This window comes from Condylura cristata, unplaced genomic scaffold (genome assembly GCF_000260355.1).
Source record: "Condylura cristata isolate star-nosed mole 26May11 unplaced genomic scaffold, ConCri1.0 scaffold00019, whole genome shotgun sequence".
Taxonomy (NCBI): Eukaryota; Metazoa; Chordata; class Mammalia; order Eulipotyphla; family Talpidae; genus Condylura; species Condylura cristata.
In genome coordinates this window covers 29,523,954-29,594,665 of record NW_004567120.1, presented here as the reverse complement: position 1 = coordinate 29,594,665, position 70,712 = coordinate 29,523,954, and the positions used below count along the sequence as shown (strand labels likewise).

Here is a 70,712-nt window from a genome sequence, read left to right as displayed (position 1 = left end):
ATTCCTTTGTAGTAAATGTAACTAGATGAACTGTAGCTTAAGTCCGTGAGTCGTTTCAATATTTTATAGGTTGTTTTTTGGCCCTTTCAGTTGGCATATTTCTGTTTCAGCTGCTAGATTCTAAGGTAGAAATCATGTTTAATTCAGCTTTGTGTCCTAGTATCTGTCATGGTGCCTTAAATGCCACCGTATGTTGACTTGGTTTTACTGAGTCTATTCTCAGAGAAGTAAGTCCTACTTCCGCGTAACATTGTTGTTTTAAATGAGCAAACATGCATTTGACTACAAATTTTCTTTTCCTTCTTTACCTCATGTACATATGTTTTCTCTGACTTCTTTGTATAGTCACTTCTTTACTATTTACTCCAGTGGATGGATGCATAATTTAAAGTGAAATAATTCCCAAATATTTATCTTTGACTTTGAGTACTTACCTGTTAATGTGAACATGTCTGCTATTTCTATGAACTAAATAATGTTAAGCAACGCTCTAAAGATATAGAGTGAGAAAAGCTATCCACTGTCCTTCCCTGAAATCCAGTCAGTCCATTTTGGGACTAGACATGCTAATGTAAGTAGTGCAGTCCCCTCTTACATCTCCCCTTATTAAGAATAATACTAATTAGCATATTATTAATAATGATACTGATGTGTTATAACACTTTAGAATTAAGTTTTCAGTGTGTTTTTTATGTGCATGTTATTTAATTTATGTAGCAATCCAATGAAGTAGATAAGACAGGTATTGTTTCTATTTATAGATGAAGTTTAAGAGAGCAGTAGTTATTTACTCGAGAGCACATGCTTAGGTAGATGTTGTGTTGAGATTCAACCTCTGGTCTTTACTCTTAGTTGAGTTTTTGGTATGAGGCCACACCACACACATTTCATAGGGTTTCCTTATTGACTGCTTCTCTAGCTCATGGGGGTAGGATAGTAAAATTATTAAGAGAAAGTTAACAGTTTTCCATTATTTTCCAGTGGGTATAAGCAAACATTTTCCTTTTCTGAATGCTGAATGAATTTTTTCTAGTTATATTGTGAAGAATTGATATACATCACTAAGTTTAAAGCATATAGAATGATGGTTTGGAAATGATAAATTTTATATTACCTACCTTTAAGGAAATGCTGGATATTATTACTTTCCATGTCATACGATGAATTGATGTAAGCACCACAGTAACCTTTGGAACCATAAATCCTGCCCAGAGAGAACAGGTCACATTTACTGGAGAGCTGTTGTATTGTTACCAAAGAGAAAAATTCATGTAGTTGGCCCTAACTACTAATAATTATCCATTAATATCTGTGTTGACATACACAGACACACACACACGGATACTAAATTTTATTTAATTGGTATGACCATATATAGGACAACAGGAAACTTACATGATTATAGTTCTTGTAATTTTCAAAATAATGATGTAACTTTTTATATTGTCATGATTTTTATAATAACAATTGAGATATATTTCGTTTACCACACAGTTCACCCATTTAAATTATGAAAACATCTTTGCAACCCATTTTAGAATGTGCCTGTAGAAGTTTTGTGTGCATGTTATATGGTAGCTCTTATGTTTAACATTCTTAGGAACTGCTAAACTGTTTTCTAAAGCTACTGCATCATTCTTTCCCACTAGCAATATATGAATATTGCTGTTTCTCTACATCCTTGTAAACACTTGTTTCTGTTTTTTTTTTTATGCCATTCTAGATAGTTTGAATAGCTCTTTGGAGTTTCGATTTGCATACCCTTGATAACTAATGATGTTGAGCATCTTTTCATATATTTATTGGCCATTTGTATATCATCTTTGAAGAAATGCCTATTCAATCATTTGCCCATTTTTAAATTAGGTTGTCTCTTTACTGAGTCATGATAGTTCTTGTATACTGTGTGAGTCCCTTACTAGAGATGATTTACAAATGTCCTGTTCATTTTCTTAGTAGTGTCCTATGAAACACAAGGTTCTAAAATTTATATGAAACCCACTTTTTTTGTTTTTGGTTCTTGTGCTTTTGGTGTCATATTTAAGAAATTATTGCCTAATCCAATGTCATGAAGATTCACTCCTATGTTTTCTTCTAAGAGTTTTATAGTTTTAGCTATAAAACCTCTTACAAGCAAAAGAAACAATGCAACAGAAAGAATAAAATCAGCATAGCTTTGAAGAACTTAAGGTAATATCTTTCATTCCTGATATACAATACTAATGTAACATTAACTATTAAAAGTTTGTTTTGATTAATTTACCATATCACAGAAATGTTTGCACATTTGCATGATTATCACTTATCGGGGATAAAGGCCAAGCAGATACAATAAAAAAGGTACTTTTTAGAACTGCCGAGTTAAGTTTTGGATCTAATGTGAGGTAGGGATCTAAATTCACTTTCTTGCATGTAGATATCTTATTGTTTCAGCACTATGTGTTGATAACACTTTTTATTCCACTGAAATGTTTTGACACCTTTGTCAAAACCATTTGACCATAAGGTGAGGGCTTGCAGTGGTCCTTTTAGCATTAGTGTAATGATTCATTTTCTAAAAATATGTTGCCTTAATTTTTATAGGTGACTATTCGAGCTTCATTTGGACCTCTTCATTCAAGATCATTAACTGCATCACCTAGTAGTGATCCAAGTACTTCTCTTCAGGTCTCTCCTCCAAAATCTAAAATTACAATTGCTGAAAAACCCACAAAACCTAATACAAGCAAATCTAATGTAACTAAATCTAAGGTGAAAAAATCTAAGCCAAGCAAATTTAAGACAAGCAAAATTAAGATAACCAAATGTAAGACAAACAAACCTCGACCAACTACATCCACTGCCAGTAAACTGAAAGCAAGTAAGCGAGGTAAAGGAGCCTCTAGATACAAAGCAAAGACTTCTTACAAGCAAAAGAAACAATGCAACAGAAAGAATAAAATCAGCATTGCCTTGAAGAATTTAAGGTAACATATTTTCCTTGTAATATACAATATAAATGGAATCTTAAATATTAAGTCTATTTCAATATAATTTACTACATCACAGAACTCCCTTATACATTTACGTTAGAATGACTTATCTGGCATAAAAGCTAAGTAGATAATAAAGTGCATTATTTACAATTGCTGGACAGAATTTGAATTCATAATTGTCATCTTTTACACTTTTTCTCTTATTTTGTGGTTAGCTCTTGTGATAATGAATGGGTTAACAAGATCCTTTTTATCGCAGGGAAATATTAAGTGGTATTGGATTTTTATACATATTTAGCTTGTCAAAGCAAAATTTCAAATTATAAGTATCTTTTTAAAGATGTTAATTTAAATATTTGGCTTGTTAATAAGCCTCTAATTAAATTAATAAAACCTAAGGCTTCCCCCCTTACTTTTGTTTTACAATACATTTTTATCACTTTCTTCTATCTCCATCAGGTGTCATCGGGGAATTCACAAGTGCATTGAATGTCATTCCAAAATTAAAGATTTTGCAAGCCACTTTTCAATATATATCCAGTGTAATTTTTGCAAATATAACACTAATTGTAACAAAGCCTTTATTAATCATATGGTAAGGTAAGTTAAACACATGCATTGCCAATCCAAATTGCTATACATTTTAAATGTTTTCAGGGCTTTTATCAAATAAGCACATATAACCACGAGTGCTATTTTCTTCAAAGTAGTCATTTTGAGACTCCAGCTTTGTTGAAGATGCTGAGAACATTAAGTTCATGTGTGCATACACTCCCTCTCTCCTTCCACCTGTTTGTTTCAAGCATCTGTCTTTGCATTCTTTTAGTGAAATATTAAATGAGAGACTATATTCCAGTTGTCATGCTATTGCCATAAGTCCTTTTATGCATCAGTTTAATTTATATTATTTGCATCTATCATATATTCTATGCTTGAGAAAGACTTCAGAACTAATATTCCATGTATCTGTCCCTCAGAAGACGCTTATTTTACCCCTTCAGGATAAATTTATTTTTAAGTAGACAAAATTTGGTCAGATGGAAATATGCCAGGTTAATTACATTACATTTATTTTCAATAAGAAATAAGATATAACTAAGGAAAGTCATTTTCTTGCAGACCATAACAAGACCTCTATTGTTGGTCATAGTCAGATACCACTTTCAAGGACTTGCCTCGTGTGTGTGCGTGTGTGTGTCTGTGTGGCTTTAGCACTCGGCTCAAAGACCTTTCTTCCCCCTTGATGACCCACCATCTTTAGTGTCTGCTTTTCACACCCAGCTCTGCCTTGTATTCCCTTCCTTACCACTGTCCCATTTCACCTTACCATACATAATGTTCATTCATTTTGAATTCATTACCCTGCTACTTTCAGATTCTGGATCCCACCAATACAACTTCAAGGTCAACCTCACCCTCTTTGTCACCTGTTTTTGTCCTGGAACCCTTTCTACCTTCAGTCATATTTAACTTTGCTATCCTTGAATCTCATATTCTGTATGTTCTTTCTATGCTCAGTTCTAGACTACCAATCTACTGTGTTCAGTCATTTCTGAATGTATCATCTTTAGTTTTAATTTGGTCCTTTTAAAAAATACTTCTTTGTTTTATCTACAACATCTGTTGAAATCCTCTTCAGTATCATCAAGCTTTTATTCTAGAGTCTCCATTATTAGCCTTGACTACTAATTACATAGGTCATCCTTTTCATTTTTTTCAAGAGTAACTTTTTTCTACATTTCTTTCCCTCTTTCTTCAGACATTAATCTCAGAAAAATGCATCCCCCACATTTCAAAGTCAACTCTGTCCTTTGTTCATTTTCTCTACAAAATGGTGAAAGTTTGGTGAAGGTTTATCACATTCCTGCACAAGTATTTTAGTTTAACAGAGATTGGCCTTTGACATATTTTCTTGTCTTCATTTTACTGTCAATACAGGTAAAGAATGTCTTTTACTATCTTGTCATTTCTTTATCCTTCATAATTTGAGTATTGCCCTCACTTACCAACTAAAGCCACCCTTGCAAAGGTTGTTAGTCACGTCCTACTCATTCAATGTACTCACTATTTTCCATTCTTACTCCTGTTTTTTCTGGAGTATTTGATACTTTTGGTCAGTTTTGAAACTCTTTCTCAACTTCTCTGAAACTATTGCCAGCATTTTTTGTTCATCGTTAGCTGCTCTTTTCTATTTCATTACATCTTCTTCAACTCGTATTGCTTCTCTACATCCCCTTTCTTAGCGATGCTCAGTTTTATCTTTCACTTTTCAACTGTAAATTCTCCAATTTCATTGTTGATTTTTCCCAAGATCGAATACCATTTGATAGGTAGTTTCATCTTTGATAACACTGGCATCTATGAAGAAAATAAATCAGCAAACCTCTTGCAATTATTTATTTTCCTCTTTATTTATTCATTTATTCATAGGGTCGAAACCTCTATCACCCCACTGTTCTTTAGTACTGTCTCTTCCAAGGCATCATGTACATAAATGTAGCATCCTCTGGAAATAATACACCTTTATGTAACTGAAGCCTGTGCAGTTCTTTCGGTTTGTCACCGTTCATCATGGTTGCCTAGAGTTCACCCTGTGCAGTTCGCCACTGTTTTCCACCTATGCCATGGTTCACAATACCTTGCTTGTGCTAAACTTGGACACAGGCAGTCTTTCGTCTTTCTTTCAGTATACTGCTAGGAAGAATGCATCTCCTATTCTGTGTCAAGCACATGGCTGCCTCGATAGGGCTTTAATTTTTCCCCTAATTTATAGGAGATTAAATTGGAAAATAGTTTTGGCACCTCTTAAATCCTTGGGTGATTCTTTCCTCCAATTTCTATCCTGTCTCTCATTCTTCAGCTGTGTTTATTCCCAAAATATTCCCAATTGGCCATAGGTCTCCTTCATAACTTTTTCCTAACTCTTAATTTTGACTCACCCTCCACCCTGAGTTTCATTATCATTTTACCACTGAGCGCTTACTCATCAGTAGTCTCCCAGGGAACTGAAATCTACTCTTCTAAGGACCTTAGAGGTCGCTTTGCACTTCCCTTATTCAATGTTACCTTATTTCTCGTATTGCCTTAAGTACCTTCCCCTGAGTGGTACACACGCACTCCTGCCCACTGTGAACTTTTGTCATAGGCTCAAAGTCTGTATATACACTTTCCATCTTCTCAGAGTAGAATACCTTTATTCTCAAACCATACTAACTCTAATCAGTAGTCAGGCCCCCCCCCCAAATACCTTAATCTTCCAAAATACATAGGTTGTACCATATTCGATATTTGAAGTGGCTTTTCCTTAGTCTTTGCTGCTATTTGCCCTTCTTCTTCCCTCCCAGTTTACCTTCTTATGTGAATTATTTGATTACCATAGTCATAGAAATCATCCATTTGAGTTCTACCTTATATTAACTATGTGTCTTTCTTATCTACTTGAGAAGGTTTTTTTTTTTTTTCTTTTTTGCCATACACCTATGCTGAGGGTATTTACTTGGGGTTATGACTAGCTAGACACTTTCTTTCCCAGTGAGTACATGGTATGCTAGTGACAGTTACCTTTGCACCCCAAAGATAAGTGTTAAGTGGCTGTTTTGTGTCTGTCAGTGCAATCCAGGGCTTGTCATGAGGTCCTGGTAATCTACAAATATTTTCAGAGAAATATGCTAGAAAATACAAAGATAAAATAAAAATATAAGGTAAAATGTTGAAGTAGATAACTGGTAGAATTTACAAAGACAATTTGTTTTTGTCATTTAAAACTCAAAAATTAAGTATGGATTTGAAATATGGTTATAAAATCAATGACTTATTATATAATAAATTCTTTTGTCTCCCACCCAGCTCTCATAGCAACCATCCAAGTAAACGGTTTTATATTTTTAAGAAGCATTCTGGAACTCTCAGGTAACTAGTTGATCTTTTTCCATTCTTTTTATTGAAAAAAATTAGCAACTTTTTAAATCTAATGCTGGAGTCCCTAGTTAGGAAATGAAATGATTGCCGTGGAACATAATTAAATTGAGTTCTAGTCATCATATATTTTCAGAGCAAAGAATAGCTTCTATACTCTAGTCTCTGACAACTTTATTTCAGTGGTGGTAGGCATTAAGATGAAACAATCATGAATTTACATTATAACATAAATAATCCTCTCCAATAATATTTGAATATTGAAAAGAATTTTTAGCTGCATAGTAAACTAACAGTTCTTTGATTTAGATCAACAGGCAGCCTTCATAATTCTTGGGTTTTTTATATTGAAATAAAGAAAATCACATACATTTTTTATTGTACAAAAGGAGTTGTCAAACACTTCTGAAGGCATTGATAATTCTGGTTATACCACATGCTTAACTCTGAGTCCTAAGCATTTTTCCCCACGTTCTTCTGAACCCCTTTGACTCCTTCTGCCTTTGATTATTTGGCTTATGTTGTCATTGCTATTTGAAATATTACAGTCAAGATCTTTATAGCCCCAGGCTAAGACATAGTCCTTGGTTTAGTCAATATTTGCTTTGATGCTTTGGGCTAGTAGAAAAGTAGAAGAGAGCATGATATGATTCAAGACCTTCGTACTCTCTTGCTCATGGCTGCATGGCTAGCACCCCTCACATTTCCTGGTCTCTACTCCGTTTACAATAGCAACTTCCCCCCGACCTTCACCCACAGGACTCCCTACCTCTCTTTCTTGCTTTAATTGTTTACTATCTAACATATTTGTACTTAACTTAGGTTTATTTTCTCTGTCTTCTTACTAATGTGTCTCTGTCTTTGTCTACTTACATTTGTCAGACATTGAATAGTGCCTGATACATGGTAGGCACTCTGTAAATATTTGCTGAGTAAATGAACATATTTACTGGAAATGGCATATATGGATGATGTTGCACCAGCAGCTCTTAGGCAGAGGAAGGTTTGATTCCATGTTTTAAATATATTGGCATTATTTTAAAAATACTATTAAATTCAATTAGAAGAGAGTAAGCTGCCGTATTACTTTCACTGTGCATTTTATAAGAATAAGAAGGGATTTATTAATTCTAAAGATTGGACTTGGATTTTTATCTCACTGTTGTCAAGCTCAGTTGTACATTTGGTTTGAGATGGTTTCTTCTCAACTTGGATGGGTCTCAAATTTAGATAGAATATTGGTTAATTTTTGCATATGGGATATGCCATATTGCTGATGCTATAGTAGAACAATAAATTCTGTAATTACTATTTTTGTTAAAATGCAGTGTTCATTCTTTAGCTATTTATTTTGCACTTAATCATGTGTAACACAATGAAGCAGGTCCTGTAAAGATGACAGTGATGAAGAAGGCTTGGTACCAGTCTTCAAGGCATGTACAATTTATGATAAAGTGTGAACATAAATAACTACAGTAGCAGTTAATACAAGGAGGTTTATAGTACCTTCCATGAGACTTAATAATTCAAAGGGAGAAGAAATATCTACTTATCAGAGGCACAGGGGCATCCTAGCTAAGGAATTGTATGAATAAAAGTACAGAAAGGGAAAATCAGAAGGTGCACACTGTGAAGAATGAATCAGACAGTTTTGATAGAGCAGGAAGTTTATATAACATACTATTAAGATCAAAGTCTTAATAAATTTGAGCTTAAATCTGGATTATGGAATCATAGAAAACAAGGCTAGGAAATAATGGACCTAATTTTAATTTGGGAGTATTGGGGAGACCACTGGTGTTTTGTGTAAAATCAAAGGTAATGAATGAATTTGGAGAGGCATATAAGGTGACTTCTAACTGCACAGAAACACAGGGAGACCATAATGCAGTGGTATTTAAGAGGTGGTATTCCACTGTATTTAAGAACTTGGGTTCCAGGGCTTATAAACACAGCATTATGAAGCTAGCTGCAGCCACCTCAACACGAGTTCAGCCCCCCGCCAGGGAGGTGACCCACATGGCATGGCAGACCTCTCTTGTATTGCCCGCTGCTTCCCTCAGCACTGTACTTTGTCAGTCCGCCTGTTCTGCTCCCCACTCTGTCTCTCTGTCTCTGGTGAATCCTCTCACTGCCCTTGAACCTCTGGCCTGTATCCCAGTTTTGTATGCATAAATAAATGAATCTTTAAAAAAAAAAAAAAAGAACATGGGTTCTGGAATGAAAGGGCTCTTTCAAACCTTTCAAACCTGGTCCTGGCTGTGGTAGGATACTAAACCTGCCTCTAGCCTCTATTTAAAAAAAAAATGATATGTATAGCACCTACATTTTTTACGTTGTTATAAAATTTAGATGAGTTGGATGATATGTCTAAAACCCTTAGCCTGGCACAGAATAAGTGCTCAATAAATTGTTAACACTATGAAATGTTTAATATATTAACTGTTTTAAGGAAAAAAAGAGAAATAACTATAATTTTGAGCCTTTGTGTCAGGGACATGGTATCGTAAGAGACCAGTCAGGAGGAGTGGATTTTAAGGGTGGGCAGGAAAACACATGGCTTCAATTTAATGAAGATCAGTTTGGATGTGCCAGCGTGACAGCTAGGTAAATACACAACAGGCTGTTAAAACTAGAGCTGCAAAGAAGTCACTCTAAGGTATGGTCCCAGATTTTATTCCTATCAAGGTGAATGCTTAGAATCCTTATATTTTTATGCAAACCTGCAACAGTATATTTGTTTTGTTAATAAGCTAATAATAGCAATAACTATATTGTGTAAATAATTTTTAGAGCCTTCCCTTTTTTTCTAATTTTGTCATCACTTAAATAAGACATTAGATTATAGTCTCCACAGAGTGTACCCTTCGTGGTTCACACTGCATCCACAATATAGAGTACGCAGAGGGCGCTCAGCAAACGTATGTTCGTGAATGAATAGCCTGCCTTTGCAGATGGCCACAGACAAGGAAAGGTTGAGAGTTGCACAAGTTTCACAAGTCATCAGTGGATCTCGTGCCATCCTTCCGATCTCTGAACTTCTATCTTTTAGCAACTAGTACAAGAGGGAACTATTCATAGGGCATTAAGTGTTAGCAAAGCATGATGTTGATGCCATTTCCTGGAGTCCCATTCTGAATATATCAGGCTTGTGTAAAAAAAAACTTGGGAATTGGTGGTCATGGCATGTAAAAAGCAAATCAAGTTATTACTTGGAAAAATAATTATTGAGTTTGGATGTGGATTCTTATAAAAGATAAAAACCTTTTCTTTCTGCCTTATTTTTTTCATAGGGGCATTACTCTAGTGTGCCTTAAATGTGATTTCCTAGCTGATTCTTCTGGTTTAGATCGTATGGCTAAACACTTAAGTCAACGTAAAACTCATACTTGTCAAGTAATAGTCGAGAATAATGGTATGTATATCTATATATAAAAAATAGTGCTACTTTGAGTTTCTGATACTCCAGTATTTTTGATCAGCCACAGTATGGACTCTTGTGTATTAATTTGATGGTTTCACTTTTATGCTATTTTGAATGTAAATTCTTCCTCTGATTTCAGTTCCTGAAAGTACCTCAACTTCTGAACCCAGTTCTGAGTAAGTTTAATTTTCACTCAGTGCATTTTTCTTGGATGAATTTTAGCACTGTTGCATTTTAAAAATGTATCGTTAATAGAAATCAAACATATTGAAGTGTTTTGTTTTTGTTTTTAAAGCCGCTTGTTGAAATAGATTCCTGCTTTATGGAGCTCGTGCAACCTGGTGCAAGACAAGTTGGAAATTCCTAAGTTCAAAGTTCTGAAGTGTTTTCTTACATGAGAATGGTTAAACAGCCAAGTTCATGACACTAGCTTTCATTATTCAGCTCTTTGCAGCATTTAGATGGCACTAGATTTCTTACTTCACCTTATCTTGGTGTCAGGTTAAGATATCTTAACATATGCTTTTTTTCTCCAGTTGGCTTTCTCCAAAAATAACCTTTGTTGCTATGGTCTTTTCTTGCGCTGCTTAAAATAGTGTTTTCTCTGCTGTACTTGCCTTCAGAATATTGCATTTCAAATGATATGGCTGTTCATCTTTTTGTCTGTTTTGTCTGTCTTATAAGTCTTAGATTTTTAGGTCAGATAGCTGTCTTTTCTCTTATCTCTTGTCTGTCATTGTGCTATTTTTAATATTTTTCAGATGCAGAAACAACACAAATTTCAAAAAATGTTCAGGGTACTCCTGGTCAGTGTCCCCCTTCGATGGACACAACTGATGCCTGTTTTCTCTTTCCAAGGAATGTGAATTATTTGACTGTGAGACCTCCTCTAGGTTGTGGCCTTAAGAAATCAGATTTTGGGGAGAGTCTCTTTCTCCATGACTGGCCTCCCATAGGCTAATGTTAATTTGGCCAGAGATGACCTCAAGGGTCAAGATGACCCAGATTGAGCACAACTTCCCATTGGGGGCTTTGGTTCTTGATCTTAATAAGCTTGTGGGTTGATTCTGACCAAGAAAAGCCCATCAAATCACTGCTTCAACATCCAAGTTGAAGTTTAATCACTTTGGCTGCTGCCCTTTACTCTTCCTGTAGCATGCATGCAGTCCAGGGGACATAAAAACTGGTTGTGTAGGGAACTAAAGTTCTTTCATATTCTTGGAAAACAAGTTTTTAAATTACAGTTCCAACATTACAGTTATTTGTACTATCTAAAGTTTTATCCAGTATTAACCCTAGGAGTTTTCAGCTATACTAATATTCAATTTTTTTAAGTTTCATTTAATTTTGTTAACTTGGCTTTATGTTGTTCCTCACGAATTTATTAATGTCTGTTTTGTTATGTCCACCTTTAGTTCTTCTCCGTAAAACCTTTGTGTTTGCATAACTCTAAGAAATTCCTTAAAATTCTCTACAGATTTCATGTATTATTAATTTGATGATTATTCAGAAAGTTAGATATTACTCCATCCTCAGTCTATTGTGGGACTATCAGTAACATTATTTTAGTGACTGTGAGTTCAAACACATAAAAACAATTGGCAAAGAGTCTTTCCTACACACCTTAAAACAAGTTTTAAAGTTACATTTCTGTACATCTAACACATGATATCTTTTTAGCCACTAATGTAATTCCTTTGGATAAAGATAATATATTCAAAAATATTGGGACCAAAAAATGCACTTGTTTCTTGCCCATATATATATATAGATGTATATTTTTTTTAATTTGGTGTTTGTTTATTTTGGTTACATTGAATATAGATTTGCTGGACAGTTTTGATGTTATTACTTATTTTTTTAATAAAATTTGTATTGTTAAAGTTCCTTGAGAATTATTTTCTAATAACTTCATATAAAAACTGTAGAGCTACTGAATTATGGCCTCCCAAAATTTATATCTTGAAGCTCTAAGTCCTGATGTATTTGTATGTGAAGATAGGGGGTTTAGGAGGAAATTATGACTAAATAAACCCAATCGTATTGGTGGCCAAGGGGAAGAGAGAGATTGCTCTCTCTCTTTCTGTGAGCACATACGAAGGAAAGGCCATGTGAGGACACACTGAGAAGGTAAGATGGCGTCTGCTGGCTGTCTGCTACCCTTCCCTTGGACTTCCAGCCTCCAGCACTGTGAGGAAATAAATTGCTGGATTAAAAAACAAAAGCTGTAGGTTTTATTCAATAACTGGGAGCATTCCTTCACGTCTAACGGGGAAACCTGATTACTTGTCTGGACGATTAGAGAACTATATCTGCTGAGATTATCTTGCTCCAGCAGTTTGCCTTTTATAATTTATGAATTTCTTAACTCTTTTTTAAAAAGATTTATTTATTCGTACAGAACTGGGGTACAGGCCAGAGACGCAGAGGGTGAGAGGATTCACCAGAGACAGAACAGGGAGCAGAACAGGCAGATCTACGAAGTACACTGCTGAGGGGAACAGCGGGTGGGTCAGGAGAGGTCTGCCTCGCCATGTGGATCTCCTCCTGGGCAGGTGGGGATCAAACTCATGCGGAAGTGGCCTAACCCGCTGAGCCACCAGGGAGAACCCAATTTCTTAACTTTTAAAAGTCACTAAGAGTTTCTTTGTGATTTAAGAATCATGAAGGTGGGTAGGCTTTGAAGTCATTTACTCAATTATCCTTTTTTTTTTCCTCTTCACATCAGAATTTCTTGAATTTTACTTTGAGACTGTCTTTGTCTATTTGGGCTTCTATAGCAATACCATAGACTAGGTGACTTGTTAAAAAGACTTCTCAGTTCTGGAGGTTGGGACGCCCATGGTCAATACACATGGTCTGGTGATGGATGACATAATTCCTGATCCCTCTTCTTCTTGCTATGCCCACATATGGTGGAAGGGGCAGAAGAGTTCTCCAGGATGCACCTTATCAGGGTACTAACCGCATTCATGAGGTCTTCACCCTTGTGACTAGATCACAAGACCTTTGAGTCTTGTCACATTGAGGGTTAGGTTCCAGTATGAACTTGAGGGACTCACACAACTCTTTAGTCTATAGCAGAAACACACTGAGAGCCAGTTTCAGTGGACAGTTGTGAGGTGTCCTACTCCTCACCACTCATGATTGAGGGTTAAGCCCACTAAGCCCACCTGGTTTCATTTGCCAGACTGATTTCAGCTGTAAATGATTTTTCAAATTTATCAGAAGTGGCTTATTTCTTAGCAGTGGACTTAGTGATAAGTTAATCTTTGTCTCTAGGATGTTTTTTCATCACACTAGCCATTTTTTCCTAACTTTTCCATAATTGTGGTTAAATTGTGGATAACAGAATTTGCCACTTTAACCATTTTGTTTTGATTGAATGCCATTGTTTTACATCCACATTACAGTTTTGACATTATAGGATTTCCCCTGAGTGTAGTCACTATTCACTCCCACCTCCCTATTTTTCATTCTGACACCCACCCCCACCCTCACGCGCACACACCACTTTGACAATCATTTTTGTTAACCTTTCTTTTCCTAACCCAGGCTGGCTGTCTTGAAAGTCACGGTTGAAGCACGTAATACCAAAAGTAGGCACACCGTTAGCATTTTTGTCTTAAGATCACTAGGATTCTATTTTTAGAGATGCCCCCAAAATGTTCATTTGAATCATAACCGTCTCTTATAAATAGTATTAAGATATTTTCTCAGACCTCCATGGTTGTGCAGGGGTTATTCAGCTCTAGCAAGCTATCATCAGCCACTGAGAAGTGAGTTCCATCCCCAACCAGGGAACTGACTCACATGACGGGGGCAGACCTCTTGTCTTACCTGCTGCTCCCCTCAGCAGTGCCTGTTCTGCTCCCCATTCTGTCTTTGGTGAATCTCCTCATGCTCCCCATCTTTGGCCTACACCCTAGTTCTTGTATGCATAAATAAAATCTTTTTTTAAAAAATATTTTCCCTAGAGGATACTGCCTTGCGCTTAGCCACACCATGGCTCTCCTCACGCTCATACTCATAAAGTGCCCTTGTCTGATTTGGAGGTGCACCTGCAGCCTCACTCTTGTCATGTTGCTATTCATCCATGTAGGAAAACGTGCTGTCACCAGCCAACCCAGAGAGGCCACTGTGCATCTCTTCAACTGTTTAGAATTCTCGCTCTGGAAAAATACCCAGTTTTTTTCGGATCACTGTGATGCATGGCAATTTGAAGGGACCTTAGCCTTGAGTGAAGACAGCCCTATGTTTAAATCCTGGCTTTATATCTAGTTAGCTGTGTCACTTCTAGTAAGTTACCTAAACTTGTCAAGCCTCGGCTCTCTTACTAGTGAAGTGTATAAAATAATTCATTTCTTGCAGTTTACTGTAAGGGTCAGAAATAATAAATTTTATATTAAAACATATACAAATTTCTGTTAAAATGTATATATAAAATTTGGCACTGGCCTGACAAAACCAGGCACTCAATAAGTGCTGCTGACTCTGTCACCACGAAAGTGAATGCTATTCCTGTCACTGTTCTGGCTGCTGTTGGCTATCACAGCTGCTATTACTACTGCTGAGCAGATACCCAGGAAACTACACAGCAATGGACAGCTGTGATGAGCCATCAGCACTGCCGTTATCTGTAGTCATCGTATAGTTCCCAGGTGGATGGCATGGTGCTTCAGTCACCTGTGGTAAAACACTCTAACACTGGAAATGAGTGTAGTTCCAGTTTTTCTCATTAAAAGATTATGAAATGGTATCACTTGTTGAAAACCAAAACAGTCTATCTGATTAAGTATTAGTCAATTCTGAGGAATTTTCTGGAGGAAAGGATTCCTTTCTGCACTTAGTGCCTTCTTTACAGGAAACTGGTAATTATTACTAGGAATTCATTTCCAACAATCTCAGCTATTAGTCCAATATTGTTAATCATATGAAAAAGTGTACTTGTAAAACCAGCAGTAATGTGTAGCCTATCTTTTTGTAGGGCTTTGAACTGCTTTGTTCAGTATCGCTATTCTTCCTCAGACTTAGGGTTGCTTACCCCTTTTCCCTACCTTTCCCTTCCTGCATCTTCTCCGTGTATATCTGAATAGATTCATTAGGATGTAGACTAGAGGGAACATTTTTTAAGTTGTACATGTTTCTTTTTCTTGATAAAATGTTGAGAATAGAATGGGATATTTGTATTTACCTAGCAAGTTAGAGTCTCAGTAATCTTTGGGTAAGTCAGTAACTATGTCAAGGTTAGGAAACTAGGATACTTAACCAGTTCCTGATTGTTGGTTGGACCAAATCACCTAAAGACTAAAATTTGAAGAGATTTTAAAAGTTTATGTAATTCTCTTGGGGGCTTCCAAATGAGTTTGTAATCAGATTACCTCAGTTTTTAACTTTTAAAACAGAAGATTAAAAAAATTATTCAACAGTTTTATTTTTAAAACTGAGTGGGAAAACCTGAATGATCCTCATTTTTGTTTCTTTCTAGTGCTCTTTATATTAGTACAACTAAAACACATCTTTAAACAAGTGCTTATCCACAAATTTCGTGTACATTACCTTATTTAAATCTAAAAAAAAAACCCATGAGGATGGTTTTCAATCATTTTACAGATGAGCAAACTGGGCTCACTTGCAACTCTGAAGCAAAATTGTCTCAGGAAGTCAGGAAATACTGACCTGTTTCATATTACAGCACTGTTCTCCCTGTCCTGCTTTTAGTCAATTTGGAGAGTTTTCTTTAATGGAAGAGCTGCATATTTCAAATTTCTATTCCATAAGCTAGTCAGCAATCCTTATCTAGTGGCCTAAAATTTCATTATCTTCATAGATGTCTAATAATGTCTGTGGCCATTGGAAAAAGCTACTGTGTTATGTTATTACTGTAGTTCACCCAATTCGGAAAGGTTCTTTGGGGTTATTTCTTCCCATCTCCTAAATGATACAAGAAGCTCTTCTACCTCTTTTTGAAAAGTTCCAGTTGTTAGAGCTGGACTCTTTCAGACTCCTCGCCCCTGGCCCCGCCCTCTCCCCAGGACTGTTTGCTCCCCAGGTGCCTACACAGCTCTAGAGCCTGTGCCTGACCTAAGAGTGACTTCACCAGCTCAAGCCTAATCACTAGCACCAACTCCCACCTAGTTCTTCAACCTGAATGCAGCAAAGGCAGAGCTCCCAATCTAAGACCCAGGACGATGTCCTCCACTTAGGCCTCGGAGAAAGAGAGATGTTAAGGAGTTATCCCTGTGGTTCCTGCCCTGCGGTTAGACAGACCTGCTCTAACTCTGGACCAGCGGTGGGGCTCTGGGCAGGCTGATTCATCACTCTGCTTCAGAAGCTATGTGAGGATTAAGCATGATCGTACATGTTAAACCATGACAGGCTACTTAGCAGTGCGTAGTGACTAGTCGATGTTAGCTGTCACTCATACTTGTCCTCATTTCCGTTGGAGGCATAGAGACTGAAGACTAGGCTAGGTCTTATGTCATCCTTCCCACCGAATTACCTCCTGGAAGGAGAGGCAAGACAAGCAACAATAGGGGTAGGTTGGTAAGGATCAGATACAGCCCAGGTTTCCTGGCTGTGCCCCTAAGTCTCTGCCTCCAATACATTAAATCGCTAGGGAAGGGATTAAGGGCCAAGCACGAGTCAGTTCAAGTCACAGAGTCCATTTCGCAGTTTATTCAACAGCACATGGTATAGGGGAGTCTCCCTGCGCCTGCATTGGTCTCCCTTAAGATCGCTAGGGTACTTCCCCACACAGCTTCAAAGTCTTTGGGCAGGTGAGTTGCTGTTCAATTCTCCCCTCCCTGTTTCCAGGCTAGTAGTTCTTAGCAGAGTTCACATATTTCCCTTAGGAGAGCTAAGCCCCAGTGGTTTAGCCGAGATAGCTTATGAGAGTAACCCTTAACATGAGATCTGCCCTCTTAACAAATTTTAAGTGTTCTTAAGCATAGGAACTTTTGCAAGTGGTCTAATTGTTTAATGCCTTGGTTGCGGTGATGGTTTCTGAGGTAGTTAAATATGTCCAGGTGCATCAGAACTTGTGTAAATATGTTCTGGGTTTTTTTTTTTTTTAAGATTGTGTTTATGCATACAGAAATGGGATACAGCCAGAGGTGCGGGGGCAGTGAGAGAATTCACCAGAGACAGAACAGGGGGCAGAACAGGCAGATCGACGAAGTGCACTGCTGAGGGGAACAGCGGGCAACACAGGAGAGGTCTGCCGCACCATTTGGGTCAGCTCCGGGGCAGGGATTGAGCTCACACACTGAAGCAGGGGCGTCCTAACCCATTGCGCCACCAGGGAGAGCCCCATGTTCTGTTTTTTAAAAATAGATCAATTATATCTCAAAGCTTTTTTAAAGTAACCTTTCTAGCTCCAGCTGTCTAGTGTCCAGACTGGCACCAATATTAGCCAGTTCTGTATGGGCTTCCACCCTAGGAAATGGGAAACTCCTGAGAAGCACGTTCCAACCTTCATTATTCTTACCAGCAGGGGGCGCACAGCAAACGTGTAATCTCTGAATTGTCAATCTCATGTCTTGTGTCCAGAGTGATCCTTATAGTGTAGAGATGTTTATACACTGGATTAGCTCTTCACTTGTCTCTCACAGTTAAGAGGCAGTTGCCTACTGTTTTCAGACTTATAGCCCAAGGCCTTTTGGTGTGATTCAAAGCACTTTCATTTATCTTCAGAAAGGAATCTGCCTCATCAGACTGTGGGCCATGGTTAGTCAGACTCTTGAGTTTTGAAGCTCTGACTCAGGAAAGGTAGTTTCTGGTTGTAGTTTTCATCAGGAAGCCTAGGGGTGTGGGTGTGTTCTTTCTCTCTATTGACCCTGATAGTTGGGCTTTCCCTTTTTGTAATGCAAGTGCCTGACTTAAGCTTTGATTGCTAGAGTATCCACTTCAAAGAAGGCTATCTCAGATAAACACGTTGTCAGCCACAAGACTAGATAAAAGCCAAGCCACCTTCCTTCTCCCCACCCCCCACTGAGGATCTTTTGTTTAGAGATCTTGGTTAATTTCAATAACTGTCCATTTGGGTTACTTGATTTTTTTCTCTCTCTGCACTTTGAGTTTCCACAATTCACCAAAAAAAGAGCAAGTACACAAAATCTTAGACTCCCACCTTCCACCCCATTAAAAGCAAAGCTCCAGGTCCATGGCAGCTGGTTGTTCCTTCCCCTCTGTCTTTCTGAACCCAACTAGACTCTCTATGTAGTCTTAGGTTTGCTGTGTAATTTCCAGGTCCTGTGAGTGATAAACCCTTATTTTTTCAGTTTCCCAAAAGTCATCTTGCAATCAAAGATGAAAAGGGCTGCTCCAGCCCCAACGCTGGCTATTGGTGGGCTGGAACTGGCACAAAATGCACACACACAGGCGCACAGGCCTGGAGCCACAATAGAATCAATATGGACATTATGAAAGTACAAATCCTTGGGCCCTGTTCCCAGATCCAGTAGATCAGCGTCTCTGGGGGTGGTGCCCCAGAAATTTATAACAAGTTCCCAACTGATTTCATGCAGTCGGCTGAGCCAGTACTTGGGGACTGCTGATCTGAGGGGACCTCTGGGACAACCCCTCTTTCAGTCCTGCTACTCTAGTGCCAAGGGGTGTGGACATAAGGATGCTTAGAAGCAAAATAAAGTTGAAACCAGTGACTGCTCTGTTGGGGTCCTCAGGGAACTTTGCACAAGGTCCAGGAGCCTTGGCCAGTCCACCCAGTGGGGGTGAGGCTCAGCGAGTGAGGGGGATGAGGGGTGTCAGGAGGAGGGTGGAGGGTGCAGGGAGGTCTTTACAAGTTAAGGCAGCAACCCTGTCCCCTTGAGTGTCAGCACAGAATGATGACTGACCTCCGCCACTGTTGTTCAAAGTTGCAGGAGATGCTGAGCCTTGCTCTCCCAGGAGCACCCAGCACGTCCACACCTTCTGGCCCCAGCCCCAAGCACACTCGGCACACTCCGGTGAGCTGCCATGGCTTCCCTTGCGGCAGGGCCTCTGCAGCTCTTCAGGGCTGGGCACCCCTCCCCAGCCTGCTCGAGGCCGTGGTTCTCAGAGCAGCCTGGGGCCTTGGGTCTGGTCAAGGGTCCTATTGAGAAAGACCCTGGGCTTCACCAGGCTGTTGCTGCAGCGCCTCCTCAGGCCGCACCACCGACCTGAGCAAAGGTGCAGCTGTCAGAGGAGGGAGAGGAGGCTCAGGGCCCCAGTGACCTGGCCCTGCAAGCCCCAAAGGCCAAACAGCAGAGTCCATCTGGCTCTGTGGTCCCCAGCTGCAGCCCAAGGTAGAGACATCTAGGCAACACCTTTGACCCAGAGCTGACGCCTTAGTCGGTCACTTGGGCTTCTGGAAGGGATCTGATCAGGGGCATCCATTCAAGGGAATGTCCTAGTCTGGCCTCCAGCATTATGAACGACCTGTTCGAAAAGCTGCAGTGGTCAACGGAACTGGCTGGAGTAAACCTGCAACCCCAAAGGCCCTGGCCTTGGAACTAGCTGGGAAAACAGTATAACTCATATAAAGAGCCTCAACTTGAAGACAGATTGCTCTTTACCACTTACTTCCTTGGACAAGTCACCAAATCTATGGGTGCATCTGTGTTTTATGTTTATAAAGAGGAAACCATTATCTCCACATCAAATGCGCATATTGTAAATTTTCAAATGTTGGTAGTTATATCGGGGTTCTTGCCTCTGTAGTACACACGTGCAAAGTGAAGAAGACCTATAGAGATTTATTTGGTCATCATGGATCAATCCAGAGACACACTGAGGTTGCATGAGACGTCTGGAAGCAACATGTGTCTCTCGAATTTCCATGCTCCTCTCCATACTCACAGTAGCAGGAGTGTTTCAGCGCTCTGGTTTCCTGAGTGTGCTCTGGGAACAGTCCTTGCCCAAGTCCTCTTGCTCAATCTGAGGTTAGCCTGAGGGCCGCTGTGGTCCTAGGCTGTTAGCAACAGCAAGTGCTGGGTCTGGGAGCAGGCAGAGCGGGGAGTGCCAGGATCCCTGTTATCAGAGTGGGCAGCGTCTGGACTTCTAGGCTGTCCCCTGGTGCCTGAGGGAGAGCAACGTCGTGGTGGGGGGGAGGGGAAGTGGGAGGGGCAGTCTAGCACTTAAAGCACAGAGAAGAAGGGTAGCTAGGATGATGAAGGCCTGCTACCTACAGCAAAACTACCAGAATCTGGGTAGGACCAAAAGGTGATGGTTTGGGGGAGGTTTTCAGAGTCATCTTTTAAGGTGAGGCCCAGTCAGCCTGGAAGTGACTGTCCAGAGACCCACATTCAGGAGTCACCCAGGAAAAGGTCTGTCTCATGTCTCTGAGACAAGCTTTTCCCTCTTGCAGGTCAGCAAGCCTGCTGACTCTCCCCAAAGGTTACTGAGTCTCGATGGTATTAAAGCCCTCCACTGCTTCTCATTGCATTTAGATGAAACCACGACCCCACAGACCTGGTCTTTCCCACCTCTCTACCTGGTCTTGTCCAGGCTCTCTCTTGCTCTATCTACTCCAGCCTCCTTCCTGTTCCTCAAATACAACAACCTCAGGAGCTTGGCATTGGCTGATTCCTCTGCTTGGGGGGTTCTCGTCTTCCTGAACCTCCTAGCCAGTTCATTTTCTTTATTCAGGTGGTATCAGCACAAATCTTTTCAAAACAGGCCTCTTGTGACTGAACCATCTAATATGCCACCCTCCCCCCACTGCCCCTTTGCCTCTTTCATGGCCCATAGAGTCCTGTCCAGTGACCTCACATGTTGTTTAGTGTCTGTCTCCTTGAAGAGAGCAGGATTTTATTTTGTTCACCTGCTGTATCCCCAGGGCTTAGAACAGTGGCACATAAGTATTTCTTCCCTTTTTAAAAAGCTGTTTTTTCCCCTTAAGCATTTTTTTTAATTAAAAAAATTTGTTGACATTTTCTTTTTGAGGTAACATTGGTTTACAACCCTATGTATGATTCAAGGGACTAGGTTCACATCCCTTAGTGTATGTCACCATACCACGCCCACCACCAAGGCACCCAGAGTCCTCCACTACTTTACCCCCCAATCTTTGTTCGTGCCCCATAACTGCTGAAACCTGGAAAGTTGTGGAGACAATCTAGCTGTGGAAGAGGCAGTCCTGGTTAGAAGACTTAGAATGTTGTCATCTTGGCCCCGCTACAGCAGAGAGGGACCCCGCCCAAGATGGGCCAGGACCCAGGCCTCACACCCATCTTGGTATGGACATGGATCTGGGCCCACTCAGAAGAGCCAAAAGACACTACCGTGGATCTTGTCCAGGGTAACGGGTCAGAGTATAAAATCTGAGACAAGGCCCTGGTGTCCCATCAATGGGAAGCATGACAAACAGAGGTGTCAGGCAGGCAGTTCACACACAGTCAACAGGTCCTCAGCCCTTTGAGTGACATTCAGGGGTTGAGCACTGGGTGGGCCACCTGGTCTGAAAACCCTGGGCTACTGGACAGGTTCCAAAGACAGGCATGTGACAGGAGCCACATGAGGGGCAGACTGCAGGCTGGGCCAAGCCTGAGGCTGGACAGCTGGGGAGGCTTAGCCAGTGGCTAAAGGGACAGGGCAGGACTAGGCAGGCTACCTGTGTGGGTGGGAAGCTCTTCTAGTCACCCTTTGCTGGGGTGGGGAGGGGCAGACCTATGCAAGTTTGCCAGAGGAAAGTGCTCAGCGTTATCTGACTGGGACCTTCTCCCAGAGGCTACACAGGAGAATTTCCAAAAGGAGCACCCCCAAGCAAAGAATAGGCTTGGGGCTATTGTAGATAAGTTTTATAGCTACTTTCTTTACTTTAACTGGACAATTAGGTTTCCAGGTGCATAAGAAAGACCCACAAAAGCTCTGCTGGAAAGCCTGAAAGCTCCCTTGTGCTTTTAAAGCTGCCCCTGTTTTGCCTGACTTTTGCCTACCACACTTGAGCTCCCCACTCTGGCAGACTGGCTGCAGTCCTCTCAACTCCCTAGTTCATTCCTCCACTCCCCTCCCCTTTACCAATCCAATCGCTACACTCTATCCAACAAAGTAAGTCCAGTTATCTTTTCCAGAACCCTCCTAGATATTGAACACATGGTGTTCCCCCTCCCTACAGCACGACCCCCCACTTGGTGATATTGTCTCATGTTTTTTCTTCTGAAAACATTGTTCCTGAAACTAGATCAGAACTTTGGACTTAGGGGATGAATCCTCCTTTTGTTATGCTTCTCCCACAGCATCCTGCAAAGATCTGGGAGCATATTAGATACAGGTTAGCTCTGAGTTCTATGCTCCCTGAGAAAGAGCACAGGAAAAAAAAAAAAAAAAAACAACCTTGGTGTCAAAGAGCACTTGGTGAAAGATGGGGAAGCAAGCTGGGGCTCCCTGGTGGCGCAAGGGGTTAGTTAAGTCTCAGCGCTATATAAAGCCGCACCATGAGCTCCACCCCAGCAGACTCTGCTGTCTTAGACTCTCCTGACACGCCCCCTCCCCGCCCCCCTCAGCAGTGTATTTCAGTAGATCCACCTGTTCTGCCCACACTGTCTCTGGTGAATCCTCTCACCCACCACACCTCTGGCCTGTGCCCCAGTTCTTGAATGCATAAATAAATGAAATAAATCTTGAAAAAAAAAGATGAGGAATCAAGGTCCAGTACTCTGGAAGCAACAGGGCTCCTTGGCAACCTGCCTCTTTTACTTTTATACTTTGGAAATCAAAAGAGAGCAAGCAGCCTACTCTGGATATCCAGGGGGCCTGGGATACTGATAATTAACATGGCCTCTCCAGACTTTTTTTATCCAACCCCTTGTAGAAGAAACTATCTCGCCTGTAGCTCACTCCCTTTGGGTGTTTCTGCCCACTCAGGATGCCAAGTGAGTGAATCAACTTGTCCTGAGGAAGTGACTCAAGCAATGAGGTGGCACAGGGGGCTGGTAGGCAGTGTGCCTTGGCATGGACATGCCACCTTAGCAGGGCAAGCTGCCTCTTCTATGCATCACACCCAGAAATACCTTGCCGGAAGAAAGCAAGACATGAAGGCATGTGATAACCTATACAAATTTTATTTAATATCAATTTGTATGGAAACAAGCGGTTGTCAGTTTTATGCAGAACAAAAGGGAAAGAAAAAACTCCAGTGAGGATTGATCTCCTAGTTACACCATTTGGTTTCAACAAGGACAGGAAGTTTTACTGTTAGCTTCCTGCGGGAACTCCAGTTTCTGCACCTTCCCCTGTTGCCTCTCAGCGTCACGATAGAGCAGGGATTTCTGGGCCTTCAATCGGCAAGCCAGGCACATGAAAATTGACTCCACGTTCTGGCTCTCTTTGGGGTCCTTGGCAGAAGTCTCAAACAAGAGCATGTTGTGGGCATCGGCAAATTTCAGAGCTAAGTTGGAGGGTACCTGGATCTGTTCCCTCAAGTCACACTTGTTGCCCACCAGCACTTTCGGGACGAGTGGGGGAACAGCATGCCCATTGCATTCTTGGATCCACATTTTGAGGTTGGTGAAAGATGTCATCTTGGTGACGTCATAGACGAAGACCACGGCGTGCACGTTGCGGTAATAATGCTCCACCATGCTCTTGCGGAAGCGCTCCTGACCCGCCGTGTCCCACACCTGAACCTGGAAGGTACAAAGGCCCATATTTGCAGTCAGAAAACAAACATGAGCACATAGGAGAAAGAATGATTCTGCGGCATTATAAAAACGAGGCCATAGGCCCCAGCGAAGGAAATAGTTCTTTGAGTAGGCAGAATGGACTTTTTGAAAGTATTAAGTTCTTTTTGGGGTTTATAAACTTTGTCTCAAGATACTTAGCTGAAAACCTTTTCATTGAAAAGCAGAAATGTAAATTGGTCAGCTTTTCTGGTGGGCTATTTGGCAATATTATCAAAAACCTTAAAAATGTTCAAGACAAAAAAAAAAAAAGTTCAACACTCAGTGCTTACGCTTGTCTCCAAGAAGTGGTACGTGAAGCCTCAGCCTGGGAGGAAACCAGCTGTTCAGCTCTCCCAACTGGCCACCTCTGGTCTCCCTTGCATGTTCTTTTGTTAAGGGGAAGGATGTCAGTAAAGGAACTCTGCAGAGTCTTATGGACTCCATCCCCTACTTCAGTGATTGGAAACTACAACTCCCAGAAGTACCAGGGAGAGAACTGCGAGGACCCAAGGGTGGAGCTAAGTAGGAATTCTGGGACACTGGGGGATAAATAAGGCGCAATTACATCTCTCACCCTCTTGCTCGGGAAATGGCTCTTGGGACTGCTTGACTTGGTGTGTTCAGTCAGCTTAGCCCTAAGGTATTCCAGTTACTTTGTATCCCGCTCTCTTTCCCGGGGTTGTTTCCTGTTCCTTTCCCCTTTTGTAAATAAACCCATTATTGACCCTTTTGTGTGTACCTGCAGTATAATTGAATTGTAAGTGCGTGTGTGAGGCCCCACTGACAGGCAACCCAGTCCACTCTGGCTACCCTGTAACACTTTTCCAAGCTGCATGACTATTATCGACTATTATCTGTTCCAGTCAACAATCATTCTTGCAAAACCTTGCAAGGTGAGGGAACATGGGCAGACCCTGTGTCTGCTCTTTCCAGATGTGCACACCCGTGGGACAGGTGTTTGTTAAAATGAGAGTCAGAGCCCTCCTTGGTGGCACAGCAGGTTAAAGCGCAGCATTAGGAAGCTCTCCGCAAGTAGCCACTGCAGCACGAGAGTTTGATCTCTGACTAAGGAGTTACCCACGTGGTGTGGCAGACCTCTCCTGCCCCACTGCTTCCCTCAGCAGTGTATTACAATACATCTGCCTGTTCTGCTCCCCACTCTGTCTCTGGCGAATCCTCTTATCTCCACATCTCTAGCCTGTACCCCAGTTTTTGTGTGCATAAACAGATAAATCTTAAAAGAGTCAGCTGTCAACCCAAGCATCCAGCTTGCCAGGTTGTGCTCATCAACTTCCACTTTCACCTTCCAGTCACTTTCATGGAATACACTATTACTACTTTTCTTCCCATTAGAAGACAATGATGATAATAAAAAATAATTTACACAGACATGGGAAAAAACAGGAAATTGATTCTAAAAGTGGATTTAGTAAAATGTAAAACACATGTATACACCACGCCTGCCCTAAAAATTCTCTGTGCTCTGCCTCTTCATTCATTTATCCCCCCTATTCTTTGACAACGACTAATCTTTTGCTGGTTTGGCCTTTACAGAATGTTATATAGTTGGAATCATACAATATATAGCTTTTACAGGAGACTTCTTTTACTCTGTTATGTGCATTTAGTGTTCCTCTAGGTCTTTACATGGCTTGGCAGCTCATTTCTTTTCAGTACTAAATAATATTCCATTGTCTAGATGAGCTGCACCACAATCTATTTCTCCATTCTACGGGAGTATATTTTGCTTTCTTTCAAATTTGAGCAGGTATGAATAAAGCTATTAAAAATGTTGAATATTCTGAGAGTCTGTAATCCTTGTTTCAGGTTCAGTACAAATGAAATAGAGATATGGTCAAAATTCTGTAAAGTTATCTTAATTGCAGGGTTGCTGATACTTTTTAAAAAACAGGAACCAACCTAAGGGTTCCCTAGGGGAGGACTAGCTAAAGTATATGTATATATCTATCCAGTGGCTAAAATATGTAGCCTTTAAAAATTGTGTTTTAAAAAAATGAATGTTTGAGGAAATTCTCACAAAATTTAAGTCCATGAAAAAAGCAGGAAAGAAACACTTTCATGTATTATGTATAGTACCAATTTAAAGAAAACTACTAAACACTGACACATAGGAAAGACTGCACCTGCATGCATCCAAAAAAACCAAACTAATTATTTATGGGCAGTGGAACAGTAGGTAATATTTCTTTTTTTTTTTTTTTTCAATTTCTCTACTGTAAGCATACAACCCTTTGTTGGGAGGTGGGTTGCATGACTTTTAAAAGAAAACAGGGACCTCCCTGCTGGCCTAGAGGCTAAGTCTCACTGCTATCACCACTACAGTCTGAGTTGGCTCCCTGGCCAGGGGGGTGACCCGGCTGACCTCTCCTGACCCGCCCACTGCTCTGCTCAGCATTGTACTTCCTCAGTCTGCCTGTTCTGCTCCCCACTCTGTCTCTGGTGAATCTTTTCATCTCTGCACCTCTGGCCTCCACCCCAGTTCTTCTACATACACACAAAAAATAAGTAAATAATAAGTAAATAAATAAAGTAAAAAATAAGTAAATAAATAAAAATTAAAAGATATTAAAAATTAAAAAATTAAAAAATAAAGAAAAGAAAACAAAGTTAGTGTTCAAATCTCAGCTTTATGTAGAGTAGGGGAGGGGCAAGGAGTGGAGTCAGGAGAAGGGAGGGAAGAGCACAAGGGGGGGGACCCCAGTGCTGTGGTATGGGGCCCTGTGGGCCTGCACCTGATGGAGAAACTAAATACCGTCCAAAAAGGAGCAATGAAGTCAGATAATTTAAAAATAATTAAAACTAAAATAAAAAAATGCCACTTTTAGCTCAATTTAAGTTCATTTCTTTGTTATGTAAAAGCGAATTTAGCTCCCTGGATTTTTCTTCCACACCTTAACTTTCGGGGTAGAGGCCAGATGATGAAGGGAAAGGGCTGATAGCAGTAACACAAGCAAGGACACAATTTCCAGGGCATACTTTGGCGTCAACACACCTTCAGCCCAACCTGTTTGCATTATACATGCAGAGATGGAGGCACTGAAAATTTATCATCAAAGCGATGTTCCCTGACAATATACAAGCCACAGTTATTAAGGGAAATTTGACTATGGGTCTGCATTGGCTTCTATGGCTGCGAAAGGAGAATGGAGCCTTTTTGTGGACTTTGCTTCCAATAAGTATAATCTGGTAAACATAACTGAGTCTCTTTTCTGAGTGAAGATTGTTCAGGGTCCCGGAGTCATCATTCTGAACATCACTTGCCATTGGTCAGCCTCCCCCTCTTCACAAAGCTACCACCGTCCTCTGCGCTGACCTTCAGACTGACCCCTTTTCTTTGGCCTGTCCAGTCCTTCTGTGAGCCTCCCTCTCCTCACTCCTGGAGGACAGCAAAGTCTTATCAGATTCTAGATGTCTCCACAACCCGCCTCTGCATGCCGCTTTCTTAAGTCCCTGCTTGTACGAGCAGACCAGCCTCTTTCAGGAAACTCTGATAACCCTCTACTGCATGTGGCATCAAATGGAAAATTTTATGCTGTGATCTGACACTCCCTGGCAACGTGGCTCCTAGGTACTCAGCTAGGTTCAGTCTCTCTGTACCTGGGGCTGTTAGGCAACCTTTCTCTACAGAATTGGGGGTCCTTCCTGTACTTCATGCAGACTTCACCCATTCTTTCAGGCTCTGCTCATGCACTCAACTTCTATTCAATTTCCTTTTCTGATGAATACCTATTGCACTGTGCGGCTGGCCATACCCTTTAGATATACTTGTTCTCTAGCATTTCATCAGTGTCCTGGCAGCTCTCCAGTGAACTGCAAGCATCCCTCGTCATCACAGTTGTCACTGTCATCATCGTGGCACCCTCACCTCTGTCATTGTCGTCATCAAAAAGCAGCACTGGCTCAAGTCCCCAAAACTACAAGCGATCTGGCATGCTAGGGACCTGCCAAAGGGATTTCAGAGAGAACACTCGACTCTGGTTCCCCAGAAAAAATAAGTCCTTGAGAACTGATTTGCTTCACCCTGCAGACAGCAAGATTTTCATTTCTCCTCCCTCTCTGGTGCTCTGAGCAGGAAGAAAGGGATAGCAGGCCAGGGAAGGAGCAGCGGGCGGTGGCAGGAGAGCAGGTATAATGCGAGAGTGTCATTACCACTGGGCTCCTGGGCCCCACCTCACCCCCAATAGGGGTAACTCCTGCCTCTGAGTAAAACCGAATCCCTACCAGCCCTCAGGCATGTGGCAGACACTTAGCACCATGAGCTCAGCACTCTAAAAATACCTGCCATTAGCAGGAACACGGGTGGGAGTGTGTGAGGTGCTTGGGGCTGAGTAGGTTGGTGGGTTGACTTTTCTTTGGCTTCCTAATTGTTGCACACCTCTCAAGCTGCTGGACGTGGGGAGGGCCGTACCCCTGAAGACCTATGGGGAGCCTGGAAGCTTTTCTGTAGAGGCCCCAAAGGTAACGGGTAGGCACTGCTCCCATTCCAGCTCTTTAGAAACCCCTCCCCTAGCTCTCCACTGTCCTGTCTGTGGTGACAGATGAGCCAGAAGCAGGCTGCTCACAGCAGAAAATCAGAGCAGCAATGGGGTGGCCTCAGAGCCCTCACAAAGACATAGCACAGCAGTCAAGCTCACTGGAACACGTATGGCATCATTTCCTGTTGCTGTGCGGTGTCCCTGCTCAGGAGCCTTAACCTGGGCAGTAAAAACATCTCCTAAGCCCTTCCACAGTAGCACCCTGCTCATTGGCACCTCCCTTCCTGGACAGAGGTGACTTCTGCCCCTTCACCACGCACACACCTTTGCCAGACCCTCTTTCTCTCTGAGAGCCAGTGGAACCCCCTGCTGTCACCCCCACCTTGGTGCTAATCTCAGCCCAATCGTGTCGCACTCCTCAGGTGTCCCTGACAAAGTGAGATGTCCATGCAGCCTCGGGGTCCTCCTCTGCCCACAAGGGAAACCATAGCAATCTTGTGGGGAGCAGCATTCCTTGTGAGTATGTAACACAGTGCCTCCCACACACTCTCCTTTCCTTCCTGGCCCCAATTCTGTACCATCCACTCTGGCTGGCCAACTAACAGAGAAGGAGCTGCTGGAATCACAGCAATAGCTTTGGGCTGGGGAGACCCAGCCCCCAGCAAAGGGCCAGGGCAAGCAACAGACAGATGGCACGAAAAAGGGCTTTGGTGAAATATAAAGTGCTCTGCGAATGTTACTTGTTCCCTTGCTTCTGAAGGCCGTGGGCTCTGTCCTGCTGGTGCTGCTCCTTTGATCCATACATTCTCATCCTGGAAAAGCCAGAATGTTTGGCTTCCTGATGAGGAGAGAGCGCCAAGGCTGAGGCAGACCAGTTGCAGGGGCAGAAAAGGAGAAGGCTAGCAAGGCGTGTGGGCCTGGCAGCCTGGTGGCTGGGGGGGAGGGTTTGGGGGGGGCAGGACAGGCAGCCCAAACTGACGGGGATGCTGGGGGAGGGGCTCAGCCCCTGCGCAGGGTGCCACTAAAGCTAAACCTGGCCCTGAAACCACTTCCACTTCCCGGGCTTAAGGCTACAGCTGCCTGAGCAAGCTGCAGCAAGCGCCCTCCCCTCCACTCCCTGCTCGTGCTCTTGGGCTTTGCTCTTCCGTAGGAAACGTGAGATGCATCTTTCTACAGATGAGACACTCATGTATTTTTGTTGAGAGCTGGTGAGGGAGGTTGAAGTGGGGAAAGGGGAGACAAATACATCTGTAACCTTCGGCACACACCTAAGTGGATGATCGCAAAAGTTGAAAACAAACCGTATTTTCAACTAGTTAGACCATCCCATCTATGACTAAGACACACACACACACACACACACACAGCTGACACAGACAATGGCAAAGGAAGACAAGAGAAACTCAGGCACAGAGAGGCAGCAAGGGAGATGGAAAGACACATACTGATGGCTAATTAACCATTAAGCTAACTGGCAGAAGATGGAAGCGCAGGAGCCCTGAGGAAGAAATGATGTCATTCTGACTGCAGGCAGCTTCTGAGAGAACACTTAGTTTCACCTCCATCCACTCGGTCGGGCATGTAACACAGGACAGTGTTTCCAAGTGATCAGCAGAGGAAGAGAAACAGATGCCCTGTCCAGGGTGGCACCTACGCACAGCTGACCTGCCCTTTGTCTTGTCTGGGGGAGAAGGGGCGCCCTGCCTGGGGGAGAAACCAAACTGGACAGGAGGGTGCTTCCATGAGAGTTTACAGGGAGTAGTTCAAAGTGAGTTCCAAGACTTCCCTCTACTACCCCCTCCCTGCTTCCCCCACCCCCATCCTTGGCACATCCCAAGGTTTTTAGCCAGAGAGGAGCTCAGTAAGATTTAGCTAAACCTATAGGTGAGGACACATCTCCTCATTAAGGGCCTTTCCACCCTTCCTTTGGGGGCTGGGGGGTGTTGCCTCCACCCTCCCCAGTCAAACACCAGGGAAGATTGTGGGCTTTGCCATTTGCTGTCCCTCCATGTCTCTGCCATGGTTAATGTAGGGGGCGCGGGGAGGGGGGCACAGGGTTAGTGTAAAGGAGCACGCTGTATGCTCTTCCAAGCCAGGAGGCATGTTGTGTGCAAAGAGTTGCAGAAGAGGAATTAGGAAATCTGAGTTCTAGGCCTGAGTGTGTGCGATCTTGGGTAAGTCACTTTCCTTGTCTGAGCCTCAGAGTTTAGATGGTTTACAGTTTCCTCTGTGTGAAATGAGGGCATTGGATTTGAAATTCTCTGAGATCCTTCCCATTTCACAATATTCTCTGATTCTCACACCCAACATGAGACCGTCAAGGGGCAAAAAGTAAAGCCCAGGTACTCAGCTTAGTGTCTGGCATGCAGATCTCTGAAGGAGATCTCTGGAAGGCCCTTGGGCCCTAAGTCTGGAACCCTGGGCCCCTGGCCTAGAAGAGATCCCTAGGCCATGCACGGAACACTGCCTCCCCTGAGCATGTTCCCGGGACTCACTGTTGCCCCTCAAGAGTTCACAGGCTTTCGGTGTAAGCTAAAATCCTGGCCCATCCAGGGAAGGCGGGACAATGAGCTTGGGCTCAAGGATCCTGAAGTTCAGGTCCAAATGCCTTTGGGCAAGTTATTTAATCGCTCGAATCTGGGTCTCCTTACCTTTCAAAGCAAATACTAAGAACACTACTGATTTCATAGGGTTGCTGTGCAGACCAAACGAAATAGAACATGGAAAGTGCCTGGCCTGGCTTCTTCGTTGTCAGTAAATTGAAGTTGTCACTGTAATGATTATTGCCTACTCATTGGAGGTTTTTCTCCTTGTTCAAGTAAACCAGGAAACACTGGACTTTAAATGGCATGGGGAGAGGATAGGGACACATTGATCAGAGACACCAAACAGGCTTCCAAGCCCTAGGGATGGGCCTGGTAATTCAGACAGTAGCCGGGAAGAGCTGAATCAGTCTTGTCCCTGCAGAGGTTGTCAGGAGAGCTGCCGTGGGCCAGAGGGAGGCAGAGGACAGAGCACCCTACAGGACTGGGGCACAGAGGCTCTGAGACCTTGCCAGGAGCTCCTTCAAGGGCCGGCATTCCATAGCTTGGCCATCTTCTATTGCTGGCTGTGCTGACACTACCGCCTGCTGTCAAACTGGACTGTTCTCTCTACCCCAACAGGGGAGCCTTTGGGAGTCACCTCCCAGCATGGTTTTGGCACTTGTTCCTTGAGCAAATCCAAGCCAGCCGGAGTGTGGGGCAAGATCTCCCGTGGGATTCATATGCTAGCTGCCAGGCTCTGCTGTCTTCCCACAGACATGTTGGTCTGCCTGGCATTGGCCCTGAGGTGGCAGCCTCGTTATGAGAGGCAGGGTCACCACCTTTCCCTTCCCACACCCCACTCAGAATTCCTTCAGACTCTGTACTCAGAGAGCACCTCTGAAGGCAGTGGTACAGGCTTTGCCCTCTTAAAAGTATCATCTTTCCCCCAAAGCCTGGATTAAGCACTTATCTGCACGTGGCGCTGTGCTGAGCTCTGTGACTAGTGAGTCACACTGTCACCAGCTCTGCCCTCTGGGAACAAGTCCGGAATCTTTGGCTCACACTGTAAAATCCAGTTTGGCTTGAAGTACTGGGGTGCTGGAAGGGAAGAATCCTCTAGAAATTTTTTTCCTAGGCCACTGGGTGGTGACATTCCTCCCCTGTTTTCACATCCCATCTCCCACTTTCTACCTCCCTCCTCCCTGCTCCAGGTCTCCCTCCTCCCCCTCCTCCCCTGGACTCCCAATCCCTTTTCCTTCCATCTAACTTTCAAGTGGACATAGTTCCTCTCTCTCTTAAATCCAGACAACTCTTTGGCTCTGTGTGCCCTTCGATACCAGACAGACGATAGCTTTCAAGTTTAAGGCTTCTGAGGAGTGAAGAGCACATCCATAAATATCTCTCGAGTTTGGAAAAAATCGTGTTTTAGAAATTCCAGAATCTTACACCCTGGCATTTAAAACACCAGATGTGCCAGAAAAAGCCCTAGCTAAGCAAATGTCAACATAAGAGTCCTATAGAGAGCTACAGAATCCTCTACAGAGTCCTACAGAGATTTTTAAAAGGAAGGTAGCAGCGTTCCCCCCCATCCCACTTCCCATGTATGACAGAAAAAGCTCACTGTTTCAGGCCAGCAGCCAGCCTTGCTGACCTTCTAGGGCCTTGCCCCGATTTCTGAAGCCAGTTGAAAACATGTTCATTTTAGTAACTAAGGAGTTAGGGGTCATGCACAGTTTTGACTTTTTCATCATCCTTACATTCTCCAGCCCCCTCCTCGTTCCTCAGAAGCTGAGCCTCTTAGTCATTAGAGCTGTTTGAGCAGCCAGAGGGAGGTTTACCTTCCCCTGACAGGGTTTGACCAGAGCTCAGAACAAGGCCAGCCATGGGTCTGTTGGACCTCCAATGCCCAGTGATGTGGGGGATCCCTTTCTGCCCAATATCCTGCCTCCCTCTGTTCCCTGGGCCCCTGGAGCTGCCCTTGCCATGCCCTCCCTCCACACGGAAATATTCCTGTCCTATCAAATTTCTATCTGTTCTGGACAGAGAGTGCTCACACCTGGTCAGAGGAGGTCACCTCAGGAAAGGTGCTCTGCATTTTTACAGAGGTCTGCTGAGGATGAGTCCAGGCAGTTCTGCTCATTCGGTGCCCCAGGCTGGAAAATGGCTTGAGGAACAGCTCCAAAGGAACACGTTTGTCTGCTAGGGCAGGCTGGAGGGCAACCCTGTCTCAGGATCTTTAAAAGGTTGTGAGGTTTGTGCCAGAACCACCCACTTCCCTATTCCAACTCAGCATCAATCTTAAGGAGAGACTGCAATATAAAATAAAGCCCTGTTCTCCAAGGGTGCCCCTCGTCCCCCCCAACTCCCCGACCCCCATGCCTCCGGACTTCGTCAAAGTGGCTTTCTGCGGGTTGCTGGCACCCACGAGGCAAAAGGGACCGCAGGACGTGTAAAGTGCTTTGGGGTCCATCCCACAGACCTAGTCCAAGAGACGCCTCACGCCTCCCGCCACCCACAGGTGCCACTGCTCCGGCGCTGGGTCAAGGATGGGCTCGAACATGTTTTTCCCAGCTGAAGCTGTCAGGCGAGGGCAAAGGGCAAGAGGAGCCGCACTCCCGCCTGCCTTTAGGAAAACAACACAAGCGAGCGAGTGGGGACCGCTACAGAGAAAGGTGAAAGGTAATGAGGGGGCGCTAGAGCTGTGGGCTCAGCAAGCTGGGACCCGGCCGGCCGCTCCTGGACATTTACAACCGCTGGAGCGAGGCCCTCTCCCGGGTCCCTCCCTTCCCGAACCTGACCATCTGGATCACCTTGATTTTTTCGCCTTCGATTTCCACCGTCTTCTCCCTGAAGTCCACGCCTATGGTGGCTTCAGTCTTGTCCGGGAAGGTCCCCCCGCAGAAACGGAAGGTCAGGCAGGTCTTGCCCACGTTGGAATCCCCAATCACGATGATTTTGAAGATGCGAATCTGCACGTACTGGTCCAGCGACGAGTCGAGCTCCAGGGACGCCAGGCCGGCGGCCGAGGCGGGCTGCAGGCTCCCATGGCCCAGGATGGGCTGTGCCATCTCCCCGGGACCGGACCGGGCCCCGACCCCCCTCGAGGGCTCCACACAAAGAAATGGCCACGTTAGTGCGCTCGAGGCGAGCGAGCTTTGTGCGTGTGTGTGCGCGTGTGCGCGCGTGTGTGCGTGTCTGTGAGTCTATGTCCGCCCGGGTGTGCGTGCGCCGGCAGCGTGTGCGCGCGCGCAGGGGGTGCCTCTCACCCCAGGCCCCCCTCCTCTTTCTCCAGCGCACCCTCCTCGCAGCTCCCAGGCACCAACACAAAAGCCAGGGAGGGGAGGAGAGAAGGGGAGATGGAGGAGAGTGGGCAAGCCGCGAGCCTTCCCTTGGGCCTGCGCCCCGGGACCGGACGCTGGGGTGCGCGATCCTAGGGCGTCCCAGGAGCCGCCGCCGCCGCCCCTCCCCTGCCTGGAGCCCTGAGACCCCTGAGGAGAGAAAATATCGGGTGGGGAGGACTGCACGCACAGCCCCGAGGACTGTCTTTCTCCTTGCCCCCATTTATGTTAGAGGTTTCGGGCTTCCACCCCCAATTTCTTGGAGCGCAAGGAGCTGCACCCTAAGGCGTTTCTGGAGCACTTCGGCCTCCAGGCTACGGAACGCGGCGGGGGCGGGGTGGAGGACGAAGATCCCTCTTTCACCTTCCGAGCCCGAGCCCAGCAGCTGAGCGGCGCCTGGGCGGCCCTCTCCGGAGCCTTGGCATAAAGGGATGCTCTGTTTTACTGAGTAAGCAGGTGCACTCGCGCGCCCCAAGCAAGCCGGGAGGGTGCAGCCAAGACACGCCCTGGGTCGTGCACCCCCCAACCCCCCCCAACCCCCGGCACAGCTGAGGGGAGGGAGCCGGGGGCACCGGTGTGCAGTGTGTAGGGGAGTTACTGTTTCTGTCACAGACTTGCCAGATGTAGGGGGGCGCGTGCCAGGCGCCAACCTCCCCTCATCACACCATGAGCACCCATCCCCAGAATGTTCAGGAGAGCAGCTCCCATTGGCTGCCGCAGTCGGTTGTGTATGGCTGGCCAATAGGGAAGGCCCGCTGCAAGAGAGGACCAAAGCCGGGATTGAGAAGGGGGCACGCTAGCAGAGGCAGCTCTAGCAAAAGGGGACTTTGTTTCTAGGGCCAACCGTTACAGGCCCCGGTGGAGGGATCTTGGGAGAAGGCAAAGACCTCACAGTGACTTGCGTTTCCCAGCCCTCCATATACTGTAAGTCTTTCCAGAAATGGTGGGGTTTGAAAGGGAATTGGAAACCCCTAGGAAGGTTCACCCCTCTGTATGTGAATGTAGAACAAAGTGGTTGGGTCTAATTTACCAGGAGCCCAGATTATGCTTGGAAAATGATACATGAACAGAACTTTCTTACGGCGGCATTCGGGGCAGCTTCCCAAAGCTTGCCGAGAGCAGTATCTTGGTCAGGCCTGTACTCCCTCTACCAGAAGAGGTCTGCTGGCACCGAATCTATGTAAAATTAACTTTATTCTGATACAATTGACAAATAATAAAACAAAGTCTTTTTATGTGTTTTTAAGACTTTATCCTTCCTCATGTTTACTAGGCTAAGGTAATATCGACATATTCTAACTGTAACAGTAGAGGAATTATTTGCTAACGCCACGAGGTCGGGGATGCCAGCAATGCACGTGAAATGCCAATTTATTTGTGTGTGAGGCCGAGCTGCGGAAGAGATTACCACAACTAAATCCATTCCTGCTATGAGAAAAACAATTCAGTGCATAAATGATAAATCTGAAAGCAAGTTGCGACTGTTCAGCCAATACAACTTACCAAACATGTATGGGAAATAGCTTAAGCCTTTCAGCCTGAGTTGCCAGGTATATTTGTACTAACTCTTTTAGCAGCTATGTAGGTCACCTATTTCTGAACCCTACATTATACCATTCAATTTTAAAACCACCTCTAGAAAGATTCCATCTTAGTTGGCTAATCCAAGATCATCATTATGATCAGGCAGTGTGCATAGCAGTCATTATTGTACAGCAGTTTGTATTGGTTGATGTTCAGATAACAGTTTGCTGCCTTATTCTCCTCTGTATTTTCAAATGTAAATCTCTTTGATTATTATCTGCAGAAGAGTAGTTAGAAAAGGGGGGAGTGGGGAGGCAACTGTTACTTAGATCTATCTAGTAGAGTGGAAAGCTTCGCCAGCTCCTAGCCAGAACAAACACTAACTGCCCACAAGATACAAAACACATATAAAATTATTTAGATGTATGCTTCTGGCAAAAACTTGTCACTTACTATAAGAGTTCACCTTCTATTTGTAAGGTAGAGACATTGATTTCTGGAAATGTGATATCTCAAAATGTGCTTTTATAATACCTTCATAAAAATTGATACCTCTGGGGGGCAAGATTGGTGAGAACTTCCACTCATGTTTTTGGAGTTAGTCCAATGTGTGAATATTGCTCTTGCAAAAAGAGAGAGATAAAATATAATTTTTAATTAAAATGACAAGAAACCACTTTATTGCATTTTATTAAAAAATAAATGTGCTATAGAGTATTTATTTACTTTGTGTTTCTTATGCATCATTACATGCTTTCCCCCCCTTCAATTTTACACAGTTGTTTTCACAGGTACCTGACCATCACAATTTGGACAGTTTTCCAAAGCCTCTTTCACCAACTGATACTACTACCTTGTAGTTAATCAATCCATGTTTATTATTGGCTTTTAGAGATAGCAAATATATATATATATATATATATATATATATATATATATATATGGCCATTAAAATATTAAATGTATCTTTATTTTATCATATTGCAGAATTGATATTTTCAATTTTGCCCCTCCAAGCAGCACTAGGTAAGAAGTCACTCACTGCCTGCAAGTCTGAACATACATCTATTATTTATTATTTATTTTTAAGATTTATTTATTTATGCATACAGAGCTGGGGTACAGGCCAGAGGTACAGGGACAGTGAAAGGATTCACCAGAGACAGAGTGGGGAGCAGAACAGGCAGATTGACGAAGTACACTGCTGAGGGGTGCAGCGGGCAGGCCAGGAGAGGTCTGCCACACCATGTGGGTTACCTCCAGGGCAGGCGGGATTGAACTCATGCGGAAGTGGCTTTAGCTTCTTAGTGCAGTGCTTTAACCTGCTGCACCACCAGGGAGGGCCCACATTCATCTATTTTTTAAAAAAAGATTTATTTATTTTTGCATAGATGAACAGGGGTACAGGTCAGGGGTGGAGCAGGTGAGAAGATTCACCAGAGACAGAGCAGAGAGCAGAACAGTTGGGTCTGCTGAAGCACACTGCTGGATGGAACAGTGGGCAAGACAAGAGATCTGCTGTGCTATGTTGGTCAGTTCCCTGGCCAGGGATTGAACTTGTGCTGCAGTGGCTGTGGAAAGCTTCATAGTGCAGCACTTTAACTTCTTGTACCACCAGGGAGGCCCAGCCATCTATTCATAATGAGTAATGGAAACTCAGACTTTTACCCAATATAAAAATACTGCTTTCTAGGTTAAACTTCCAAAAACAGTACATTTGTCATTTCACTCCCTAGCCCTATTCTACTTAAATAAATAAATAAATAAACATTTCATCATCTACAAGGTCAGGCTCAAACAATATCAGTTCAAATCTGCTAACCATATTACTTAGTATGTACTTGGCCATTGTCACCTGAAAATGTGCTGGGTTTTGTTTTATACCTTTAAGACTTTACATTTAGGGCCCTCCCTGGTGGCGCAGCTGGTTAAAGCACAGCATTAAGAAGCTAAAGCCACTTCAGCATGAGTTCGATCCCTGCTGGAGGTGATCCACATGGTGCGGCAGACCTCTCCTGACCCGCCAGCTGCTCCCCTCAGCAGTGTACTTCATCAATCGGCCTGTTCTGCTCCTCACTCTGTCTCTGGTAAATCCTCTCACTGCCCCTGTACCTCTGGCCTGTACCCCAGCTCTGTATGCATAAATAAATAAATCTTAAAAAAAAAAGACTTTACATTTAAACAGCATGGTGCTTCCTCTAACTTTACAAATATTAGCCCATTTAATTTCATAACAACCCTGTGAGACTGATACATGAACAAAGTGAGGCACAGGCACAGTTAAGTGGGTCGCTTAAGTGGCAGAGCCACTATTCAAACCAGAGCAGATTGGAACCAAAGATAACTATGCTGGATCACGAAAAATATTACCTTTGGTTCTCATGTACTAACCATATAATGTCATTCCTCCTCCACTGTCTTTCTGTATTTTACTATTGGCTCTTCAAGATATAGCTCAAAGAACACTTCTTGGACGAAGCCCTTAGCTATTCCATTCCATACTCTTTTGCTCTGGCACTGCATCAGATATTACCTATTACTTAAAAGACTGGTGTATATCATGTCTCCAACTAGACAGATAGCACTTCCTATACTTTTCATGTCTCCCAGAGCCCCTTTCAGAATAGAACCTAAGTTGCAGGCGCTACATAAATATTTGTTAAATGAACATGTAACCCAAATCTTTAGAAAAGGCATATGCTGTATTTTGCCATGATTTATTTCCAATTTGGCTAACACTTGTCAGAATGAAAACACCTATAAACACATAACCCCCTCATCCTTACTGCCACACCTCTCAAGATCCTGCTTAGGATTTCTCTCATTCTGTGAAGCATGGAATCCCTCCCAGTATCAGGTCCTTAAGCACAGAAGTCATAATACTAAGAGACTCTCTACAGCACCTGTTACAGCATTTAAGATACAGAATTTCACAATATAAAAGTGATATGGGGAAAGAGTGTGGAAAGATCACTTGTTCTGGAAAAAGTGGTTGGGTGTGTAAAAAACGGAAGTGTATTCCGAATCTGGGAAGCCAAGGGCCTCATTTCAGACCATGGAAAGAGTGGAAGTGGATCACAGCCAGCGAATCCGGAAGGATTAGCTCAGCACCTAGTGACCTAAAAGAGAACAAAGTGCGGTGCCAGGGCCACGCTTTGTCAGGTGCCGTTCCCACCAGCGACGCAGCGGCAGCACAGGCCACAACAACCAGACAAAGAGGCCGTAAGGGTGTCTCCTGGACAGTTTTCCACACTCGCTCAGCTCAAAGCATAGCTCATAACCCGCGAAAACTTGCAATCAACTCCCGCGGGGTTGGTGTGAGCGTGCGGACCGTCAGGCGCATGCGCAACGCTCTCACCGTGCGAGCCAATGGCAGGGCGGCGCTGAATGCCACGCCTGCGTAGTAGGGCTCCACTCGCGCTTCCCCTTCCCCTGCTTTAGCAGGCCGGCTGAACTGTCCAATGCCCACCCGGAGCTGGAAGGAGGAGCCTGCGTAGGGTGCGTGTGAAGGGAGCAGGGGAGCTGGCCGGGTCCCCCGGTGTTTGACCCGTTGGTGGGCACGTGAGAAGAAAGGGAAGAAGGAGGTGGTGGAGTAGCGGTTGCCGAAATGTTCCGGTGTGGCGGCCTGGCAGCGGGTGCTTTGAAGCAGAAGCTGGCGCCCTTGGTGCGGACAGTGTGTGTCCGAGGCCCGAGGCAGAGGAACCGGCTCCCAGGTGACTGACCCATCCCGTGCAATCCCCACCTCAATGAGGCCTGAGCGCCATGGGTTCCCAAAGCCTCTGAGCCCGCGCCTCCCCCACACCCCCCAACCCCTGGAGAAACTTACACTTAGAGTTGCGTGAATTCTGAATTGTTGGAATCCAAGCTGTGAGTTTCGCAAGCCGAGCCGACCTGACCTTCAAGGGAATTGAAACCCAGTAGTCGGCTTGAGGCCTTTTCCCGGGAGGGTTTGCTGTTCAGGGATAACAGGACAGCTAGCCATCACCTAGTGTCCAATGTCGCTGCTCCACCACCCCCAGGCCACCTTTTTGGAGCAATGAGGTCAAATCGACTTGGTGTTTTTGGATTGCGAGACTTTTAAACGGGACTTTTGAGCCCTGCCGCCTTAACATCCTTACGTAAATGAGTATATTACCTGCTTTCCGTTCCAAACCCTACAAGAGATCCCTAGCTTTGAGTGCCGTGTGTAACAGTGTTCAGTGCGAGTAAGGAGTCAGTTGGTTGTTTGCCAGACCCCAGAAGAGTTGGCCCACAATTAGTTTGAGATATTTAACTAGTGTAATTCTTGGTGGTCTTTAATGCTGTTTCAAAGAAACAGCTTGCAGGATGCTTTGTATTTTGCCTCTGAAGTTATTCCTTTAAATTTTAGAGCCGGAAGGGATTACGTGGTGAAGTTCAACCCACTTATTTTTATAGATAATAAACCGAGGTACAGAGAGGTGAAATTACTTGCCCAAGGTCACATGCCTAATAGGTAGAGCAACGGATAGTTACTCAGCCTCTGGGCCCCTAGTGCCCTTGCTACAACTCAGAACTGCCTTCTAAAGTTTGACCTCAGAAGGTTAAAAATGAATTGTTTCTTCCACTTAACCAGTTTCCTTTTAACCTATCCTTCACCAGATACCTGTGAACTGATCTGAGCATGTCTTGAACCTGCTGGTTTTTCACCTGTACAACTCCAAGGGGGTAATGGATTCTCCACCTGTGCGAGATGCTTTGCTGTTTTTAAATCAGTAATCTTTGAATGGCCACCTGAGGATGTTCACATATATAATGTCAAATTATCCTTGAGGCTTCCCAACGTGGCACCACCTTCAGGGTCCTTTAAAATAAAAAGTGGAAAATAGTTCCCTTAGAAACAACTTAGCAGATACATATTTGAACCGTTTTTCCAGTTCAAGAAAATGTTTCATGATGGGTGTATCTGAGGCACGTGCTTAAACAAATTGCACTTGGAATGTAAAACTCTCTGTCTTTGCTGTTAACTAACACCCCTTAAGTGATGTCTTCTGTATGGGTTTTCTGTATTCAAGTGATTCAAATGATAGTGCTCTATGCAAGGTGTACAGAAATTGACACGATAACTTAGGTTAGCTGAAGATTTTTATCCACTGGTCTTTCAAACGTCACAGACTTATTTTGCCTCACAACTTTTCCTGGTATTCTGAAGTCCGGCCAAAAGTTTTCATTGATGAAATATGGATTTGCAAGTTAAACTGATTGATTAGACATTTGGTGGTGGTTGTTGATAGTGGGAAATTCAGACTCAAAATGTTTTTTTTCCATTGCATGACTTGGCTCAAAGGCATTCCGCCGTAGAATATATTCTGACTTCCTGACATAGCCATCCATCACTATATATACACTTGTTCTTTGTTGTTTGGCCAAGCATCAAAGTGTAACATCATTTGTCTTTAGAAATAGTGGGGGTAGGTTCCAGGTTCAAAAAGAAATTGATTCTATCATTTTAAGAATTAACCTTAATCGGTTAGCTTGATTATTATTTGCTTCTAATCTTACTCATTTTAACAAAGGACATCTATCATATATTTTCACATAGTTGAGGCAGAGGCATTGTCTTTTTTTATATGTCATTTCTCCTACCCCACTTCCATCTCTTCCCCAGTCCTTGACTAGGATGTTAGCAAGCCTAGCTTGAGATGATTTCATGTCTGTCACCATTGTCAGGTTCATTGCCATTTTGTGTTACCATTTGCCTTAAAACCATAATTGCAGTTATTTTCTTTTTTACTTTATGTGGATACTCTGCTTCTTTTCAGAAATACTTCACAGTGCCTAGTAGGCACCACTTTGTGTCTGCATTTAGCACCAAGGAGCATCAGACAGGTTAGGTAATAGATATTTTCTGTTTGATTTGGTCACAGAACATTTTGCTGCTTGTGTGATCATACTGATCACTGACCCCTGATTTGAGGGTCAAATGTTTGAACATGTCCCTCTATTTAGAATCCTTCCCACCTCCTTAAAAAGGAACCTGGACTCCTTGTTGGCAAGAATCCAGACTTCCTGGACTCTGCCAAGTGATACTTTTTTTGTTGTTGAAACCTAGAAGATGAGCCTTTCTTCATTCTTTCTGCTGAGGCAGAGATTTTCAGAAGAAAATTTTTGGCAAGTCAGCCTTTTCTCAACCAGTTAATATGTTGTTTTCCAGAAATTTTCTAACATTTGAAAGCTGCATACTGCAACTTTCTTCGAGATCACATTTCCAAAATTTGCTTGTAAATCTACTTGAGGGCTGACTCCAGACCTACTTAATGGGAATCTCCAGGGGAGAGTCCTGGCAATCTATGTTTTATCAAGCCCCTCAGCGCAGTTCATCTAATCAGGCATGCTTGAGAATTATAGTTTTGAGTGAATGGATTTTCTTTTCCTTCTCTTTCATAGACTTAAGGATTAAAAATCCAGACCAAGCAACCCTGAGTCTCTTGTGATTTATATCAAACCCATTTTCTGATACTCAGAATAATAACCACCATTCTCCCCTCCTCAACTACATATGACCTAAGGACAGGGATTATATTATGTCTTACCTACCTACCTACCTACCTACCTACCTACCTACCTACCTACCTACCTACCTACCTATTTACTGGCACATGGTAAATTCTCAGTGTTGAACCCTGGTGTAACTGTGCTCTTTTTGTCATCTCAATGATTTTTCCTTTGGCGCCTTTCATTAAAGTAGCTGATTTTCTAAAATTCCAACCCAGGTTGGTGCTTTACCAGAACAACAACAAAAAGACCAGTAAATGCTGGAGGTAAATGGTCTTTGGATTGCTGTTTAAAAGGCACCTAGCTAGAGTGTACAGATCTCTGTTTGTCCCATCTGTGTTTTATCCGTGTTGGAAAAATCAGTTTGCTGTTCAGAGGACAAGAGTCAAAAACACAGACCTCTTAACTGTTTGGGTTCCTAACTGCATCAGTTGTGGATATATTTCTGGAAAAGGCCTTCTGGGATTATAGAAACACCAGAAATTATTAAATCCACAAAAGTGAGTTGTTTTTGGTACTATTCTAATGCTAGTCTCTGGTATTCAAGGTTGCTAATTTATTATTAAGCAACCCAAAGTAAATGGAACCTGACTAAAGCTTCTTTGCAAAGTAGTCTTCAAAATGTTCAGTCATTATCAATAGAATTGGGCAAGTTTTTCTATTCATTCATTCATTGATTCAACAAATATTTATTAAGTAAGCACCTACTATATGTTAGGCTCTGTTACTCTGTGTAGCAGTTCAAGAATTGAATCCTTCCACAGTATAGTAAATGTAGATGGCAGTATTATAATCATCAAACTTGTTAAGAGAGCATATCTTAATTATTCCGAATACTAAGAAAAACTGATAATTATCTGACATACTTATTGCTACTATGGCAATCATATATATAAATATATTAAATTTTAAAAAGGAATTGTATCTTAATTGTGAGGAAGAAAACACCCCCTGTGTATGTGTGTGGTCTGACTGCAGAAAAGCTAAAATAGTAATGAGAAGTCAAGGAATAAGTTGGCTTTCCCCCTTTAGTAAGACAAGTGAAAAGACATGTTTCAATCAGGTAAAATTTTGAACCTCTACTTATAGTATAGGTAGTAATTTTATAGGAAATGGGGAATAGGGAGTATAAACATCTGTACAGTACTAAACCACAAACTTATGTCCCTTATAGATATAAAAACATCTGGTTTGTTAATGAAAATAGTGTTATATTTCTTTTTGAGTACTGGTTTAGGTATTAACCAGTTTGCATTTCAGGAAATCAAAATTTACTTTACAAAATCTCTTCTTTTTTTGGCAATTTAAGGCAATAATCTGATGAACTTTCCCAAATTTACACTCTTATATCCACCAGTTTGTGAAAAGCAAGCAAAAACAGAATAAAAATATTAGTATTATAATAAAACAAAGTTGTTATGATCTCTGATCTTAGGTTCTTCCAGAGGGATTAAATGGAATGTTTGAAAAAACATTCGTTTTCAATAAACAAACTTAGGGTGGCAGTGGGAAGCAAAACTAAACGTGTTGAACTAAAACCACGTGGAAGTTTTTCTAACCAGTTTCATTTTCTAATCTCTGAGAGTTCTCTGATGTCTTCTGATGATGATGCTTCATCGTGATTGTGGACTTCTGAAAATCAAAAGCTTATCCAGATTGAGATAAGTTTTTCTACCCTTGCATATGTCTTTGTTTTTATGGCTTGTTGCTTCCAAATATAAACCATTTTGCTTTATGTGGTGATGAAGAATTCTAAAAGCAGGTAAGGAAAAAAAAGAGTAAGGAAAAACACGTTTCCATATCTCTTATCTATAATTGAGAAGTCAACGTAGGACTCAAAATCAAGGTTTGTAAGCCATTGACCAGTAAAACCTGACCTGAACTGGAGAGCGGCTACTTACAGACCCCTACTTACCCCACCCAGTGTGACTGGGCCCTGAGCTGTGAGTGTACAGGGTGCACTGTGCTCGGTGTTGTGCGGGGTGTTGCTTACTGTGTGGTAAATGCACAAAGTTTACGTTAAGACCTAACAGTTTCAAGTTCTGAAGTAAAGTCTCTTGAGGATTTCAGGTAAGAACCACAGGCCTGTGTTGGACATATTTTGCCTTCTTTGCCCTGAAATTGTGAAAGCCAGGGAGAAGTGCCCTATTTCTACCCCACCCCAATTTTTTTTTGAAACTCAGCCTTTTATTTTTTTTTGCACCATATATATTTTTTTACATCATTCTTCATTTTGTGCATTTTTCCAGCTCAGCTGTAATCTCCATGGGCCTCCCATCACCAATTCACCCATGTGCCATCACCACAGTCCAGTGCACTCTTCCCACCCCAGTTCTGATCCCATTTCCCTTCCTACCCCTATAAAATGCCTCTGGCTTATAGTTGTTCATTGTTTTCATTTTTACTCTATTACCCACCCTAATTTTAAAGTTCAACTCTATGATATATTAACTGTTAGGAGATATATTGAAATATTCATACGTCTTCTAACATATTTAATCTTTCTGAGACTGTTCCTGCCCCTCAAAAATTGTATTTTTCATACCTAAACAGAAGAACTTTTGTGAAAATTCAGTTAAATTATGTAATAATGCACCCAAGTGGCCTTGGGGCATTAGTCTATTAACTTCCAATCTCTGTGTTCATCTAAGAAGCACCCCATCTGTGGCCTCTACAAGTGTAGATTGAATGCTATGACCACCATCTTTGTAAGCCTCGTCAGACCAGGAAGCTATCCACCTGCTTCTAGACTAAGTTTGCAAAGCTTCACCATCACCTGGCACATGTTAGAAATGCCAGTTCTTAAGCCTGACTCAGAAACTTGGAGGGTGAGACCTGGTCTTCTTGGTTTTAACAAGCCCTCCAGGGGTTCTGAAGCATACTCAGGTTTGACAACCACTGCTCTAGGTCAGGGCTAGCAAACTAGGGCCCACAGGCCAAACACATGCTCTGTGTTCCTAGGGCCAAGAATGGCTTTTACATTTTACAGACAATTTGGAAAAGATCAAAAGTAGATAACTTTTGTGACACATGAAGATTATGTAAAATTCAAATTTCAGTGTCCATAAGTAAAGTTTGATTGGAATGTAGCCACACTCGTTCATTTATTTATCATCTATGGCTGCTGTTGTGCCATACCAGCAGAGCTGAATAGTTGCAGCAGAGACCATATGGCCATAAAAGCCAAAAATACTTGCTCTCAGATCCTTTACAGAAAGTTTGTAAACCCTTGTTCTAGGTCCAAGTCGCCATGTGGACTGTCAAGCAGAGAAGGTACTGGGACTTGTCTATGAAACCTCCTATATTGCCCTGTGTGAGATTGTTATGATCATCAAATAATTAATTATACAGACTTTTATATCACCATAATCTATATTTTGGAAGAGTAAGAACCAAGCAGTTGGTGGATATTTTACATCTGGTCATTCTAAAAAAGAATTCATAGTCTGATGTTCTTCAGTTCTTTAGGAGAGATAGAATCACTTTTCAAACAGTTCTGATTTTTCCTCCATCTTTAAAATTTCTGTCTTCCAGGACATAATACCTTTACACAAGACTGAACTGTGTCCTGATTAGATTGTATGCTAGGGTTTTATTATTTTGTGCAAGGTTTGAGGACTCCTTCAGTGACTATTGATTTATGCTTTTTTTTTTTTTAAAGATTTATTTATTTGTGCATACAGAACTGGGGTACAGGCCAGAGGCTCAGAGGCGGTGAGAGTCTTCACCAGAGACAGACCGGGGAGCAGAACAGGCAGATCGACGAAGTACACTGCTGAGGGGAGCAGCGGGCGGGTCAGGAGAGTTCTGCCACGCCATGTGGTCACCTCCGGGGCAGGCGGGAATCGAACTCATGCGGAAGTGGCTTTAGCTTCTCAGTGCAGTGCTTTAACCCGCTGCGCCACCAGGGAGGGCCTGATTTATGCTTTTTTTAAAGATTTATTTATTTATGCATACAAGAACTGGGGTACAGGCCACAGGTGCAAGGGGGGTGAGAGGGTTCACCAGAGACAGATGGGGGAGCAGAACAGGCAGATCTGCTGAAATACACTGCTGAGGGGAGCAGCGGGCTAGACAGAGGGGTCTGCTGCGCCATGTGGGTCAGCTCCCTGGCCAGGGATTGAACTTGTGCTGCTGTGGCTGTAGATAGCTTCATAGTGCTGTGCTTTAACCCCTGTACCACTAGGGAGGGCCATTCTTAATCACTGTTGTAATGTCCCAGGTAACTGGAGTCAATTTTTTATCTACCTATTCAGTCATTTCTGTGTTTAATAAAGTGGAGAAAAGTATTTGATGAACTGCCCATATGTTTTTCATTATCTTTTCTGGAAGCTGTAAATTTCTCCCTGGGCAGCATTAAAATGTACTCTTAAAAACTCCCAACAACTTAAGACTTCATTCTGAAATCTGTAATATTTATGTGTACAGTTTTGATGGTTTTTTTTCCTTGATCATTTAACAGTGAAGTTAATGCAGCCCAGTGGGCAGTAAGTCTTTATTTTACAACTCATTAAACTAAGTCATAAATATGTATTAACTATTTTATTTTTGTATGTGTGTGTCTTAATAAATTGTGTTCCTTAGGCAACTTGTTCCAGCGATGGCATGGTCCTCTAGAGCTCCAGATGACAAGACAAATGGCTAGCTCTGGTGCATCAGGGGGCAAAATCGATAAATCTGTGTTAGTCCTTATTGTGGGCTTATCAACAGTAGGAGCTGGTGCATATGTAAGTAAACGAGCAGCGTGTGTGAAAGGCTGCAAACAGCTCCCATTAATAGGCTCAATTCTGTTCTGCTTTAAAACTTCTACAACTAATTCCCATTTCTCCTTTTGAAAAAAAGTTCCAAAAACCTTCTTTCAAGTTCCTACTGTCCAGTGCTGTATGAAAGTCAATTTGGGAATGACTGAAATGTACTCTCATGTTGATTGATCTTTGCTCTTTTCACTTGTCTTTTTACTCTTGAAAGCCAGTGTTTTCTTAGACTTGACTAACCCATCAAATTGTACCTCTCCTCTTAGATGTGATACAATTAACTATGAGTAAGGTCAGTATTCACTGCAGCTCCTTAGCACAATATTTGATTTTGACCCATTTGTTAACTGTTTTATTTTTCTTCAGTTTGGGATAGACATTAAAAAAAAAAAAAACTAACAACTTTAAGCATTCCTAAGAGGAAAACTCCCTGAGTCTCACCCAAAGACTAAATTCTAGAAGCAGGCCTAGTATCTCCAGTTTTTCAGTTGGAGTTTGTGTGAGGTGAGAAATTTGCTTTTAATTGCTACATAGAACTAACACAATTATATCTCCTTAAATGAACTCTGGTTAGCTTAAATGGTCACAGGAATTATTCTGTGGTTTTTTTCCCCCCCTTAATTTGGCAGGGGTTACTGTGACTAAGCACATAGTCTAAAGTTGGATCATGTAAGGTTGAGTGAACCAACTTAGATTATACCTAGTAATACTCTTGACTGAAGGAGGTTATTTTATTTATTGAGAGCAAATGGCTGGACACCATTACAGTTTGGGTTCTTTCTGCAAGACAGTAAGTCAGGAACTTATCTTCGTTTGCTTGATTACTAGATTAAGAAAAAAAAAGAGGCCCATGAAAATAATCATACCCTGACCTGACTCCAGTGCCTAAGAAAAGTAGACAGCTTTTGCCAGTTGTCAGTCAGATCAGAGTAGGATAACAGAATTTGAGGAAATCTACATTCTCCGCCAATTTGGGGACAGCCTTTTTTCTTTCTTTCTTTTTCATTTTTTTAGCACAGGGTAACCAAAAAATGCTTCCCTGCCTTTGTGTTGAATGTTTCTTCATTAATACTTAGTGCCTTTTCTATTTCCTTTTGTTTCTTTCTTGGCCTTATCTTTGCCTACAGTTGTGCAGTGTCATCACCTAGGACCCCCTTCTAGATCACTAGCGTCTACAGGTGCTTCTGGGAAAGATGGCAGCAGCCTAGTGTACTTCTTAATTGTAGGAGCAACAGTCACTGGGGCAGGAGTGTATTATGTAAGATGCTGACACTAAAATATATTTTGGGGGGTAGGGTGGGTGAGACTATGGCACTAATGAAAACTTGGTCATTAGACCACAGTGAAGTATTCACAGCATGTGCTTCCTTGGTATTTATTAAAGGGACATTGTCAGCCACTAGGGAGTCCTTACCTGTCATTCTTCAAACTGTTGCGGTCCTGCCCTATGTATCTATGGCCAGCATTGAGTGATTATTACAAACCCACATCACCAACTTGTTCTTTGAAACTTTTGCCAATCTGTGAGGCTAAACTATATTGTGCTTTAGTGCTGCTTACCTAACAAGACATTCTCAAATAATAAACATTAAATTAAAGGTAACTTGACCACCATCCATTTGCAATTATTTGAGGCAAAATGTAATTTTTGTGTTTTGTGGGAAACCATTGATTAACCCTACTTTATTGTGAAAAGGCATTTTATTGAGTGCTTCTGAGGAGGTCCCAAACGCCATAGAAGTTACACTCTTCTCCCTCCACTTAGCCGCAGTCTGCATTTCAAAGTAAATTTTGTGGCAGTGTCCCTTTTGTAATCTCTAATTTGGTCAAACTAGTGGCTGAAGTGGTACAAGCTAACACATTCATGTAGATTGCTTTTTTAAATGCCTCTCATTCATAATTCAGACACTACCCTCTGAGCCATAACTTTCCATTTCACAGCGCGCTCAGCTTTCCCCATCAGTTCCACCCCATTCATTCAAAAATAGATTTAAAGTGTTCACCTCTGAATGTTGATAACAACTTAAACCTGCTAAACCTCTGGTTTATGTTGCTCTACCAGAGTTGGATGGCCTCCACCAAGCCTGCCAGGCAAATCTCTTGATGCCAGGCCACAGAACAGGGCCTTAGAAATATCGGTGAAGTACAAGTTCCTCTCAAGCCATTCAGTTAAATGCCTCCTTTCCCTCTGTGTTTATCCAACACTGGTAATAATAAACCTACTGTATTACAGTGGTTTCAGGTTAAATGATAAGCTTTTGTCTTCCTGTAACTGTTACTGAACTATTTTATATAGTTTTATATTAGGTTTTAAATCATTAAAAACTTGCTCTGAGGTGGCTTAGATTCTATTACTCAGAAATGAAAATTAGCCTCATGATAGCTGTTAACTTAAAAATCAGTGTTCAGATGTGATGAAATGTGACTAAGTTATTTAGTGTTCGTACTGGTCTGTTCTGGTTGCCATAAGAATATTCCACAGACAGGGTGACTTAAAACAGGAGAAATTTATTTTCTCAACAATTTGAATACTGGAAACCTGGTATTAGGGTGTGAGCGAGTTGGGTTCTGGCATGGGTTCTCTTCCTGACTTGCAGAAGGCCAGGGGGAAAGAGAGCAGGAGCCCTGGGGTCTTTTCTTCTAAGGGTACCAGCTCTATCAGATTAGGGACCCACCCTTACAACCTCATGTAACCTCCCCAAACTTTGAAAAGCATTGAAACCAGAGTAAATACTTCTGTTTAGAAAAGTTGTCTCTACTAATTTTCATAAATTTGTAGTTTTTCTTAACCTGACATGTTCATGTCACTAATTGGAAATTGTTTAAACTGGGTAGGAATGCAGAAACACTTGGGTGAAAGGCAGATTTCTATTTAGTATGTCTGAACATATTTTTATATCTGAATATTTACTTAAACGCTAAATATATAAATAGATATATGTATATAAATCTATGACAAATCTCATTTTTATCCTGTCCCCACTAAACCCCAAGGTATTTCTTGGTCTGCTCTTTCCCTCTTGTGTGAAGTCATTAGGTGTGAGAGGGCGTAGGCTATTTTTGGATACCCTATGAATATGAACATGACACCAGTTCATTTCTCTCTTCAATTTTGTTGACCAGATTAGACCATTCTTTTTGGGAAAAGTCCCTTTCTCAAGAAGAAATGTTTCTAAGGTATAGGAGGTATTTGTAAATACTATACTGTTGTATCCTATGCCAAGGTTAAAAAAAAAAAAAACTTCTCTTCTTCTGAAATTAATGCTGGTTGAGTTCAGTTTATTAATTCGATGAATTTAGTGGTAAATTTAAGAAACAACCATTTTCTTCAAACAAATGGTTCTTAATTTTCTAATCCATCCATGTTGGATTAGAAATCCATGTTGGATGTTGCCATATTGATAAAAGTGAAGTCCAGGTCTCAGGATCCAGGTTTCTTTTTGCAGCATGTTGTTCTGCTGTGGGTCATAGAAATTGGCCTAGAACATGTTTTAGGGTACCGCCTCTGATTGGCCTTATTATTTCCTGCAGTTAGTTAACAAACTGGGACTTCATTTGACATAAAGTCACTTAAATTTTTGTGTTCTTGAACCTGAGGCATACAAAATAGCAAAAATATTATAAATAAAACAAGTCATTCTTACCTACCACTTTGTTTTTAAAATTCCCAATTACTCTGGCTCTGTGTGTTTTTTTTAAAAAGCTAATCACAATGCTACCATATTCTTCAATTTGAAAGGAAGAGATGATAGCATATTTTAAATACAGCAAATGTTTAAGCAATTCAATTTATTATGTTTAATAAATTCACCATTGTCATAAAAGATGGACCATGAGGGAAAGATGAATTTCCCTGTGAGACTGCTTACTGGTGCCACATTTCAGGCCATTATCTGAGTAACCACAGCAATTGGCGTATCTACCAGGAGCCCTTAGGTCACAGCTTCTTACTGAGGACCATACAAATTGGTTTCATAGCTAGTATCCTACATAGTCTCAAACTTTTCATCTGCTTACCTGTATTGTATCCAAATGTGTATATATTCATTTTTTTATTTAAGAGAATAGTTTGCTTTAGTAGTTTTAACAGAATAACTAGCCTCATATAGACAAAAGCTTCTCATTTAATTGTGAGATCATGGTGTTACTTCTTGTATGAGCTAGCTCTACAATGAAATTAATTTTCCCCATGTTTGGGTCTGCAGGCCTACAAGACCATGAAAAATGATAAAAAAAGATACAATGAACGGATTTCAGGATTAGGGCTGACACCAGAAGAAAAACAGAAAATAGCAGCATTATCTGGTGAGTATGATTTGAAACTCAGGGTACAAAGGGAAAATTATAAACAGATCGGGTACAATGCTTTGTGTAGACTCCCTGAAGCTGTGAGATTGTAAGATATTACCCTGCTCCTGGGAGCAGTTTGTTCAAGCACTCCACTGGAATTTGGATTTGAGAGTAACATTAATGATTATGATTAGTTCTTTTTATTAGGCTTTGAAAAGGCAATAAAAAAGGGCAAACTTAGAGTGGAAAACTATTGGCAAAGAGATGAGGGGATTTTGGCCTTTTTTTTTTTCCCATTAAGAAAAACCTTTCGGTATGTTTGTTCCCATTGAGTCTTTGGAGTTTTGAGTTGTTAAAGATATATTTGTTTTCCTAAAGAATGGAACTCTAGCTGTCATTTCCATCCCATGTGACTGGCTTGGTTTTTCAGAGAGGAGTGTTTTAATCCTTTAATTAGCCCCCACAACTCTGGGTGGGCAATTTACAGTGCTTTCATCAATAATAACTTTTTATTCATGAACATTGTATAATAAGCCCCAGTTGACCTGCTGGGTTTTCCCCCTTTATTGCTAATAAAAGGTGAAACTGAACTTGATATTTTCCTGTTGGTGACTAAGAAATTGATGGGAAGGGCAGATGTGTTCTCATATGTACTTTCTAACGTATTTTAGAAATAACGAAGCATGTAAGGTAGGCTCAAACTCTGACAGACTTAATGAGTGAATGACTTTGGCAAAATCATTCATCTCTTTGGGGGAAGTATTTTTTGCTTGTAAACTGAAGGGATATGGCTTTTCCTGTGGAATTTGTTGAGTTTAATATCGGCACAGTGTTTTGCTAGGTTTGTATACAGAAGTGGGGAAAATGCCAGGTGATCTTTTCAAATAGCAGCAAAGCCTCGCCTAAGACTAAAATGAGTCACCCCCCTTTGCTCTGCCGCTTACAGATCCAGAAGGAGAGTCAGTTCCTCAGGTCCGGGTACCAAGTCACATTCCCTTCCTGATCATCGGTGGAGGCACTGCTGCTTTTGCTGCAGCCAGATCCATCCGTGCTCGGGATCCTGGGGCCAGGGTAAGGTGCCCACAGTCATGCTTGGCAGAGAGTGTAGTCTGTAAGCTAGAAGCCATCGCGGACACTTTGACTTCTTCCTGTTCGCTCATGTGACTCTGATAAGTGTTGTCATTTTGTGTCTGCAGGTACTAATTGTGTCAGAAGATACTGAGCTGCCATACATGCGACCTCCTCTTTCAAAAGAACTATGGTTTTCAGATGATCCAAATGTCACAAAGACCCTGCGATTCAGACAATGGAATGGAAAAGAAAGAAGGTGTGTTCAATTATGTAAAAATGGGCCTTAGCAACTTCAGCTAAGCACAGGACGCTGGTGCCAAGTCTTTGCAGGTACCAGGCAGTGTGTGGAATGGGTGACATGGCTGCACATTGGAAGCTGCCGGGATACACACCTGGTAGAGCTTGGAGGCGACAGGCTACAGTGGCAAGAGTCTTGGGTTCTGTTGTCAGATCAACAATTAAGGGGAAGTGGCCGCCAAAGCACTAGTGCTACTATTTCCAAGGCCTTTGCTATTAGACTTCTTCAGGGAAAATCAGCCCAACCTGTGTTATCACTGGTCTGCACTTGCCTAGGCATGCCCCATAAGAGCAGGAGAGAAGGCGCTCTTCTGTGGAACTGGCTTTGATACCCTAGCAGGCACTCAGAATTGGGGGTGACAGTGGGGACACTCTTTAAGAAAGAGCCTCCTATTAGATGTTTGCATGAAGGGTGCAGAAGCCTTTTTCTTTTTCTTTTCTTTTATAATAGTTTATTTTTACATCATTTTGTGCATTTTTCCATCTCAGTTGCAGTCCCCTTGGGCTTCCCATCACCAAATCACCCATGTGCCATCACCATAGGCCAGTGCATTTCCCTCCCCCCACTGTTTTGATCCCATTCCCCACTGTACCCCCATAAAATGTCTCTGGTATATAGCTGTTCATCATTATCATTATTTTCTCTCCTGTTCCATTATATTCCTGCTATGAGAGAAATCATCCTGTATTTTTCCTTTTTTTTCTGCAGAAGCCTTTTTCTTTTAAAGGACTCTGTATATCTCTTTGATTCCAGTACTATAATCTTTCATTTCGAATCTTTTCCTCCTTAGCAATCCCTTTGATAATGGACTAAATTTTACAAATCTCCCACCTCTCTTACCTCACCGTCAGGTTTGGTTCTCAAGCAACATGCATACTTCCAACTATGTAACCATCCCTTAATTTGTGTCTCACAGAAATTTCTGCTGTTTGTAGAAAAGTCAGAAGGAGCTAGACTTGGTGTAGGCCAGCACCATTCTACAGCTTGTGTTTGGCTGTGCATGTGAAGACTGCCTCCTAGGGTGCTACTCTTGTTCTGATTTTGCAAGGAACCTAAACCCAAAGCAGCATTTCTGAGCCTCCTCACTGTTGACATGTTAGCTGGAGAACTGTTGTGGGGACTGGTCTGTGCATTGTAGGAAGTTTAACAACACCCCTGAACTCTGCCCACTAGAACATCCCTTTCCCCAAACTGTTACAGCCAAAAATGTCTCCAGGCATTGCCAAATTTCCCCAGGACTGGAAGTGCCCTAGTTGAGAACCATGTGTCTGACATAGCCCCATATAAGTAAGTCACCACCAAGATCGAGTAGTATCGGAGGCTTACTTTGGAAAATGTTCTTAAAATTTTTCATGATAGAAACAGTTCTACACAAGGGAAGTTGATAGCAGCTCCAGGTGCTGTAGCATTTCCCCTCTTGTCTGTACAGCATCTATTTCCAGCCACCTTCTTTCTACGTGTCTGCTCAGGACCTGCCTCACATTGAGAATGGTGGTGTAGCCGTCCTCACGGGGAAGAAGGTGAGTTAGTGCGCTGCTGCCTGGGTCAGGCTCCATGCTCTGTGGACGCGACTATGGTGACTTGCCCCACTGCCATTCACATCCATCCTGCCGTGATCGTTCACCAGAGGATGGAATCATTTTAGGTTTCACATTGCCAGTCTGCACTCATTGGTGTGTCTTTTCTGAGGAAAGCTTGAATCTCAAAGCCGAGACAAACGTGTCAGCTGAACATTCTGAGAGAAGTCAGATCCTTGGGGACTGTGACCCTGTAGCTGCTCCCTCCCTATTTTCCACATTCCCATTTCTTTGGGATTGTTTTTTAAAGATTTATTTAATTATGCATACAAGAATTGGCATATAGGCCAGAGGTGTGATGGGTGAGAGGACTTAATAGACACAGAGTGGGGAGCAGAACCGGTAGATGGACTAAATTACACTGCAGAGGGGAGCAGAGGCTGCTCAGGAGAGGTCTGCCGCGCCATGTAGGTCAGCTCCCTGGCTGGGGATTAAACTCATGCTGCAGTGGCTGCAGATAGCTTCATAGTGCTGCATTTTAACCCATTGCACCACCAGGGAGGGCCCTCTCTGGCATTATTGCTGAGATTGAAAAGTGTATATTATTCAGGATAGTAAAATACTTGGCATAGAAAATACAGGTGAGTGCTTGCTGTGGGGACAGTTACGGGAGGGCGTTTGTGGGGTCCAGCACGGGTTTGCTGTGTTGTGTTAATAGCAGGTCCTAGAGTGTGTTTGTACTACACAAATGGCAGAGTTCCAATAGAGAGGGAGTAGTTATCAGAAGGAGCAAAGGTGGAAGTAGTGGGGATCCAGAGCATAAGCCAGACACTTTGGCAGGGGGAATTCACTGCTGCAGGGGAGTGTTAGGCAGAAAAGGTAGGTACAGACCGGTAACGAGACAATATATATTAAGCATCCCTTGTGTCTAAATAATATACAAGCCCTGCCCTCCAGGAGCTAGGCAGCAACGTGAACATTACCCTAAGACCTAGATGTAGAGTAAGAAAGATATGCAGAAGGTATTGTGGGAATTACTGGGAAGCACGCCCTGAATAATGATGGCTTCAGAGCAGGCTTCCTGGAGGAGGTGGCATTCATCCTTGCAAATGAAGAGGCATTCATTAGATTAGAGAAAAATGAAGAGCATCCAAGTGAAAAAGAATAACATAAGCCAGGGCATAAGGGTGTAAGCAGGCATGTTTGGTGGAAGGAAACCCACACAGCTACATGTTAGTAGGGCAGAAAACACAAGGTAGGGAGGCAAGAAATGAAACTGAAGGGGTCATGCAGGGGTCTAATCACGGAGACCTGTGTCATGCGAGCAAGCTTGCGCTTCAGCCACGGGCACTGGGAGCTGTTGTGTTCAGCCGAGGATATAAAAAGTTGAAGTTACAGAGTCACTCTGGTGGCTGTGAGGAGAAAGGCTTTCTGGGCATGAGACTACAAATAAACTATTCTGCAGACTGTTGGACTTGTCCAGGTGGGAGATAATGAGAACCTGAATTAGGGTAGTAGTGATAGTGATGATGATGATGCTTCGTGTGTGTTATCTCATCTTACCCTCACAATGATCTTATACACTGGGCCCTCCCTGGTGGTGCAACGGGTTAAAGGGCAGCACTGTGAAGCTTTGGCAAAAGTTCAGTTCCCGTCCAGGGGGGTGACGCACATGGTGCAGCAGACCTCTCCTGTCGCTGGTCTGCCGCCCCCCTCAGCAGTGTATTTCAGTAGATCTGCCTGTTCTGCTCCCCACTCTGTCTCTGGTGACTCCTCTCACTCCTCCACTCCCACTTACACCACTAGCCTGTACCCCAGCTCTTGAATGCATAAATAATTAAATCTTTAAAAAAAAAAAAAAACTCTTACAATCAAAAAAATTGAATATATAAAAAAACTTAATTTGCCCACGATCATACAGTTAATAAGTGCTGGAGTCAGATCTGTCTGACTGCAGAATTCCAGTCCAGAGCCCGAACTCTGAATAGCATCATCATAGCTTCTGGGTAGGCAGGCGAGGAAGAGTGCAGAACAGGCTGAGGAGGCCAGCTTGACAGATGTAACTGGTTCAAGGTGGGAGGTGACGGAGAAGGTAGAGGCAGCAGTGACTTTCTGATGTCCACTTTGTGTCCAAGTGAGGGCGTCCCCCACCTGAGAAAGGCATCACACGAGCTAGAGCTAGTATAACGGGGAAGATAAGTTTAGTTTTGGAATGTTAAGTATGAAGGGGACTGTTTGTGTGGTCATGTCCTGTGAGCAGTGCGTTATGACTGCCACTGTGGGGGACCACTCTGGGCTCAACTAGAGACCCTGGAATCGTGGACTGGCATAGGGTAGGGGCTGGAACCACAAGAATCAAGGAGACCACCCGCAGAGAACTTACGCAGACAGAAAAAGAGTGGGGCAAGGATGGAGCGGAAGTTATGGTGCAGGTTTAAGAAGAGTAATCCATAACGCAGACTGGGAAAGGCGTGTGGAGGACACTATGAGGAGAGCCCGCGGCCAAGTTCAGAGACTCCGAAGGATAATGTGCTCCAGTCTTACTGCGTCAGAGGGGTCTGGTAGCAAAGATTTGGAAGAAATCACTCTGTTTGGTGGTTCACATATCAGTGGAAAGCTGGGGAAGAGGAAAAACTACTCTTTCAGAAAAGTTTAAATGAGAAAAGGGAGATGATACTTGGACAGAAGCTTGAGCAGGACAGAGACCCAAAGGGGATGCGCCCGACTTCCAGACTTCAGCATGTGAATGGCTGAAGGTATAAGGTGTCAGAGAGGGAGGCCTGAGTGGAAGGGTGACTGACAGGAGGGTTCTGAGAGAGTAAGGAAAGGATGGGGTCTGTGCCAGGACATCGTGTGATTAACTGAGTGAGTGATGTGGGATCAAAGTAGTGGGATGGGATTGAAGAGTTCACTTAACCCACACAAATCAAAGGTAGCTAAAGAAGCCACTCGTCCATTCGTGCTCAGTTTCCATCACTGCCTCCAGGGAGCCCTGGGCTGGGGTGCACCTGTCATATGTGCTTCTCCTGTGCAGTGCTTGCTAAACAGCGGTCTCGGTACTGGATGCGAAGGCAGGGAGGTGTGTTTCTTTCACCTTTGTGTCCCTGGCACATTGCACGGTGCCTGGCGCATGGAGGTGCTTGGTAAATGCCTCGGCTGAATGCCCACAGCTAATGAGCACTGGAAAGTCATCTGACAGTTCAGTTCAGTTCATCTGACTCCAAAGCTCAAGCCCTTCACCATGAGTGGTAGGGTGCAAGGGAATTAGGGGTGTTGGCCCAGATTAGCTGGAATGAGACTGCCCATTGGGTGCTGAGAGAATTGAAAGCAAGCAGAGCTGACAGTGGGGCTGAGAGAAAGCTGTGACCTCATTGTTGGGTGTCTGGGGTAGAAATAGAGGTTTAAGAGATAAGGACATCCTGGATGTGGCTCAGAGGAAAGGATGAGCCCAGTTTCAAGGTGTTCTGTGAATGAGGACGACGGGCCTGGAAGTGGCTGCAGAGTGGTGGTTCGTAGGGATAGAAGTTGCCGGGGGAGGGTAAGGGTACAGGAATCTGGAAGCAGCCGCAGCAACCTCAGTGATTCTGGAAAGTGCCAACCCCTCCTCCTGTCCTTGTGAGGAAGGAGTGCTGGCGCACCTCCCCTGGAAGAGAGATGCTTCATTGATGGTAGATAATACAGAAGCATCCAGTGAAAAAGTTGAGGCTGTTTTAAAGCACAGCACTGTGAAGCTATTGCAGCCTCTGTACCATAATTTTGATCCCCGCCCCGGGGCTGACCCACATGGCGCAGCAGACCTCTCCTGACCTGTCCGCTGCTCCCCTCAGCAGTGTGTTTCCATACACCTGCCTTTTCGGTTCCCCACCCTGTCTCTGGTGAAGCCTCTTGCTGCCCTTGCTCCTCTGGCCTGTACCCCAGTCCTTGCATGTATAAATAAACCTTTAAAAATAAAAAGAAAGAAAATGTTGAGGATGTTGAAGAGTTGGTAACAAAGAAGTCGGGGTTCTAAAGAACCAACTAGAAAAGTCCATCCCATCTCCATGTTCTTACTGTGTTGACTTGCTCGGCCATTGCCTGCTCAGGACGTTATGCCTCTTGGAAGGAGCTAGGTGCCTGAAATTGTGGTGTCCATGGTTACTTAGAAACAGTTTCTTCAGAACCAGCTTAGGTCAAGAAGTCACTCTTTTCATTGGGCTGACAGCTGATAGGTATAGGGGTCCTTTTGGGGGCATCGAAATGTTCCGGAATTAGATAGGAGTGATGGTCATACACTTCAAGAATATACTAAAATGCCACCGAATTACACACTTTAATACATTGAATTTCATGCTGTGTTCTTCTGTATCTCAAAAAAAAATTGGGAAGTGAATTCACATCCCATCTTTCCCTGCATGTGTGCCCAAGGTAGTGCAGCTGGACGTGAGAGGCAACACGGTGAGGCTGAATGACGGGTCACAGATAACCTATGAGAAGTGCCTGATTGCAACAGGTGAGTGTTTCTAGAGGCAGTGGTGTCTTCCCTGAAACAACTCAATCCAGGTTTAGAGTAGAAAGCCTTAGTTCAGGTTAAGAGCACTGGAACTGGGCTCTCAGAAATCAGTTTCTTTTCTTGAGACAGTACCTTTCTGGATTCCCCTTCCTTTGCCTTCTGGGAAGGTATGCGTGGCTTAGCCCTTGCCTTCTGTCCGCAAAGTGATATTGCTAGTTCCAACTGGAAATCAGGAGGAGCCAAAGCAGTTGCTTACACACAGGAGGGAACTATCTGGAGAATGCCCAGCCAAAACTGGAAGAGCAGGTGGGAGCAGGAACCGGCCTGATGGGGATCTGTGGGGCCGATGGACCCTTGGAAGAGAGACTCAAATCTGATTGTCACAGGAAATTGAAAAAAGCCCTGTTGTGAGACCTGTGGAAGGAAAACAAAACCATCACTTCCTGTCGATGGAATGGTGGCACTGGCATGGGAGGATCATGTGCTCTCGGGCACCACCTTTGTGGAGGGTAGGAGATGGGGGTGCCTGTTGACCTAATCCTGCTTTATGGGCTGAAGGGTTTTCTGCCTCTTATTTCCAGGAGGCACTCCAAGAAGTCTGTCTGCCATTGACAGGGCTGGAGCAGAGGTGAAAAGTAGAACAACGCTTTTCAGAAAGGTGATGGCCTAGTGTTGTCCTCATGTGGGTTTTGAAGAGAGAGCATAATCTTGTGGTCCCGAGTACCCACCTGGGAATGGGGAGATCCAAGTCCTGTTTATGGCTGTTGTACAGCCTTATTATCTGCCCTTGAGCAAGACACTTCCTCTCCCTGTACCTCAAATACCTCATTCAAGGGTTGTTAGCTCCTAGGAGAAAAATACATTCGGTGTTTTTACTGCTTGCTATAGTTACTTCCAATTGCTCTTCCACAGTTGTTTTCCTGGTACATTTGAGTCATTGGAACTCCTTGTAACCTCTTGGTGTTTTTCATTGCAAGTGCTGTTGTGGACACTTTGGGGAGAACCATAGTATCCAAAGTGAAAAAGGAAGGGGGCTTTGCCTCTTGACCCTGTGCTCTGCTTATGAAAACCACTCTTGTGGGTATTCGCAGACTTCTTCTAGTCTAAGAAGCACCTTTGTCACTCTCAGCACCGTTGTCATTTGGGGCCGGATAATTGTTTGCCATGGGGCTGTCCTGCACGTTGCAGAATGTCGAGCCCGTCCCTGGCCTCTGCCGACTAGTAGCACCTCCTTGCTGCCAGTTTGGACACCAAAAATGTCTCCAGACTTGGCCCCAAGTACCCTGGGGAGAAGGGAGCAAAATTGCCCCCACTTGAGAACCACTGTTGCAGAAGGAGTGTTACAGTGGAGAAAGAAATTGACATCAGTAACATAGAGACTAATTCAGCTGCTTTCTACAAAGAGAAGCTTTTGTGTGCAAATTACTGCTGTCAGAGCTTTAGAGGAAAATCTTTCTGATTATCATCCTGTACCCTTTTGGGGAATCAATGGACTAAACCTGTGTGATCCTGCAGATTGGAGACTTTAGAACCTTAGAGAAGATATCTCGGGAAGTCAAGTCGATTACGATTATTGGCGGGGGCTTCCTTGGTAGCGAACTGGCCTGTGCTCTTGGCAGAAAGGGTGAGTACTGGGACGTGACCTCGATTTTCTTTTTCTGGTCTTACACTACATGCTTTTCACAGTGCTCGCAAATTCCAGAGATGTATTTGCCAGGATCAGCAGAAAGAATTTAGCTAAGGTTTTTGGTGAAACACTAAGCATGGAGCTTGTACTGGTGAGGGATCCCTTAGTGATAGAAAAGCTGTCATCTGAGCAACCAGTGATTTGTTCTTCCCTTGCCACTAACCTCTAAGGCCAGGCCTTAGAAAATATTAAGGAGAGTGAGTTCTTAAGATGGTCAGGGCAATGTGGGCCTCAGAACTTATCTTTGAATTTCTCTCTGTATATGTGAATGATGAGTGACTCCTTCACACTCAGAGTGGCTCCCAGCCATCAGTGAGTTCCATTATGCATCCTTCATGGCAGCCATATTTCTTACTGTTGTTTTTCAGCTATGTGAGCTCAGGGCATCTTCTCAGGAAGGTGCTACTATTCAGAGAGCTCCAGGCTCTGGCCGAGGGGATACCAGGGTAGAAGCACACTGAGTTCACAGTGTGGAGTTGGAACCCAGGACAACAGTCCTATGGCATTTGCCTCATGAAGGAACTCTAGCAACCAAGCCTTTAGGCCCCAGGCCCCACAAACAGGTGCTCCGGCCTGGCTGGCAGTGTTGCCTCGGGTGCAGTAAGCGGCTGCGGCTGCTCCTTTTGTTTCTCTTCCTGTCTTAAGATTTTTTTTTTGTCTCCTGCTCAACCACTGTTTCTTCTCAGCTCAAGCCTTGGGCACAGAAGTGATTCAGCTCTTCCCTGAGAAGGGAAATATGGGCAAGATCCTCCCTGAATACCTCAGCAACTGGACCATGGAAAAAGTCAGACGAGGTAGAGATTCTTTCCATTTGTGTGCTCCTTCCCTTGAGTTAGGCCTCAGGCAAAGTTTGCTTCTTTGGGAAACCCACTGACATAAGCCATATCACCAGACAAAGAAAATGCTTCCTCTCTTCTCCAGCCAGCCAGGTTTATGTAGGTGTTCAGCGTCTGTATGCCATATTGTTATAGGGCAGCAAATCTGTTCCAGGACAGGGGGAGAGGGACACCCCTGAAGCCCCAAACCTGCCTGCTCTAAGTGGGTTCTGCCATCCGCCGCAACAAGACAAAACATATAAAACTTTAATGAAAAGGGACTTTAATACAGTGAATATACAATATGGAACACAAAGAATATAACTTCTCAATCAAACACCTGAAGTTACCCATCCCCTCGTGGGCAAAAGTCCACCCAAAAGAGATTGGTCCAAAGCAAGGCCTGAAAGCCTGCCACAAGACTAAAGCACCTTCTGGCCGGGACCCATGGAAAAGGGTCAGAAATGGCCAGACAAGTCTGAGAAGAAAAGAGCAACATCAAAATCAATATAAACACTGCCATAGTCACCTCCCTCCAGGTCTCTCACCCACATCTGCCTTAGCCAGTCCAGGGTCAGGAAACAAGCCCGGTTTCTTCATCACATGCTTTCTGCTCCATGTGGCTTCCTCAGGTCTCTTCCTTGTTCTCCATCCTGCTTCATTCTCTCTTCTCTTCTCCTTTTCTTCTCTCCTTTTTCTCTGCTCAACTCCACCCTCCTTCTGGGTGGGGCAGGGAACCTGGAATTCCCTTTTTCCTAGGGACCACCCTGTTACAATATTCCCAGAAGGGTTGAACATGACCTGTGGGCATTGGTTCTTGCTAGATATTAACGATTACTGCTTGTATGGCAGGGGACATCTAGTCAGCTTCTCTGCTTTCAGGAAGGTGGCAGGCTTGTGGGCCCAGCCACAGCTCCCGTTTGCCTTTACAGAGGGGGTTAAGGTGATGCCTAATGCCATCGTGCAGTCTGTTGGAGTCAGCGGTGGCAAGTTACTCATCAAGCTGAAAGATGGCCGGAAGGTAAGGAGGGGAAGCCAGGCTGCCCCTAACCTTCTGGCCCTCCCTACCCCTCTATTCACTCTTACTCCTTTACTTGAAACCCATTGATTCTCTTTGCTTGGTAGCCACCCTTAACCTATCATCATTTTCTGAATGAACTATCCCTCCATTCAAATAGAGAATCAAGAGTCAGGGTTGGCACCTGGGAAACTTTCCCGTAGTCCCGTGCTGTCTGTATCTCAGGTTTCTGACACCTGACAAAAGTGCCTGGTTTCTACCTAGCCAATATGAGGTATCTGTGTGTGGAATATTTGGGGGAGGAGGAGCGTAGAAAATAGAACTTAAAATCTGTCTACCAGAGGTAGGTTAACTGTTTTTTTGTTTGTTTTTTTTTTTGTGAAGCCTGAAAACTTCACCACCAGGCATGCAGTTGTGGGTCCTTCCTTCATATGTGGAAACTGCAGTGACGAAGGATTTCTTTTTCTCCTCAGGTAGAAACTGACCACATAGTGGCAGCTGTGGGTCTGGAGCCCAACGTTGAGTTGGCCAAGACTGGTGGACTAGAGATAGACTCTGATTTTGGAGGCTTCCGGGTGAACGCAGAGCTGCAAGCACGCTCTAACATCTGGGTGGTAAGTGTTGCTGGTCCCAGCTTGGAGCACGTCTGCCTGCTAGTGCCCTGGACTGGCCAGCAGCTTACCACGTGGTTACAGAGCGCTTGGAGGCAAACCACTAGATTAAGATGAGGGGCAGCCTCGTTCTGTGAACTGGTAGAAGAGGAACGGGCAGCATTTGTGACCACAGGCCAGAGCGCTTGTGCTTCTGCAGCCGGTGGCAGTCGTGGGCCTCAGCCTGGCAGGTGCGGGCACAGCTTTCAGGCTGCGTGCTGTTCCCTTTGCCTGAACATGAGCAGCTGTGGAACATTGTCTAGAAAGGAAAATTACTCCATTTTCATTTTCCTTGAGTACTATTTTTAGCTGTTTTAAAAAATCTGTCATGACACAAACAAGACTGTAGTGTGGAGGAACCATGAGGTCATTTCCCCATTGCTAGCTCATTCTAAGTGGATTGTGTTTGACTAACTAAAGACATAGGAGCACTGAAGGGTATTTTTTCTATAAAGTTGTTTTTGTTTTTTTTTAAAGATTTATTTATTTATTCATACAGAGCTGGGGTACAGGCCAGAGATGTGGAGGGTGAGAGGATTCACCAGGGACAGAGTGGGGAGCAGAACAGGCAGATTGAGGAAGTACACTGCTGAGGGGAGCAGCGGGCTGGTCAGGGGAGGTCTGCCGCGCCATGTGGATCTCCTCTGGATCGAACTCAAGAGGAAGTGGCTTAATCTTAGTACAGTGCTTTAACCCGCTGCACCACCAGGGAGGGCTCTAAAGTTGTATTTTTTTAAAGAATATAATTGACTGGATTTTTCTAACCTGTCATGAAACAATACAAACTCAAGAAGACAGAGACAAGCAAGACACACCCAATGTAGAAGGCACAGACCGGTAGAGGCAGGCAAAACCCCTGCAGCAACCCTTGAGATTTTGGTGTCACTCCTGCCTTCATTTTTGTGTGCTTAGGATTTTGGTTGTTGCACACTGCCATGGCAAGTGGACTGTATCTGAACATGTATGTCCTCCTTTTCACTTAGCATTATAATATATTTTCCACATTGCCCCCAAGCCTGTAAACACTTTAATGACTGTATAATATTCCATTAATTGGATTTTATAGCTTATTTTGCCACTGGTTCATGTGTGTTGGACTTGTAGGCTGCTTTGGTGAGAGACATAGCCCCAGTCTGGATAGCCACAAAGATGAACAGAGAGAGCTCATACACCACGAAGCTGGCCCTCTTCACCTCCAGCCAGGGGCTCTATCTCTGCTTGGAATGCTGAGATCACTTAACTTGCACCTCTCCAGCAGCCCACTGCTCGCTTGCATTGCGCTGCAGTACAGAACAATGCCGCGCCTCCTCAGCTAGCTAACGCGCTCCCTGTGGGCAGGGTTCCTGTCAGGTGCATCTCAACGAGGCAGATGACGTAAAGACCTTGTATGTGTTAAGTACTCCACAAATATTTGTCAAATGAATGAAAACTGGATAACCAAACACTTTTTGGAAAACAATTCTAGGTAAGAGGCAGTTCCAGCTAAAAATTGGTTTCCAGATGTAGGAAAGAGTGTTGTGTAAATCACAGCTATTAAATACCCTGTCTCTGCTCAGGGAAGAATGAGCAGGAGTAAGTAGGGGTCAGCTGGAGCACAGAAGACATAGGTTAGTTCTGTGGAAATACAGATAGTATTTAAAAAGTGGAATTGCAACTCTCTTGACAGTGTAGGCGTAAATCTGGCCGATAGATGAAAAATACTGATTTGTTAACATCACAAGATATTTTTGAGCCCCTAAAGTTTATATTGTGTTTTTAACTTGCTTGTTTATCATGTGCTCATGTGATGTATTTGTATCCAAAGGCAGGAGATGCAGCATGCTTCTACGATATAAAGCTGGGTAGGAGGCGGGTAGAGCACCATGATCATGCTGTTGTGAGCGGAAGATTGGCTGGAGAAAATATGACCGGAGCTGCTAAGCCGTACTGGCATCAGTCAATGTTCTGGTAATAGTTTTGTGCCCTGAGGACTTAACTAGTTGGAACAGCATTACTGGAATCGGAGTTATGGTTTGGTCTCTTTGTTAGGTCACCTAGCTTCAGAAAGAGGGGAAAATCATTCCATCTCATGCCCATGCATTCTGCCCCTCAGCAGCTCTGAGGAGAGGGTTCCATTTGGTGAATGAATGGAGATGCATCAGCTCTCTGGCAAAGTAGTGCAGAGTTTCAGCTCTAGTAGGTGATTCAAGAGTGTACTCTTGGGTTTAGATGGCAGACTATTTTAATTGGTTCTTTGTGGCTAACCCTGAAGAGCCCAGCATACTGACAGGAAAGGCAGTGTGCTCACAGCTCACCCTCAGGATCATCAGTTCAAAGCCCAGGCATCTAGAGGCAGTTCTCTGAAGAGAAAGGTGCTAGCCTTTGGGCATCCCAAATCCCGGGGCAGGCCAGGCTTTTTTGTCTTGTTGATTCAAAAGATGTGTGTGTGTGTGTGGGGGGGGGTCCATACATAAACATCAAGGTTTCCGGAGCCTCTCAGCTATTCCTGTTAGGGAGATTCTCAGCTGATGGGACTACTTTTTAGATGATCACCTACAATTATATGAGTGGGTGGCAAAAACAGATGGATGTCAGGGTGAACTCCTGAAAGATAACACAATTAAGAAAATAGTCCCTCGCTATGCAGTTATCAGTTAGGTCCCAGAACCAGAATCCAAGGAGTCATTGTAGACTGTTCCCTGAAAGAGACCAGTCCAGTGAGCTCCTGCAGCCAAAAAGATAAGAAAATGCAGACAGAGCACTAGAAACAAAACAGTGCACACAGCCTAGATGATCACAAAGCCAGGGCGTGTCTGTGCTGCAAACATTCGGTCATGTTCCCAGTATATAAAGAAAGGCATGGTGGTGATAGGAAAGCTTTCCAAGAAGAGCAATTATAATCAAATGACCAAAAGAAGGGGCCTCCGAGTAGAAAACAGTCTACTCTGAGTGACAGAGGCCAAGAGGAAAATGCCATCAGTTAGTGAAACCGTAAAGTATTTCAAGGTTCTGAATTCCATACACATGGAGCACGTGTTAAAGCTTCAGAAGGGCCATTTTAGGTTGAGCGGAAGTGGCACTGGGAATGTGGGGAACCAAATGCTCCCAGAGGTGGGTGGAGCAACAGCATGAACGCCTTATGCCCGCCCAGACCGCGGTCTGTGGAGCGCTCCACATTTTGTCATCTGAGGGGAAGCAAGAGCTGCTTTCTCACAGCTGCCCCGGGTGCCCTCGTGAGCAACGGGCAGTGTTGTGTTTCTCTTGTTGCACATGCCGACTTCTCTGCTTGGCATGAAAGCGTGGTGTCTGAGGGAACATGTACGGCCACGTCATTCCTGGCAGCCCCTTGACAGAGCGTGCTCTTTTCTCACCTTCCCTAGGAGCGATTTAGGTCCTGATGTTGGCTATGAAGCTATTGGTCTTGTGGACAGTAGTTTGCCCACAGTTGGTGTTTTCGCAAGAGCAACTGCACAAGACAACCCCAAATCGGCCACAGAGCAGTCCGGTAAGGAAGCCCATACTTCTCTTGGAAGAGTGTTGAGAAGCACTGGTCCAGCTTCTCCTGAACAAGGGGTTTCTGTGTTGATCAGAGGAAACTGTCAGGGAAAGCACGTGCTTCAGGTTGTGTTTTAAAATAAACCAGACCCAAAGTGCTCACTTTTCAGTGGTCTGAGAGCTGGCAACCTCGAGGACCCTGGTCGGAGCACAGACTGGGGTATTGTGGGTGTCTGTCCACCCACCCCGGACAGTGGCTGGGTCAGTGCCTCTGCTGTCTGGGGAATAGGGCCTGCACGGTGAAAGCCCCTGAACTGTTAAGGTGCTGTTTTTATTGGTGTTTTTTGCTACCTGCTAATCCCAAGAGCCGTAGTACAGGACCTGCCACCTTCCACAGTCCGGGGCAGTGAAGAACTGAGCCGCCGCCAGTCCCCTTGGCAGGTCTTAATGCAGGGCCGCTTTCCACAGGAGGCACCTTGTGGAATGAGCTTCTCTCCCACACACATCTCTTTCATTAAGTCTAGGCCTGCTCTCTCTCCCTCCCATGACCTTGGCTGATGTTCTTTAACCTCCGTGTCCCCTTGTCAGAGGTATTTCAAGGGCAAGTGCTGTTTAAGGAGGCGAAAGCAAGACGTTATACAGCTATGTAGGTTGTCTCCCTGTGTACCCCAAGTGGAGTCCATACCCCTTAATTCTGGAAGTGGACCAGGAGAGGGGCCTAGGGACTGGTGAGCTCCAGGTCACTGCTCTGTCCACTGGGCAGTAAGTGTTACTTGGAGCCTGGTGGCTGTCAGATGGCAGGAGTCCCCTCCCCATGCTACCACCACCCCACTGGCAGGAAACACCAAGATGGTTTTTTCAGACAGAACGAACCTCTGCTTTGGCCAGAGGGTCTCTCCAGCAGCACTGTCTGCTAGAAGTTTCTGCAGTGATGGCAGTGGCCTGTCTCTGCTCTGTCCAGTACTTTAGCCACTAGCCACATGTGGCTGTATAGCCCTTGAAGTATGGCTACTACACAGGAGGAACTGAGTTTTACAATTGCTTTCATTAATTTTAGCTCATTTGGTTAGAACAGCTGTACGTGGTAAGTGGGTGCTGGACTGGACTACATCTTAGAATGTTTCTCAGGGAACAAGAGCAAGTCTCCTACTTTGAAGATGTGCAGCTACCAGGAAATATCCATAACACATATGGAAGATTGGCTTGTAAGGGAGGGAGGGAAGTGTGGGTCACCTTGACCCAGTGCCCACAGCCTGGCAAGGAGGAGCTTTCATGGGCTTTGTTGGCAAAGTGGGACTGGAGAAAGCCAGCATTTACTGAGAGGCTGTTGAAAAACAAATCCTCTCAAAGCAGGTATCCAAAGATACTTGCCTTCTAGAATTCCTCAAGCTCATAATAACTGAGGTTTTGACTTTGTTTGTTTTGGGGGTTGGCCACAGGGACTGGTATCCGATCAGAGAGCGAGACAGAGTCCGAGGCCTCAGAAATCGCCATCCCTACCAGCAATCCTGCAGTTCCTCAGGCCCCTGCCCAAGGGGAGGACTACGGCAAAGGCGTCATCTTCTACCTCAGGGACAAAGTGGTGGTGGGCATCGTGCTGTGGAACATCTTCAACCGAATGCCCATTGCAAGGAAGGTAGGTGTCCACCAGTTGTTGGGCGAGGGTGGGCAGTGTCAGCTGGAAGTGCTCCTGTGCTTTTATCCGGGGCCCTGCTCCGTATTGTCCTCCTGGGTCAGGCTGTGCCTGTGCAGAACAAGGCATCAGCCGTGCTCAGGAATGTCTTGTTTTCACTTGGAGTTTGGGGCAGGGGCACACTCATAGACTGTGTTGGTGACCTGTTGATCCTCCCACCCTCAGATCATCAAGGATGGGGAGCAACATGAAGATCTCAACGAAGTAGCCAAATTATTCAACATTCATGAAGACTGAACCCCCCTCAGTGGAATAGACAAGTACTTTGCTGTCCCTGACAGCTGTTTGAATGGATAAAGGAACATTTTGTATTCACAGAATTCCTCTGTGCGTATAAGAGTGAATGATCGAGTCCTTTGTGACTTTCCAACCATATAGGCGAATTCTTAATGTTCACATCACTCAATAAAACCTGATTCTTCTAAATTAAATTCTGTTTTTTTTTTTTTTTTGAAAGGGAGAGGGTGTGTGTAAGGAGAAAGCTCTGTGGGTCAGAGAACATGTGAAGTAGGGCTGGCGCTGAGTGCATGGCTTTTCTCAAGTCTCTCTCCCCACACCACATGTGGAACTTCTTCCGGTTCCCTGAGCTGCATTCTCGTCCCTGCAGACCTCTGCATACACACTGTGGCCTCACCCTGCCTCTGGGACGGTCCCTGTCTCTAGGAAGATTTGCCCAACCTTCCTCTGCTGGATCCTTACTTCCGTGTCGCCCTGCTGGAACCATAGCTTTAGTACTTGCTCGAGGGTTCTAGCACCAGGGCTTAGCACAGGGCCTGGCTCACTGTCGGTGTTCAGAAAGGCATTGTTGAATGAACAATAAAATTATAGGATAGTCTGCTCTACCTGAACAAGTCCCGGTGTGCGCCCGACCCCCAGCCCACTCCTGAACTGAACTGGCCAATAGCAGGGGCCAGGAAGTTTATCAACTGCCAACAAAAACAAGGGACTTCATGTTTCTCAGTTAAACCAACTGACTTCCTTGAGGGCTGATGATGGAGCCATACTCCTGCTCCCTGCCCAAACCAGAAACCAGTGACGCCCAACTCTCCTATCTAAATATGCTTAGGTACAGTTCACTTTATGGATGAGACCCAACCCCAACCCCCAGGGACTAGAATGCACCATTTCATGAATTAACTCCTATCTTTTTTTGCATCTGCAGCTACTTCTAAAAATCAAATCTTATTTCAAGTATGAGGAAAGTTGCACTACTTTCAAGAATCCTATGAGTCTTTCTGTAAAGAGGAAATTACTAGCAGTCTAGATTTTTTTCAATACTGTGTGTTTAAAGCGAGTCACAGTCACACTGCAATCCCTTCTTAAAACTACAAGGCAGACATCCATGTTAAGAATTAGCTATACTTGAGAGGCCTCCCTGGTAGTGCAAGGGATTAAAGCGCAGCACTATGAAGTTCTGCAGCCACTGCAGCATGAGTTCGATCCCCAGCCAGGGAGCTGACCCACATGGCGCAGCAGACCTCTCCTGCCTTGCCCGCTGCTCCCCTCAGGAGTGTATTTCAGTCCATCTGCTTGTTCTGCTCCCCACTCTCTCTGGTGAATCTTCTCACCGCCCCCCATCCAACATCAGTGGCTTACACCTCAGTTCTTGTATGCATAAATAAATAAATATTTGAAAAAATAAAAAAGAATTAGCTACACTAGAAATAGATTTTTTTTCTATATGTATTTAAGTTCAGTAGAACTTACTGAACTTACTGTCTGATGCATGACATGTCCAGATCTGCATGTAGAAATCTCATCCAGCCTCCTGTGACATGGGACTTCCTGTGCAGTAAGAATTGCTGCTTACAAAGATGGTGGGAAGACACTTCCACATCTTGAAGTGGAAGCCATTGTGAAATAGATGCAATTATGATGGATGTGTTATACACAATTTAGTCTCAATTCTTTGGGTTTGTTATCCTTATATGGAATGTCATTGTAATTCAGTTGATTAAAATGAAATGACCTCTTCATCTGATAAGTGTTCTCTGAGTGCCTACTGTGAGCCAGGTAAATGCCAATGTAGGAAAACGTTGAAAACACGGCTGCTGCTCCTAAGGAACTCCTGGTGTCAATGGGGAGGGTAGCCGTGTGAACACAGAATTACAGTTCAGTGAGAATTGTCCACAGACAGACACACAAAGAACTGGACACACCAAGAATCGGGAGACCCATCAGAGCCTCCATCTGTAGTCAACCACTGCTGCCTGCGCCACTCTGTCCATGATTTTACCACCTGTTGACAATGCACAGTGACTCCCTGTCACCGACCACCTCAAGCCTAGAACCTGCACAGTACTGCAGATCTCTGCACACACTGCCCATCCAACTTCTTCCCCATGAGGTCACACCTGCAAGGGCACATACACCACTGGTTATTCCCACCTTGCAGTGAAGTGACCTCGTATTCCACATCCGGACACATCCGGAATGCCATTCCTATTCCCCATCCTGGTCCAGTTGGCCTAGTGCCTGTGTGTGATTTCGCTCATCTTGGAACTCTGCTCTTACCCCTGTGAGCTTAACTGTTGTTTAAGCCACTCTGCATCATTAGTGTTCACCCCCTAAATGGAATGCCAGCTCTCTTGAGAGCAAAGACTTTT

At 43.8% G+C, this 70,712-nt stretch overlaps 3 protein-coding genes across 4 annotated transcripts in view; 2 read left to right on the top strand and 1 right to left on the bottom strand.

The window, feature by feature from the left end:
• Nucleotides 1-12,138, top strand: part of ZNF280C (zinc finger protein 280C) — a 45,539-nt gene extending 33,401 nt beyond the window's left edge. The window contains exons 15-20 of the mRNA XM_012727017.1: nt 2,584-2,966; nt 3,435-3,575; nt 6,822-6,884; nt 10,184-10,305; nt 10,454-10,490; nt 10,610-12,138. Of these exons, the coding sequence (XP_012582471.1) occupies nt 2,584-2,966; nt 3,435-3,575; nt 6,822-6,884; nt 10,184-10,305; nt 10,454-10,490; nt 10,610-10,625 (762 nt within the window). The 3' untranslated portion in view covers nt 10,626-12,138. The remainder of the gene's footprint in view (nt 1-2,583; nt 2,967-3,434; nt 3,576-6,821; nt 6,885-10,183; nt 10,306-10,453; nt 10,491-10,609) is intronic.
• Nucleotides 12,139-23,338: 11,200 nt separating this feature from the next.
• RAB33A (RAB33A, member RAS oncogene family) lies at nt 23,339-34,593 on the bottom strand. Its single transcript, XM_004685799.2, has 2 exons — nt 33,786-34,593; nt 23,339-23,918 (listed from the first exon to the last, which is right to left on the bottom strand). Exons 1-2 carry the CDS (start codon nt 34,041-34,043, stop codon nt 23,463-23,465), a joined length of 714 nt encoding a protein of 237 aa, XP_004685856.1. The 5' UTR covers nt 34,044-34,593; the 3' UTR covers nt 23,339-23,462.
• Nucleotides 34,594-39,214: 4,621 nt separating this feature from the next.
• Nucleotides 39,215-68,537, top strand: AIFM1 (apoptosis-inducing factor, mitochondrion-associated, 1). Of its 2 annotated transcripts, none has more exons than XM_004685797.1 (16): nt 39,215-39,550; nt 48,232-48,362; nt 51,310-51,409; nt 52,341-52,465; nt 52,591-52,721; nt 54,193-54,283; nt 58,685-58,769; nt 59,351-59,427; nt 60,285-60,393; nt 61,143-61,250; nt 62,204-62,292; nt 62,763-62,903; nt 64,744-64,886; nt 66,299-66,423; nt 67,853-68,049; nt 68,272-68,537. In XM_004685797.1, exons 1-16 carry the CDS (start codon nt 39,445-39,447, stop codon nt 68,341-68,343), a joined length of 1,830 nt encoding a protein of 609 aa, XP_004685854.1. In that variant the 5' UTR covers nt 39,215-39,444; the 3' UTR covers nt 68,344-68,537. The 2 variants fall into 2 exon arrangements, with proteins under 2 accessions (XP_004685854.1, XP_004685853.1); XM_004685796.1 differs by lacking the exon at nt 48,232-48,362 and adding an exon at nt 46,935-47,077.
• The last annotated feature ends 2,175 nt before the right edge of the window (nt 68,538-70,712 follow it).

What these genes read in the sequence shown, in the direction of transcription:
- AIFM1 (XM_004685796.1), top strand. Translation starts at nt 39,445, where the DNA reads ATGTTCCGGTGTGGCGGCCTGGCAGCGGGTGCTTTGAAGCAGAAGCTG. An exon ending in GCAGAGGAACCGGCTCCCAG is followed by an intron (nt 39,551 to 46,934) that starts GTGACTGACCCA and finishes TGTGTTCCTTAG; the next exon opens with GCAACTTGTTCCAGCGATGG. An exon ending in CAGTAGGAGCTGGTGCATAT is followed by an intron (nt 47,078 to 51,309) that starts GTAAGTAAACGA and finishes TTGGGTCTGCAG; the next exon opens with GCCTACAAGACCATGAAAAA.
- RAB33A (XM_004685799.2), bottom strand. Translation starts at nt 34,043, where the DNA reads ATGGCACAGCCCATCCTGGGCCATGGGAGCCTGCAGCCCGCCTCGGCC. An exon ending in TCGAAGGCGAAAAAATCAAG is followed by an intron (nt 23,919 to 33,785) that starts GTGATCCAGATG and finishes TGTACCTTCCAG; the next exon opens with GTTCAGGTGTGGGACACGGC.